Below are 70,970 nucleotides of genomic sequence, written 5' to 3' on the forward strand. Positions count from 1 at the left end.
AAGCAATATTTATATATATAATGCACTGTTAAAGAGATTCCTGGAGGAAAATGCACAATGAGAAAAGTTCAAGTTCAAATGGACCTGTTCTTCGTGATAATTTTCATTTTTTTCATCACTTAACGCATAACCAAAAAAGAGTTAGTAATCAAACTTAATAACGTAGTGGGTCTCTCCTGCATGTTTATCTTTATCACTTTCATTAATCTTATAGCGTGAAAAATCCCATATATATCAGTTTTATATGCATTTTTTCTCTATAGGTTACATACTTACATAATCTTTGGATATGATTCATAATAATGTTCTTATAAAATCCTTATAAAATCGACTCCAACAATATATTATTTTTTCTTACAAATTTATTTCAAATATATAATATAATATTATTTATAAATATTTATGTTTGTATAAAATTCATGTATTACTGAAAAATCTTATAAGATTATAATATATATATATATATATATATATATGTAGTAATTTATTGGTTAATTACTATATCAAAAATTAATAAGTAACAATATTACTAAGGCTATATAAATGTTCAATGCGGGAGATTGCGGGAGTTGATGTGGGACATGATGAAGTCACCATTCACGTGGTGATAAGTTAATAGTTTTTATATATTGACTAAATATAATAAATGTCAAATTCAAAACACATGTGGTTTAAAATGCTAAGAAATTTAGTAAAACACACTTTACAGTAGTTTATAACTTATAAGGTTTGGTTTGAGTGTTATTAATCATTTTTGTTAGTTTAATATTATACACTCATAAATCATATACAAATTTGTCAATTTCAATTTCATAATATCATGTGATTATTTTGAAATATATTTAATTAAAATTTTGTTGGTTCCGATACTTTGAGTCTTTTCGATTTTAAATACTGGAAATGATCAGACCCGAAATGTATCCGAAAATTACAAATATTTAACATTTATTTTAATTATAAATCTGTTACGATCCGAACCCGAAAAATACCAATCTAAGTCTGAACCAAAAATTTCCAAGTACTTATTTAGATCCAAATGTTTAGGATTAGAAGGACCAAGACCAAAAAAAAAAACCAATCCAAACCTAACTTGAATGGCCTGCCTAGTTTAAACCAAAACCACCAAATTGGAACTGTATGTGATTCAGTAATGTTTTGAATTTTATAATAAAGCACAAAACTGATCTGAACAGATTTGAAAAATTATCGGTTACTAGACAGGTTTAAAAACTCAATCAAAATATATATTACCATTCAAACATTTGTCACACATTATTTATTATATATGTTACCATTCACATATTGTTTTAGATAAATCATAACTGTTTTGCACAATGCGTTTTTAATGCACAAACCACAGTTAAACCGTTCTACAATATTTGTGATCGGTATGGCTGGAGGAGTATCATATTTGCTAGATCTCTGGTTAAGAAATGACTAATTAAAAGGATGGAAATTCGTCTATTTCAGTGTGGAATGATCCCTGGATCCCAACCACTCGCCCGAGACCAGTAAACAAAAATCTTCATAACAATTATCTGGATATCACAGTGGATTCTTTCATTAATTCGGAATTCCGAACATGGAATTTGTAGGCAATTCGGACTTTGATTGATTTCCAGGATGTCAAAATTATTGAAAGTATTCCACTGAGTAGAAATCAGCTGGAAGATAGAGATGGATGACATTTCACTAACAATGAGAAATACACGGTAAAATCAGGGTACCAAGTTGAACGGGTCTACCCTGATAATGAAAAACCACCAGAATCTTATGGACCCACTGTGGATATAATGAAAGCATTTTGTTAGAAGGTGCGGTGACCCTCGAAGATAAAGCATTTCTTATGGCAAATTCTCTCAGGGTGTATAGTTAGGGTGTATAGTTGTACTGAAAAATCTAAAAGCAAGAAGAATGCAAGGGGATATATGTTGTGCAAAATGTGGAGCTCCAGAGGAATTAATAAATCATGTGTTCTTTGAATACCCTCCAGCACGTTAGGTGTGGACGCTTTCAAAGATACCATCGAATCCTCATATTTTCTCTCTCAGTTCTCTTTTCGCAAATATGGACCATCTTTTTTCGGAGAGTTACTCCAAAAATAGATGATCACCAATTTGCATGGATATTATGGTATATTTGGAAAGGTCCGAACAACAAAGTCTTTAGTAATTTGGATACTGACCCAAGAAATACGCTTAAATTAGCGGAACTCGAATCAACACTTTGGGCGGACACACATGTAATAAGTAGCCAGAGGGTTACTGTAACACCCGAATTTCTCGAAATAATATAAATGCGAAAAATAACATTATAATATATACTGAAATAATAATAAACTCTATATAATAATATCGGATTAAATACAATACCGTAAGGTCCAAACCGCAAATACCGGTAATAACATAAGTCCGAAATAAACGACAACATAAATCCGAAAGTCTGAAATAGGAAATAACGTAAACTATAAAAGTCCAAAGGCCTAAAGGCCTGATAACGATAAAAGCGGTAGAAGCCCAAAAGCCCAATAGCACCAGTCCGATAATCACTCATGCTCGTCGGTCTCACCTGAAAGGGGCAAGAGTGAGGGGTGAGCGACAGGGGAATCGCCCAATGAGGTATGGGATGTTACCCCAAAGTCCATGGACCCGGACATAACACTCCGAATAAATATAATTTAAGTCTAATACATGTCAAACATGGCACCTAAAGTACCCAAGCAACAAGCAATGATCCTAGCGAGACGCGCACTCGCCGCCCACTAACAGGCCAAAAACATAACACAGCTCGAGATAGTGCTCGGACACCGCCCGTAGACGATTTATCGACACACCCAGGCTACAGCTCAACCGGTCTACTAAAGTTGGCCGTAACCCCCATACAATCCGGCATTCAGAAGTCCGTCTCTGTACCCGGCAAAAAAAGTCTTAGCTAAGAATTTACATTAAGTGAAACAATCAATGTTGAATCCTCTAACACCCTGGTTCCGATTTAAGCAAAAAACCTAATAACTACAAGCAATGACAGACTCGATTTCAAGCAGACGGAACATATTAGAAATAAGTTATACTTATTCGAGGTCCTAAGTCGTGTACGAGAAGTTCGGGAATAGACCCTCACCTTAGCAATAGAGAAAAATGGTATCTATGAACTCCAGTTGCTTAAATAGACTCCAAATCTGAAATCAGGGCGAAATTCTGAGTCAGAACGGCTTTCGGACGGCTTAAAACGGGTTCAGTCAAGGTTTACAGAAAAGTCAACACGCTGGTCAAAGGTCAACCCGGTCAATTTTGACTCAAGCTGGTCAACCCTTGACCAGATTGGAATTGATTTAAACCAACCGATTTATCCTAACCGAAATCTAATTGATTTTAACCGGCGGTTTAACCTAACCAACCCTAAATCAATTTAAACCAGTCAAACCAACCGGTTGACCGAGTCACCGAGTTGACTCACCGGGTCGACTCGGCCGAGTTGGCAAGTCGCCGGCGAGTCACCGGCAATAGTCACCGGTGGCGACGGCGGAGGGTGGCGGCGGCTTACAGGTAAATCACCGGCGGCGGCAGCTTCTCGGCGGCGAACGAAAGGTGACCGGTCACGGCGGCTCCGGGAAACGATGTTCGGCGGCGGCGGCGAGTGGCCGGAATGCACGGCGGCTCCGGCGGACTGCGACGGCGCGTGCGTTTCACGCCCGCGCAGAGGCGAAACTTCGGGAGGCTCTAGCGGCTTCGCCTGGGCTCCGATTGCGGCGTGGTTGGTGTCTACGGCTTTGCCTCGATGAGAGGAACACGATGGTGGTCTTGCATGCACGAAATTCCCAACGGTTAGGAAGTTATGTTTGATTTACTAAAATGGCCAAAATAAAACTTAAGTGCATGCGTTTTCCGGTTACCTTGAGCTGCGGTTCACGGTGGGGACGAGGCTGGCACGGTACGTCAGTGAGGTAGCTCCGGCGAAGATCTCAGGCAGCTCAAATTCTGCAAAAATTCTCCATTCTCTTTATTCTCTCTCTACTCTTTCTTCTTCTTTTATTTTTTTTTATGTTTCTGACAAAACAAGGTGGGGATGATGGGTATTTATAGCAAAATACCTTGGGCCTCTAGAAATAACTTTGGGCCTCGTTGAATGTCAGATGGGCCTGGGTTTGGGTCATGACAACTCTCCTCCACTAATAAGGAATTCGACCCCGAATTCAAGTCACCAAACTCTCCAATGACACCCTAAAACAGCTCTGGATAATCAATCCTCATTTGGGGCTTGGACTCCCAGGTCTCCTCCTGAATCCGGTCTCTCTCCCAACGAACCTTGACCAACATGGTCATCATTCCCTTATCCACATTTACTTGGCGATCCAAAATCTGCACTGACTGGCACGGTGCACACAAATTCTTGCCAAGATCGATTGGCGGCTTTTGCAAGATCAACTCTGGCTCTCTAACGACCTTTCTCAAAACAGAGACATGAAAAACATCATGGAAACCTGCACACTCTCCTGATAAATCCAAGCGATACGCAACTGCTCCAATACGCTCTAAAATAGGATAAGGTCCCATATACCTCGGTTTAAGCTTCTTTAGCTTCCGAGTCTTAGATCCTCCCTGAAACGTTCTCATTTTCACGTATACCAGGTCGCCAATCTCAAACTCCAAATCCTTACGGTGCTTATCTGCATAACTCTTCTGACGGTCATGGGCTTCCTTAAGCCGAACCTTGAGCATCTCAACCTGCTCTACCGTCTCTTGAACCATGGCTGGTTCTATCTCACGTCGCTCCCCCACTTCTGTCCAACAAAGTGGTGTGCGACAAGGCCTACCATAAAGAGCTTCATATGGTGCCATCTTAATGCTCGAGTGATAACTATTATTGTAGGCAAACTCCGCTAGGGGTAGGTACTTTGCCCAACTCCCTTCCCAATCCAAAACACAAGCTCTAAGCATATCCTCCAAAGTCTGAATCGTCCTCTCTGACTGACCGTCTGTCTGCGGGTGATAAGCCGTACTCATATGGACTTTCGTCCCAAGTGCCTTTTGAAAGGCTCTCCAAAACGCAGATGTGAACTTTGTATCTCGGTCCGATACAATGCTCACATGAACCCCATGCAATCTCACAATCTCACTAATATAAGTCTGCGCCAACTGATCAGCTCTGTCTGATGTCTTGATTGCTAAGAAATGAGCTGACTTGGTGAGTCTATCCACGGTCACCCATATGGAATTCTTTCCTCCTGTGGTGGTCGGTAATCCCGACAAAAAATTCATAGTCACCATGTCCCATTTACACTCTGGCAATGGTAGATTTTGCAATAACCCGCTAGGCACTTGATGCTCTGCCTTAACCTTCTGACATGTCTGGCACTGCAACACAAAAGTAGCAACATCTTTCTTCATACCAGGCCAATGATAATAGCGCTTCAGATCTCTGTACATCTTGGTATTTCCTGGATGAATAGAAAAACTCGAGTGGTGTGCTTGCCGTAAGATCTCCTTTCTTAACAACTCATCATTGGGCACACAAATCCGGTTTCGGTACATGAACATCCCGCTCGAAGTTGTGTGATATCCAATACTCTCGATCTCAATCTGCTTACGCAAAGCTTCATCAGCATCCTGAGCCTTACGCACTTTCCATAACAAATCTGCTTGCTCCACAGCCTCGAGGCCAACTGCCTCACCTTCCACGGTAGTGGCACACAATCTGAGACTAGCAAGTGCCCCAGTAAACTCTTGAACCTCCTTGGTTCCTGAAACATCGCTCATGCGCCTGCTCAAGGCATTTGCTACCTGATTAGCTTTTCCCGGATGATAAGCAATATCCAAGTTGTAGTCTGCTAACAACTCAACCCACCTACGCTGCCTCAAATTCAAATCCGCCTGAGTGAAGATATATTTCAAACTCTTATGGTCCGTGAAGATCTTCACCTTCTCCCCATATAAATATGATCTCCAGATCTTCAACGTAAAAACAACCGATGCTAACTCCAAGTCATGTGTAGGATAATTAGCCTCGTGAGGTCTCCATTGGCGTGATGCATACGCAATGACTTGGCCTTCCTGCATCAGTACACATCCTAAACCAGTGCCTGACGCATCAGTACACATCCTAAACCAGTGCCTGACGCATCAGTGTAAACCTCATATGGTATCCCTGGCCTCGAGAGTACCAAAACTGGCGCATGGGTCAGTTGTCGCTTCAACTCAGTGAAACTCATCGAACATTCATCTGTCCAATCAAACTTGGCGTCTTTTCCTGTTAGCCGTGTCATTGGCTTTGCAATGCTAGCAAAACTTTTGACATACTTTCTGTAGTATCCTGCCAAACCGAGAAAACCACGGATCTCCGTCGCACTCTTAGATGTCGGCCACTCTGAAATAGCAATAATATTTTCTTGATCTACAACAACTCCTGCTTCTGAAACCACATGACCCAGAAATCCAATCTTCCTCTGCCAAAAACTGCACTTACTCAACTTAGCAAACAACTGATGCTCTTTCAGCTTTCCCAACACAATCCGTAGGTGCTCGGCATGCTCTTCTTTACTCCGAAAATAAACCAAGATATCATCAATGAAAACGATCACACACTTATCCAAGTGCTCACGGAATACATCATTCATAAGCTTCATGAACGCGGCTGGTGCGTTCGTCAACCCAAACGGCATTACCACAAACTCATAATGTCCTTAGTGGGTTCGGAATGCTGTCTTCGGCACATCCTTATCAGCTATGGAAATCTGGTGATATCATGAAGCCAAGTCAATCTTAGAGAACCATGAAGCTCCCTGCAACTGGTCCAACAGCTCGTCGATACGCGGGAGAGGGTACTTATTCTTGATGGTCACTTTGTTCAAACCCTTGTAGTCGATACAAAGCCTGAAACTCCCATCCTTCTTCTTCACAAACAATACCGGTGCTCCCCATGGTGAAGTACTCGGCCTGATAAAACCCTTATCCAATAACTCCTCCAACTGCTTCTTCAACTCCCCCATCTCAGCTGGTGCGAGGCGGTATGAAGCTCGTGAAACCGGTGTTGCTCCTGGTTCCACCTCGATCGTAAGAACATCAGCTCTAGCTGGTGGTGGCCCTTTTAAAGCCTCAAAAACATCTTCGTACTCTGCAACCACTGGGATGTCATGCAGCTCACGCTGGCCGTCATCCTTAACCATCGAAATGGTTGCCAAAAATCCTTCTGCTCATCTCTCCAACAACTCCTCTGCATGCAACATGGAGACAATGGAAATTCCCTGGTGCGTCTGAATCCCCTGGAATATGATCTTCCCTTCTGCTCTAGGGATATGAACTCTCGCTCTTGGGCAATCCAATACTACTCGATGTCGTGACAACCAATCCATCCCGAGAATAACGTCGTAGTAATTCAGCTCCATCTCCGTCAAATCTCCGAGTAAATCAGTCCCTCCAAGCAAAACTGGTTCGCCGTGATGAACGTCGACGGCTCCCAATCTCTCTGTGCCGGCTGTCTGAATCTGCTTGACCTTCGGTTCGAAGGCACCCCGAAAGGACCAAGACTGGACTAAACGCGGACTCACAAAACTATGAGAAGCTCCCGTGTCGAATAAGGTATGAGCTGACTCACCTCCAACCGAAACCGATCCTACACAAAATTTTGCTAACTACACATGACAACCACGAACCAAAATATTCAAACACAAACAAGTATTGAAAAGTCTCATACCTGCCATCGGCTCAGCTCCCTGAGGATCTCCAACCGCAAACACACGTGGAGCGATGGCTAGACGCTTCGGTGGTGGTGGAAGTGCCGCATTGCCCCTCCTCGGACAATCTCTAACGATGTGACCTGGCTGACCACAACCAAAGCAAACCTGCGCCACTGTTGGTGCTGCTGGTGCTGCAATCTGTCTGACTGGTGGCGTATCCAATGGCTTAACCCAACAATACTTTGCAGTGTGTCCCATCTTACTGCAAGTAAGACACCTCATACACTGTCCACTGTGACTGCGATGGCAAAGAGGACATCTCGGTAATCCCGACTGGTCCCCTGCTCTCCTCTGGGACTCTGGAGCTTTTCCAGACTTAACATGAACTGCTTTAGCAAGTTTCTTCTCCTCTGCCAAACCTGCCTCCTGCTCGGCAGCTTTCTCTACCAAATCTCCAATCTGTGGTAAGTGACTACACGACACCAGTTGCGAATCTCCACTCGCATCCCACTCAAAAACTTCCTGATCAAGTCTTCCTCTGAAATGCCCACTCCAGCAAATCTGCGTAGTTGGTTGAACACAACCTCATACTCTCTGATAGAAATCTCTCCCTGGCTTACATGCTCGAACTCGCATTTCTTCCTATCCATAGCTTCCTTTGGAAAGTATTTCCTATCAAACTCTCGAATGAAGTCAGCGAAGGTGAGCCTCTCTGGCCCAAAATGACTCAATCGTATTCCCTCCCACCATATAAGAGCATCCCCACGAAGGTACTGCATAGTCAGTCTAAGGGACAACTCTGGTGGACTCTCAATAATCTCCAGCTTCCGCTGCAAAGCTAACTTCCAATCATGTGCAGCTACAGCATCCACTTTCCCACTAAAATGCTCCATATCCTTGTTCCTCATCTGACACGTCAGTCTGTAGATACTCTCGTCATAAACCGGGTAAACATGAGGTCGCGGTGGTGGTGGCGGTAGATCCTGAACACCATGAGCAAACTGCTGAGCTGGTCCCTGCCGCAGTGGAACCTGAGGAAGGGGAACCTGCTGAACGGGATCCTGATGATCATGCTGAGCGGGAATCTGCTGATCCTGCTGAACCTGAACCGGTGGAACTTGCTGAACCCGAAGCTGTGGACCCTGCTGCACCTGAACCTGAGGACCCTGCTGAACGGCAGCCATCTGACGAGCAACCTCCTGAGCAGCTACTCGGGCAGCCACCTGAGCGGCCTGCCTGGCTGCCTCCTGGGCAATCTGCTGAACTGCCTCTTGAGCGGCCTGTCTAGCGGCATCCTGAACCATCTGTCTCATGGCCTCCTGATCAATCGGTGGAGCAGCGGGCTGCGGAACCGTGGGCTAATCACGCTCATCTACATCGTCTCTAACAGCTCTGGCGGTCTGGGCACGGGTAGCTCTTCTCTTTGGCGGCATCTGAAAGGAAAGCGAAAAGTTAACTTACGCTGAACTTTTGATACCAGCATTTAAGGAGAAGTGATATCAAACAGAAATGTGCTATTTATTTTCATTTTCAAAGTTCCAAATCCCCGAAAATATTTTGAAATTGTCTAAAAATGTTTAAACCGAATAAAATCGAGTCTCCAAAAATCGCCATCCCGGGTCAGAGCCGGGACAGAACTCCGCTCTGATACCAAAAATGTAACACCCGAATTTCTCGAAATAATATAAATGCAAAAAATAACATTATAATAAATAATGAAATAATAATAAACTCTATATAATAATATCGGATTAAATTCAATACCGTAAGGTCCAAACCGCAAATACTGGTAATAACATAAGTCCGAAATAAACGACAACATAAATTCGAAAGTCTGAAATAGGAAATAACATAAACGATAAAAGTCCAAAGGCCTAAAGGCCCGATAACGATAAAAGCGATAAAAGCGATAGAAGCCCAAAAGCCCAATATCACCAGTCCGATAATCACTACTGCTCGTTGGTCACACCTGAAAGGGGGAAGAGTGATGGGTGAGCGACAGGGGAATCGCCCAATGAGGTATGGGATGCTACCCCGAAGTCCATGGACCCGGACATAACACTCCGAATAAATATAATTTAATTCTAATACATGTCAAACATGGCACCTAAAATACCCAAGCAACAAGCAATGATCCTAGCGAGGTGCGCACTCGCCGCCCACTAACAGGCCAAAAACATAACACAGCTCGAGATAGTGCTCGGACACCGCCCGTAGACGATTTATCGACACACCCAGTCTACAGCTCAACCGGTCGACTAAAGTTGGCCGTAACCCCCATACAATCCGGCATACATAAGTCCGTCTCTGTACCCAGCAAAAAAAGTCTTAGCTAAGAATTTACATTAAGTGAAACAATCAATGTTGAATCCTCTAACACCCAAGTTTCGGTTTAAGCAAAGAACCTAATAACTATACAAGCAATGACAGACTCGATTTCAAGCAGACAGAACATATTAGAAATAAGTTATACTTATTCGAGGTCCTAAGCCGTGTACGAGAAGTTTGGGAATAGACCCTCACCTTAGCAATAGAGAAAAGTGGTATCTATGAACTCCAGCTGCTCAAATAGACTCCAAATCTGAAATCAAGGCAAAATTCTGAGTCAGAACGGTTTTCGGACGGTTTAAAACGGGTTTAGTCAAAGTTTACGAAAAAGTCAACACGCTGGTCAAATGTCAACCCGGTCAACTTTGACCCAAGCCGGTCAACCCTTGGGCAGATTGGAATTGATTTAAACCAACCGGTTTATCCTAACCGAAATCCAATTGAGTTTAACCGGCGGTTTAACCTAACCAGCCCTAAATCAATTTAAACCAGTCAAACCAACCGGTTGACCGAGTTGACTCACCCGGTCGACTCGGCCGAGTTAACGAGTCGCCGGCGAGTCACCGGCAATAGTCACCGGCGGCGACAGCGGAGGGTGGCGGCGGCTTACCGGTAAATCAACGGCGGCGGCGGCAGAAAGGCGGCGACGCGGCGGCAGCTTCTCGGCGGCGAACGGAAGGTGGCCGGTTACGGCGGCTCCGGCGAACGGTGGTCGGCGACGGCGGCGAGTGGCCGAAATGCGCGGCGGCTCCGGCAGACTGCGACGGTTCGGGAGGCTCTAGCGGTTTCGTCCGGGCTCCGATTGCGGCGTGGTTGGTGTCTACGGCTTCGTCTCAACGAGAGGAACACGATGGTGGTCTTGCATGCACGAAATTCCCAACGGTTAGGAAGTTATGATCGATTTACTAAAACGGCCGAAATAAAACTTAAGTGCATGCGTTTTCTGGTTACCTTGAGCTGCGGTTCACGGTGGGGACGAGGCTGGCACGGTCCGTCGGTGAGGTAGCTCCGGCGGCGATCTCGGGCAGCTCAAATTCTTCCAAAATTCTCCATTCCCTTAATTCTCTCTCTACTCTTTCTTCTTCTCTTTTTTTTTTTTGATGTTTCTGACAAAATAAGGTGGGGATGAAGGGTATTTAAAGCAAAATACCTTGGGCCTCTGGAAATGACTTTGGGCCTCGTTGAGTGTCAGATGGGCCTGGGTTTGGGTCATGAAAGTTACATATCAAGTGCATGACAAAATCATACTAACAATCCCATGAAAATGGTATTTCATAGATGACTCCTTGAAAGATAAGGAACAATTTTCAGGACGAGGCTAGTAAAGCACTTTAGCGGGTTTTGATGGATTGTTAAGGGCAAGGAATGTAAGGCCAAGTCTTTCACCTCTCTATTTGGAAGTGGAAGCGCTAATCTGGGCAATGGAATGCATGAGGAATTTAAGGCAATTTCAGGTTACATTTACGATGGATTGTTCTTAATTGCTAAAAATGGTTTCAGAACCAGAAGAATGACCAGTGTTTTACAGTTACCTGAAATACTTTAAGCTTTTGAAAAAAGCTTCCTAAACTCATAGATCGTTCATGTACCTTGGACGGAGAATCTAAAGGCGGACAACTTAGCACGCAGTGTTAGGAAACAACCGTCTTTCGTCGGTCATATGAATGCAGAGTTACCGGTCTGGTTTACAGAGTCAATATGAATCTGTAGATGTTTGATGTCAAAAAAAAAAAATTGTGGTCGGAATGTTTACAATGGCACCACTGCACCATAGTTAATGTCGTTTCCGCCTAATACAAATTACTTTTATTCATGAACAGTGTGCGGTTAAGGGTAAATAAACAATACGTAGTCTGAAGAGAGAATGAATGCGTGAAATCAATTTATTGAATAGGTGCATTTTTGTCATTTTGATCTTCTCTATCTCTCTCACAAGTCACACCCAAGATTGATCCTTGATTTTTTGGGATCTTAACAATTTAATAAAGATTTCAATAATTTAGGGTTCTAAATTTTTTTTTTACAAATTTGGGAGCTTATGTATATATAAATATTTTTTAAAATTTTGGGCGTTTTTCATTCGGGTTGGCCCATGACACCGTCGCACCCTACTTGATAATAACCTCGTAATTATGTTTATTGTTCGCAGGTCAATGAATCGATCCCGTCACCAAGAACTCAAATTGTCTTTCTCTCGACCCTCCTCTGACCCCGCCATCGTCGCGTAACTTCCCAAAAACCTCACCGGCGAGAAATTTTCGTAAGGGAAGAGTTTCCAGTTGACCTAACTCACCGTGGAATGGACTCGATTGTATGCACCGCACTGGAGGAAATCTGTTGTGAGGGAAACACAGGGATCCCTCTAGTTTCCCTCTGGTCACGGCTCTCTCCTCCTCCTCCTCTATCTCCTTCCGTCAAGTCACATGTCTGGAGAAACCTGCTATCAATCCCTCAGCTCCAGTTCAAGGCGAAGAACACTGTCTATGGATCATCAGATCCTTCGATTCAACTGCTGGAAGATGCTCATAGACTCGATTTGAGGATCATCGCGAATGAGAAGCTCCGAGGTAACTTCGTAGGCTTGTACGACGCTCAGTCCAATAACACGACTATCTCAGCCGTTCAACGACGCGTTCTCGAGCGGCTAGCTGTTGCTCGGTAAGCTTTCTCGGTTCTTCAAATTTAGTTTAGTTACTCTATTAAGAGTTGTGAATTGTAATGGCAGATCCAACGGTGTTGCACAAAATCTACTTGCTAAAGAGTTTAACATCCAAGGGAGGAACTTCTTTTATATCGTGAAGCAGCTCGAGTCTCGAGGTTTGATTGTTAGACAACCTGCGATTGTGAGAACAAAGGAAGTTGATGGTGAAGGAGATTCCAAAACCACCTCATGCGTTAGCACCAACATGATATACTTAAGTAGTTACTCCAAGCCTTTGGGTTCTCAGCAGAGGTTTGAAATCTGTAAAGAGGACCCAACTGCTCCCGGAGAAAAAAGTACTCAATCTGAGATTACAAAAGAGGATACGCTCATAAAAGATTTTCTACCAGCGATGCAGGCAATTTGTGATAAGCTTGAAGAAGCTAATGATAAGGTTAAGTGCAAATACTCCTTTTTTTTTTTTTTTTTTTTTTTTAAATCATGCTGGATCTTTCTACCTCCATATAAAAAAATATCTTGTTGTGCAGGTTCTAGTCGTCTCAGACGTTAAGCAAGACCTTGGTTATCTGGGTTCACATTCAAGGCATAGAGCTTGGAGAAGTGTAATATATAACTTTTTCTTCTTGTTTAATTGTATAGACATATCTTTAGAACTTAATTCAAGTTCAGTGATGATATCCTGAATGACACCAGGTTTGTCGCCGATTGTCGGAGTCTCATATAGTAGAGGAGTTTGATGCTGCGGTGAACAATAAGGTGAGCTATATTATCTGTATCTCATTCCGTCATTCTCTGTATATGCTGGCCATTTCCCTTTTATGAAGCATTTCTGTGTTTGAATTCAATACTGTTTTCCGTGTGGGTTGTCCTTTTGTAGGTGGAAAGATGCCTCCGTTTGCTAAAAAGTTTTTCAGAAAAAGATTTTACCTATTGTGGGAAAAAGCAATTCCTGAAATTTGGAAGGAGTACTCAAAAAACAGAACAAACTTTGGAACTTCCAATAGATAATCAAATTTATGATATGGTTGATGCTGAAGGATCTAAAGGCTTAGCTGTGATGGAGGTATTCATTTGATGTCTTACAGTCTTTTGGAGAAATTTGAATACTTGAAGAGTCTTAAATTGTTACTTTTACCAGGTATGCGAAAGACTTGGCATTGATAAGAAGAAGAGCTATTCTCGGCTTCATAGTATCTGTTCACGAGTCGGGATGCATCTACAGGCAGAAAGCCACAAAAAGACTACAGTGTACAGAGTTTGGACTTCTCGTAATGCTGGGACCGATTCTGCTGATTTGTTTCCAGATAGAGCTGAAACTATTAGCAGGGAAAGTAACGTACCGACTAATGATTCCAGCACACCTCATGTTACTGGTGGATTGGCTCAGCCTTTCATCGAACACAGTCTTGCAGTGGCTGATGCTGACTTTGCTACGCCTCCAAGGTTAACTGATTCTGAATGCAACTCAGGCCAAGTTGCTACACCTGGACGGTTTACTGATTCTGAAAGAAGTTCAGGAGTCCTCCATTGTTCCCCATCTAATGCCACAGGAAGAAATGTGCTTGCATGTCGTAACCTGCAAGAATCATTCCATGAGATCGGTGATAAGGTGGTTGACACTGCAATGGGATCCGCTGATTTGGCTTTATCAGAAATGAATCATCTCGTTCTACCGAAGCAGTCTAAACCAAAAGTGCATCAACAACTTCCTATCACTGTTGAAAACGCTCGAAGAGAGCGGAGGATACTTGAGCGCTTGAATGTACTCACTGTTCACTTTATTTTTTCTCCATAATTTTCTTCTGTTCCCTCCCAACTAACTGATTGTTTCTTCTTTCTTCGCTGGTCAAAGGAGGAGAAGTTTGTTTTGAGAGCAGAACTACACAAATGGCTTGTCAGTCTTGAGAAAGACAGGAGCACCAAGGTGGATCGAAAAACCATTGACAGACTTCTTAGAAGGCTTCAACAAGAAGGACTCTGTGAATGCATGGCCGTTAGTGTCCCAAATGTAACTAATTGTGGTCGTAACCGTAGCTCTGTGGTAGTTTTACATCCATCTGTTCAAAGATTGACTCCAGAAGAATTTGGTGTTATTCATGATAAGATTAGGTCTTTTGAACTGGGACTCCGTGGCCAGAGTTTGTCAAAGAGAAAAAACAACGAACCAATTCCGATATTGAATGACATTCAGAGAGGTCAAAGTAATGTGGATTTGGATGCACGAGCTAGCAAATCAGGAGCCATGCGAGCCAACGGGTTCGTGCTTGCAAAGATGGTTCGCGTGAAGCTCCTACATTGTTTCCTTTGGGACTATTTTAGCTCCTTACCTGGCTGGGACAATGCCTTTTCTTCTGCACATGATCATAAATTTGAGAATCTGTTTGCACTTGAAGATGCTTTTAGAGCCATGCCACTCGAACTGTTTTTACAAGTTGTTGGATCTACTCAGAAAGCTGATGATATGATGAAGAAATGCAAACAGGGTATGCGTCTTTCCGAGCTTCCTAGCGAAGAGTATAAGCTTCTAATGGATACTCTTGCGACTGGTAGATTATCAATGCTTATTGATATTTTACGCCGATTAAAGGTAATAATAACCGAATTGCATCTCAAGTACATATTTCATGAAAGTGTGCAGTTTAAAAACCAGGTAATTCTATTGCTTGTGCCTTTTTTGTTTTGTAGTTGATTCAGATGGTAAGTAATAGATTCAGACATGACGAGATTGAAGAGAAGTATGCCAATTTGACACATGCAATGGAGCTTATGCCTTATATAGAGGAACCTGTGTTTGTTGCTGCTACACCTAGTGTCATGTCTCTTGATCTTCGCCCTCGTATTCGGCATGACTTTATTCTATCAAATAGAGATGCTGTAGATGAATATTGGCTAACTTTAGAGTATTGCTATGCCGCTGCTGATCACAGAGCTGCTAAGCAAGCATTTCCGGGATCTGTTGTTCAAGAGGTATAAGCTTGATCTTCTATAGCATGGCTTATTATATAGATACAACAGCTGATTGTATATTTTTTTCATGGACAAAAAAAAAAACTATAACACTCATAATATATATGCATGTTATGCGTATATCTGTCTTCTATATTATCCTGTGATGTTAATTTTCAGCTGCCTGGTATTTAGATAACAGCTTCTAACTGTCAGTTCTTCTAGGTTTTCCGTTTTCGTTCTTGGGCCTCAGATTGCGTCATGACAGCAGAACAGCGTGCTATGCTCTTAAAGCGTATTGCAACTGATGAGAAGGAAAAACTCTCATTCAAAGAGTGTGAGAAGATCGCTAAGGATCTGAACCTGAGTTTAGAGCAGGTAAATATATGTTTGTGCGGTGCTGTATAAATTGTTAAAAATGTCATGGTCACTTAGTTATGTGAGACCAGGTGGTAATTTCGCCACTAGTTTTCTTATGGTCTTTTTAATCTTAGAAATCATGCCGACTGGGAACCTTCATTCTGTAGTTTTTCAGTTTGAATCTAATTAAAGTTCGATTTAAAGCTTTCTCATCTCTGGTTCTGGAATAAAACTGACCTGGATGTTCTCTATTTTTTTTCTTCTTGATTTTTGGGTGAGATATCTTATATTTTTGGTTGCATACTTCAGGTTATGCATGTCTACCATGCGAAGCGTGGAAGACGCCTGAAATCAAAAGATAAAAATCACGCTGTAGAAAATAGCCCTTCTCCATCTTCTGGGAAAAGAAAAAGAGAAACTCCCGTAAAGACTACTGGAAAAGGTGTCAGATCCAAAATAATAGATGAACAGAATGTTCTAAATTCAGATGCTATTGATGCCTCAAATAGTGAGGATATTCGAAATACGATACAAGAAGACCAAACCCACATTCGGATGAATCAACAAGAAAATGAAGAGATAAGGGATCTTACTGAAAATGAGGGGCAGTGTTCTTCTCTAATCAACCAGTATGCAAGTTCAAAGACCGCATCAACTCCTGCACAAAGATTTTCATGGACAGATGCGGCGGACAGGTAAGCTTGACACACCAATGAAACTTCAGTAGTATAGATAGCTATGTGTTTATATGAGTTGTGATAGAAAAAAAAAACGTGTTCTTATTGCAAATGTCCAATGTAATGTTGGTTTTAGGAGTCTCTCTTCAGAGACTTTATGTTTTGGTGCGCTCAATACCTTAAGAGTTCCATATGATTGAGTGTTCATTAATTCATGCTTTAGGCATTTTCCTATCTGAGATAGGGTATTATAGCTGATTGGGTTACACCACTGACAAATATTCCCTTGTCAGGAAATTGTTGAGTCAATATGTTAGACACCGCGCAGCTCTGGGGGCAAAATTTCATGGAGTAAACTGGGCTCAAGTTCGTGAACTGCCCGCACCTCCTTTAGCTTGCAAGCGACGGACTCAAACATTGATGAAGAATGATAAATTTCGGAAGGCGGTCTTGAGGCTTTGCAATATACTCAGTGAGCGCTATGCAAAACATCTAGAGACGAAACAGAAGTGTTTGCCTGAGAGCAGTAGTTCACATGTTCTTGTCAGAACGGATTCTGGTTTTGTTGAGCATGGTAAAGATATTTTTTCTGATGATGAAAAATGGGACGACTTCAGTGAAAATAGTATATGTCAAGCCTTTGATGATATTCTTGAGCTCAAGAAGATGGCTAAACTGGTGGCCCCTAAACGGGCGAAGCCCAGCTCTCGGGAATGGTCAAACAGAGATATAGTTGATGAGGTGCATACTTTTACTTCCTTTTCTTTTCTTTTTCACCATCCTTACAATTGCTTCGCCTCACTTTGATATTTCATGTTACTGCTACATTTACTGGAACATTTTGCCATCTCATTCGTCCTCACCTGGAAGGTCTTAATTTCAATGGTTCGTTCTTTTTTGGCAATTTATGATAAACTATAATTATGAACTTGCAGGGGAGTGAAACTGTTCCACCTGCAATTCGCTCAGACGACATTGAAAATCCTTCTGTGGATCAAGTTAAAGATACATCTCGACGATCTGGACACTATCGTTTTCATCAAACCATTAACCCTTTAGATGGAAACGACAATGGTAATATACAAGTAAGGAAGTCTCTGGCAGTTTCTACTGCTGTAGAGCTGTTAAAGCTTGTCTTTCTGAGCATGCCCACTGCACCTGGTATGCCAAATCTGCTGGAAGATACCTTAAGACGATATTCAGAGAGAGACCTGTTTACAGCCTATAGCTACCTTCGAGACAAGAAGTTCCTGGTAAACTACTTATCAATTTCCTGTTGCAGAACTAAAATTGATGGCTACTTCTAGATTTTATGAAGAGGCATATGAGTGTCCGGGTGAAGCCCCATGTTTGACTTTGATGTATTATCTTTTCTTCCTTTTGTTGGTTCGATTTTGCTGTCAAAACCACATTGCGTGCATACTTGATGTTTAGATGAAATGGTGGATGAGAAACACCTTCCTTAACCTCACTTTGTTGTTTTCATCTTAATATTCTATATCAAAGCAAACTGAAGGTCATTACTTTTATTAATACGTTCCAGGTTGGTGGAAGTGGTGGACAGCCATTTGTGCTTTCGCAGAACTTCTTGCATAGTATTTCAAAGTCTCCATTCCCGGTTAATACTGGGACAAGAGCAGCCAAGTTCTCCCGTTGGCTTCTCGAAAATGAAAGAGACCTGATGGCTGGGGGAGTCGCTCTTACTTCGGATTTGCAATGTGGCGATATTTTAAATTTCTTTTCACTGGTTTCTTCCGGTGAACTCTCTATATCTGTATCCTTGCCCGAAGAAGGTGTTGGAGAGCCCGGAGATCGAAGAGGTTTAAAACGAAGATCTGATGAGATAGAGGAATCTGAAGCGGATAGTGCTAAGAAGCAAAAGCTACTCGGCGAAGGTGAAATCAACTTCCGAAAGGAAAAGGGTTTCCCTGGTATAGCAGTATCTGTTCGCTGTGTAACTCTACCAACAGCTAACGCAATAGAGTTGTTTAAAGACGATGACTCTCGCACTGGTGAACTTCTCTTCAACCGGGTAGTAGCAAATAGTGGCTGTGAATCTGATGATTTGAAGGAACTTTTCGACTCTACAGATGCTACAGTCGTACCAGGCAGTCTAGATGATTCTCCCTGGCAAGCGATGGCCAGTTATGCTAGTGTTGTTATGGCCAAATCTGCAGGCGAGCAAGTGGGTGTATTCACTCCTGGTGTTTTTGAAACCGTTTCCGATGCCCTTCAGAAAGCTGGTGACCATGGTCTGAGCATTGAAGAAGTCCAACGTCTTATTGATATTCCAGGTAAAAGCATCAGGAAAATTGGAGTGTACGCATGTGTTAACTAGTTTCTTCAGTGTTATTTCTAATCTCTGCCGCTTGTTCATCTGCAGGCGAGGAAACTTTTGATTGTGTTGTAAATGTTCTTCAAACATTTCGGATAGCTTTGAAGGTTTCTTCTTTACATCTCTTATTTGTCAATCACTTCCATATGCTGCGGAATATTTTCCTTTTTTAACAAGGAACTTTCTAAACAAGACTCTATTATGTTAACATCCAGGTAAATGGGTATGATAATTCCCGTGTTGTCCATTCCTTCTACCGATCAAAGTACTTCTTGACAATGGAGGAAGGGAAAACCTCAGACAATAATCTTCAACGGCCTTTACCAGTGAATTACCTAGAGAAAGCTGTTGGGGAACATAGGTCAAACGATGTCTCTAGGATCGGCATTGCTTCACAGGACGAGCGTGAGCACGTTGCTGGTTACAGCGTTCACAAGGTTACAATTCTTAACCTTCCTGAAACGGCTCAAACAAGCGGTTTGCACGAAGCATCTATGAAAAGTCCATCTGTTACATTTGGAATGAGTTTCGGAGGTGAAACAAAGGAATCTACTTGTGAGAAATCACCAGTGCCTATATATCCATGGGTAAACGCAGATGGGTCCATAAATAAAGTCGTTTTTGATGGACTTGTTCGCCGTGTTCTAGGTACCGTGATGCAAAATCCCGGTATACCTGAGGTAAAAAAATGCTTCTCCCTTTTCCTCACAACTATATAATCTTTATTAATTATTTATCAAAATCATTCCATTTGTGGCAGGACGAGATCATAAACCTAATGGATGTACTAAATCCTCAGGTAATTTACAACCCATCTATATCCTAAACCTCTTCTCCAACGGTTTCATATGCAGAAACTTATTAATGCTCGTCTTGTGTCTCTCTATATATGATCTGTGGTTGGTCTCTGATAACATTATATATGTATCTCTTTTTGCAATTCTCAGAGCTGTAGGAAGCTTCTGGAGTTGATGAGACTCGATGGGTATGTGAAAGTGAGGGAAATGATGCAAACCAAGTTCACCGGTCCTCCGTCTCTGCTAAACAGTCTCCTCATAACCGGCCCCAAAAAACAGGAGCTTATCAGCCGCAAACACTTGTTTGCCAACTCCAAGGGACTCTTTACCTTATGAATGTAGTAGATATGCAATGATTCACTTTTGTTTTGAAGTATCTTTCAAAACAAAGTTAAATGTAATCTTTCTTGGTCGAACAGCTTCCTTTAACCAAGTGTAATATTAATCATTAACCATAGTGTCTGATACAAATAACTTCAAATAAAAAATAGGTTTGATTTATTTATTTACTGATTTAGTGTTTGTTTTTGGGATTTAGTGTTAAGTATGAATAAAACAATACTGTTTCTCATGAGAAGTGTCACCTTTCCTGCAGATGAAATTATCAAAATCCCTAATCGTTTTGTTATCTTCCGGAGCGGTCTGCGGGGGCCTGAAAATGCAATGGATTTCGTTTCGACGATATTCCGAGGTGTGGATTGGCTATCAACGTCACAATTTAATGTGACTATGTTTCAACTTTTCGGCGGTGCCGTGAAATTTACCTTGACGCATTCGAGTTGTTCTCTGAATTCGCTGTCGATTTATCCTAGAGGTTTCTCTACATCTATCAGTTATGTTGTATTGTCTTACTGTTTTGCTTCTAATGCTAGGATTGTCTCTTCTTCAAAGTGTAATACGGAAGTTTAAGTATTAATGAAAGTTGTGTTTCAAAAAAAAAGGATAGTATAGTAGTCACCATAATCTTTATTAAAAGAGTTTCCTTTTTGTTGCCTTATCTGAGATATTAATTTCCTTTTTCAAGGTTGCGTTATTTCCTTTTTTTTTTCCAACCTCTACTCTTTCTTTATATAAACTAAATAGCGCATACGTTTTCTACCACCAAACACCAGTTAAGGGCTTTGCTTTAGTCTCTCTCAAGAAGTCTCAACTAGTTTTATATCTCGCCAAGTTTCTTCTCTCAGTCATATTTTTTTGGCTCAATAATTCGTTCGAAGCGAAACATGGCGATAGAGAAACAAGAGTGCTCTCGTTCGGACGACGATCTCTATTCTCTCGTTTTCCAGACATCCTTGCGACCACCATCTTCTACAAATAAGAAGAGAAACAACCTCGATTCTAACTCGTCCGTACCTTCTACTTGTGCAGTCATCATCATAGACGACGATGACGAAGAGGAAACCCTAGAGTCGAAGAAGAGAAAAAACCTCGATTCTAACTCGTTGACACCTTCTAGTACTGGTGGAGTCATCATCATAAACGACGATGAGGAAGACGAAACCCTAGAGCCTTCAAAGAAGAAGCCAAGATTGGGGTCTTGGTGGGACGACGTTGATTCCTTCGACGAATTAAGTTCCGTGTTCAAGAGGTTACCAATAATGCATTCAAGCTTTTCTTCAACTAATCTTCCCGAGACGAAGACGAAGGAGGATAAGAGATCGTTATCTTCAAGTGATCATGAGAATTTGCTTGGTTACAGCGATAGTGTTACTAGTAACAACAAGGAAAATCAAGATCGTTTAGGATATGGCCACGTGTCGCTTCCAAGTCTTGGCGGCTACGTCAAAGACATCGTAACTCCTGTGGATTCCTGCTTTCCTTCTTCGCCTACTGGTCTTCTGGAGGCGAAGACAAATACAAACAAGGATTACGAAAGCCAATTATCATCATCAAATCATCACGGTGATAATTTCATTGGTTTTAGAGAGGACGAGATTGTCGGTGAGGGTACTGATAATAGCAGTAATAAGGGTATTCGACACGTGTCACTTGAGGAGTTGGGTGTTTCGGTGGAAGATCTCAAGAGTATGCCATGGGAAGCCTTTGATCCGACATGGGAAATTAGGTCCGAGACCATGGATCCTTGGCTTGGTGGCCACGTCAGTGACATGTTCTCTGCTAATTAATCCCTACGCTTAATTGTTCGTTGTTGTTCTTCTTTTCTTAATTCTCCTATATGTAAAACCAACGTCAATTTGATTGATCATGTTAATCATATATTCATCTTGTTAATCTTTTTTTTTTCTGGCTGCGTTCATCTTGTTAATCATATGAGAGAAATTGATGTTTCTATTTGAGATCAGTTCTAAATTGCCTTTAGCTATTTAAAACATTCGAGTCATGGAAAGTCTATTATATTAAACGTAATTAAATAATATACTAAAAACTTACAAATTCAATCTAAATTTTAACTTTGAACTAGTAAAACTGAAAGAGACACAAAAGAATAATATATGGAACACAGTATGGTCTCGTTTACTACAACTACAACTGCGTGGATATATATAAACTCTTAGATATGATTGTAATGATGGTTAGAGATGGACTTCAAATTTTCATCAGGGCCATCTCATGAGATGATGAACTCGGCTTAATATAAGAACCGGTTCGAGAAAAAAGAAACTTGTCAAAGGAAATATAAAAGAGTTAGCCAATCAAATTAAGGAGATATATGCACAATCAAATAGAAGAAGTAGAGAAATTATGGCTTAGAGGTTATTGCTTCTTATTAGAGTTATTAAACCGGATGTACAAATATGATTAAACGGTATTAGATGTTGTATAAAAGTAGAACTAACACAGTACAGATACGGTTAACATGAGTAAAAACATTTTTACACATTCTGGTACACACACTCTCTCATCACTCGTGTTCCTCATCTTCATTGAGCTGATCATCTAATACTTCTAACTAGGTGTTATGTCCGCATATGCAGGCATAATCATTTTATAGTTTCTTATTAATACATGTATTACTAACTAAAATACTATAATGATAACTTATTGTTTATATTTTCATTTCAAAAATTTTATGTATTCTTATAAATATTTTGAGAGTTTCTTTGTACACTATGTTTATTATTAATAAATAAATCTTAAAATCACATAATATTCTCTTTTCATATATATAAAATTAATATTTTTACATGATTAATATTTAGTTATATTTTTTAATTTGTTTTAGTTTTTATCAAAAGATAATTTTCAAATAACAACACAATATATATAGTAATTATCTTTTTTAAGTTAAAATATATTTTTAAGTTTTGGATAATTTTTATTATTACTTTAATCATTTATCTAATCATATAAATTTTATCTTTTTTAACTTAAAATATATTTTTAGGTTTTGGATAATTTTATTTATTAACTTTAATCATTTATCTAAAAAATAAAAATTTAGATTAATTTTTAATTTTTAGGTTTGCGGAATAATCATCTCACAATCAATTATTGACAAAAGAAAATAAATCAATCAAAAATATTTAATATAAATAATTGTTCATGTATTCTAAAAATTTAGAATGAATTAAAATTTAAACATTTTATACATGAAAAAAGTTTTCACAAAATACAAAAAAAAATATTTTTATTATGAAAATTCAGAATCTATTTTCCTTCTTTTAACCCTATAAAAATATATAGATATTTAAAAATGTAATAAGACTATCTTATATATGAATAAGGAAATGGTCAATTAAATTTTAACTAATACCGATTTATATTTTTGTTTAATATTTTTTTCTATATATAAGCATTCTGCTTTTCATTATTTAGTTTTATACGATAGTTACAACTTTATAAAAATAAATTAGAAATAAGGGAAATCTAATATGATGATGTTTATAATAGCAAATCCATGTCTTCATGGACTCAATTTTTCTAAAATGCATAGTAAGATAGAAGAACATCTTTTTCGAAAAAATATAGTAAGAATATCTTTGATAAAAGAGGTGTTCCAGACTGGCATATCATAAAAAATATATTTGATGAGAGACATATCTTTTAGAATGTTAGTTTGAGAATTAAAACTTGTATAAAAATTATTTTAACTTTTTGCTCATCACATCTTCCACAATTTGGTTACACAAATCTTTAATTTTTTATATATACGCTGTTTCCTTGTTTATTATCATTAATAAAGCTCTTATTGAATACCAAAGTAACTAACTTACAATTAAAAATTAATACATTTGTAGAGTTATTGATATAAAATTTTATTAATTTGTAGAGTCGTTAATTTACAAAAAGTTTCTATTTTAGATTTTTCTATTTTTAGAATATTGTTTTTTGAAAAATTAAGAAGCATTTTTGATTATGTATTACATATATTAATTAAATTTTAGAAATTTGACTTTTATATTGTTTTTGTTATACTATTTGGTGTATGAGAAATATATATGTTTCATAGAAGTTAAATGCAGTTTTAGATATAATTTTACTAAATTATATCAAAATATATTAAAGGTTAAGCGATGAGCTTCACTGTGAATATAAAATAAATAATACAATGTTTAGTTCTATTTACATAAACCTTATATATAAATTATTAATTTATGATTTAATAGGACTATATATTTACATATGATTTTTCAAAAAAAAATTATCTTACTATTTTATTTATTTGTATTATATTTTGAACCGGCTCAATTCGAAACCAAAAAAAGTATTAATTTAACGATTTATTAATTTATAGAGTTTTTACCATAGTTAAAAGGATATTTACATACTATATGATACATAGGATAATTACATAATATATGATAATACATAGTATATGTAACTTAATATATACTTTTATATTATTGAGTAATAAAATATATATAATAGTATACCATATAAGTTCCAAAGACGAGAATATATATAATTAATTAGGTGTTTTTCCTGCGGTTGTAGACTTAACTTTTTCTACGAAATATTAGATATATGTTATAAGTTTAAAGACCACAATCATAAATTGTTTTTGTTAATCACTTAATTTTGTTCAACTCTTTTTATCAGATTTTGTTTCATCTTCCTCTTTTTAAAATATGAGAGCATAACCATATACACACATTACACGCAAATAAATAAACTATAGAGGTAAACCTTTTTTAAAATTTCAAAAAACACAAAATCAAAATAAAATTAAAACAGAAATAAAAATATATAATAAAAAGCTAAAACATTAATTGGAATAATGATATTTTGTGGCATACTTATTTTACTATTTCATATACTTTAAAATTTTGTAAAAGAAAATAGGTACTAAGATATAATTATTTTTAAAAAAAATTAGTGATACATGCATACATGATCGTTATAATGGTTTTTGTTTACTAAAAAATTGTGAAAAACATGAAATCTCTTTCTATTATATTTCAGTACGTGAAAAGATCATTAATTTATTATAATATATGAATGTATTGCATCCAACCAAATTAAACTAAGGTATAATAATACAATATTTTATCATTGGTTTAATTTCTTCTTTTTGAGTAACCATTAAGGATAAACATGAATATATTATTTTAAACACGTTTTTGTGGTTAACTGATTGATTATTATAGTTATATATAATTATATATTAATAAATTTAATTATTCATTAAGGGTAGTATCGATATTAACTGTTACAACTTTTAACGTGAAAGCGCTGTTGCGAATAGTATAAATCTTGTATTCTCTCCATTCATTTTAAACGTCATTGATTGAAAGAAAGAGATAGAGTTTTTAGTTTATTAGGCCAAAACATTATTCAGATATTTATTTATCTATTAGTAACGGAATATCACTTAGCAATAAATAGTACGTCAAGGTATATAAATTGTCAATTTATGCGAAGCAAGATATTCATATAGCGAAGATTTTCTACTGCCTCTTTTTCTATCAGATTATGGCACCATCCTGAATAGTGAAGACTGTGAAGTTATAAACTTTCCCACCAACCAACGCGAACAAATAAAGTTGTTGCATTGTGATATTTTTGGTTGAAGACAAGATGTAAAGCACGCCCTCCATATCATCAAGAATATACAAGAATCAGCTCGAAGTTATTCTTTGATTAACCATTCACATCCATTGTAAACTATTTTAACGTCCAGTATCATCGGAAGCAGCCAACGATGATGATTAATGCTTATTAAACTGCCAAATTCCACAATGAAAGCAACTGAGCGTGCCGTGAGGTGACGTACCGTATCACCACGCGCAATACTAAGCTTCAGTCGCTGACATTTGTTATTCTTCAATGGTCACAGCAATTGAAATAGGACGGTTTGAACAAAAGCGCTTCATCACATAAATTATCTTTGGTTTGACCTCAGTAGTAAGAACACGTTGAAGAGTTACGGGAAAAGGAGCCTGAAATATTTTGCAAGAAAAGTTGCAATTCTGCAAAACAAAAATACCACTAAAACTATTTAACTAGAAAGATTCTTAGTCCATCCAAGACTCATCTTTTTGCCTGATGAATTTAATCACGCAAGTACAGGCAAAATATCTTGAGAACAACAACACTTCGAGAAGTCTATCTAAAACCCAAGTTAAAAATCGAAATTAAGAAAGATAAAAACATCTAAAGTAGACCATTCTTCTCCCGCCATGATGCTATCACTCCTGCATATTCCCACCCCAAAAAGAAGATTTGGTTATCCATTATAACTGCATAAAATCAACGAACATGTTTCACCTAAAACTAGAGATACTTACATTTAGCTTCGCAAACATGTTCCCGTAAAAACTTGGCCTCCTTTTTGTTGAACTCCTTCATTTTCTCCTTCAACCGTCTCTGCTCCACCTTCACTTCCCTATCATTTTGATACAAAAAATATCTAAAATGCCAATTAATTTAACTTCCCTTTATCTTCTAGCATAATGTTCACTTAGTAGTATATGAAAAAACACAAACCTGTTGTTGGGATCAATTTCAAGGGCCTTCTTGACATCAAACTCAGCCAAGTCAAAATCAGCTAACTCCATGTAAGCTTGCGCTCTCCTGTATAGGGCTTTCACATTGGCGCTTTCCAGTTCTAACACCTATCATATATCCAAACAACTATTTACCCATTACTACCCCTTTGTTTCAACTCGGCTTTGAATTGTAAAAGAAAGCATATGTAGTCTTAACAGCCAAATAGTTTACCTTTGTGCATAGCTGCTTGTAGTCTTGCAACTTCAGTTTGCAGGCTGCATCATTCAGATTGCAAGCCACTTTCAATGCTTTTGCTTGCTTCTTCATCTTCATCACAGCTCTATCAAGTCCATCGATCACTTTCTCTGTTTAAGCATCTAGGAAATGAGTTACATCGATAAAGTCCGGAGCATCCCACAGAAAGTTTTGAAGATACTTTTAGAACCGTAGTTTACCTTCATCTGTTTTGAACTCAAAGGGTTCCTCGCCTTCACCACGACCTTTCTTCAGGAATACAGTGTTGGAACTCGTTTTTGACAAAGTGGTGTGAACCAATTTTCCGATGGGTTTTTCGACGGAGACATATGTCGGAAGAACCGGAACTTGGGCACGATACAATCGTCACCGTGAACATTATGAGTTAGTGTATTTGGTTGTCAAAATCAGAGTTATATTGAATGAGAAATGAAAGTTCAAAATGAGTGACATGCAAAACTTATAAAGTTTTAAATTTGGCTAAATATAAAATATTTAGCAAATTCGATCACTTTGGATATATGAGTTGGAATTTGAACTTAAATTTGTTAATTGGACATTACGTCAATTAACTTATTTAGTTATTCTTATTCATGATAATTTGTATATTTATATATCTATCTATATCTATAATAATAAAGTATACACGTGTCGGCTCTGGACTTATGTTTCGATAATGAATCTATATGGGCCGTCATTTGGTTGTGAAAGTTCCGTTTGTTTTTATTGGCTGGGCCTATCATTATATCTCGGCCTGGGATTCCGCTAGGGTTTCTTAATCGCTTTCTCTTTGTTACTCGGAGCCGTAGACATTCAGATTCAGATGGCTATGGTTTCTGATTAAAAAAAAAAAAAAATGAAATGTTTGCCATTCTCCTTAACTCCACCATTAATCCAATCTTTAAGCTACGCCCACCTTCCATCTCATTTACTGGGTATCATTATCGGCGGATGTAACGGCTTGGAGCTCGACCTATAAATGGCTCTTTTGGGATCGATCAAGACCTACATCGGTTAACGCATAACCATCAAATATGTCTAATTCAAACGTTCTTCTCGCCAATTTAAAAGCCGGCTGTCTGGTAAGGTTCTGGGAGCTAGAAAGGTGGAGAGTTAATGATTGGGACATGGTCTTGAGGAGGCTTTATCTGTGTCTTGTGACTGTTATATACGTATTTTACGACTCCTGATTGGAATAATTTTTGGTATATTCTTCTCTTTCAGTCAACTCTTATCCAAGAGATCATCCTCATCTCGGTGAAGGTTCTGTGTAATTCGCTCAGTGGATTTGATGTCACACGGAGCCAAATTTGAAAGGCACGGCTCAAAGCCAAATTTGAAACTGATAATGTACGCCCTGAAGTGTTAACGTAAGTTGCAAAGAGGATCCTCATCATTCACTTGCGCAGCAGGTAATACATTTTTAATACACTATCAACCATTATTCGCAGTTCATCTGTTACCAATCTCATTTTTTTTCTCTCTCTACCGAGTCCATCTGGCTGTTTATGATGCATCTGATACGGCTGTCTTTGTGTCATTCGACACTGCAATGGCTCAACTTACGAATGTTCGAGCTGCAGAAGTATCCCAACTCACTTGATTGCTGACTCATCTAATATCACCGCCTAAGCTGTTAAAAGTAAATTCCTCTCATGGTCTAAACAAGGGTGCCTTGCCTTCGCTACTTCTGGAATGATAAGAGGGAGCTACAGCCTCAATAGACGTGGTGCATAATGAACTTTTACACGGTGTTATAAAACTACAGATGGTCACCCACTTCGAGGATGGGCGCGGCAGAAAAATGCATGTAATGCTTAACTTCCCACCTGGTAGTTGTATGTTCGTTTAATAACTTCGAAAGCTTTTGCCTTGACAGTTTTAATAATATTTACCTTTCATTATCTGTTATTGTTGTAATTAAAGTAACCTTGGTATCCCATCGTTTAAATGGTTCCCCCCAAGATCACTGTAACATCATAATTAGAACCTAAAAACTTTTATCTTAATCAGTTTCCAAGTTTGGTGCTTCATAAATAAATGTGAACAAAAATCAGAAGTCACAGTATCTTAAGGTTTGAAATCTGTGTTAAGCTTGCTGGTGGCTGTGAGCTGATTGTTCTTTTAAGTTCATAATGTTTCCACAAGTTGGAAGGTCCAGATAAAATATACGAGAAGACTAAACTGGAACGTGAAATAAATAAACACACAACTTTATGAGTCACAAATACAAAGTGTCCAGCTGCTTGAGTTTACAGACTGAGAGGGTAGGTCACCATATAACAGATTATCAGAGGAATCCTCAACAATAGAGCATATTAATCTCATATGTAAAAACATTAAAGATGTGTTTATAAGTAAGACTTGCAGATAAACAACATAACCACAGTTTCCAATCTCATCTGAAATTTGACTTTTAAAATCATAATATATTATCAACAACACACATATGATCTAACACTACACAACCATTTCATGTACGAAATATCAGTCTATATATCAACGGAAAGGTTGATGACTTTAAGAAAATAATAAAAAATGTCACAACTAAAACTAAGACTTAAGTAAAACATATGTTGCAAACATGCTAACCTTGATTTATAGCTTCACTGGAGATGAGACACTGCAACCAGACCAGACTCCCAAAAGAGATGTAGGATAAAGTGTGGTGATAGAGGATGATTCCTTCTGCCACTGAAGAAGCTAAAGTGTTCTAGGAAACTGTGACATAATCAATAGACCAAGAATCCAACAAATAGTTTTGTTATAAAAAAAGTTCAAAAAATGCTAAAATAATTTACAAAACATAATAACAAAACACTAAAAAAAAGAAAAAAATCATTATATATTGAAAATCTAATATAAACTTAAACAAAAATGTATTATAAAACATCATTTATTGTTAAATAGTATATATTAATTATTATTTGTGACATTACTGAAACTATTTATATATTACTTTTTAATTTTATCACATTACATTATTTTCAATTGATTAATTTTGGATGTGGCCTAATTTATTATTGTGAAAAAATCAATTATTCTAATAGTATTAAAGTTATACTCTTAATTGTTTTTTAAAAATGAGTTTTTCTTACTTTTGATTTTCTTTAACTATTTCAAAGTGAAATAGAAATGAAAAAGAAGAAATATAATTCACTACATTTTTCTTAATTTTTCAATTTCATGGTTTTGTGTTTTCTAACAAAAAAAAATGTGAGTGATTTTTTGAACTCAAACCAACAAAATTTAATAAAAGTTTCAATTTAATTTAAGAATAAAATCATATTATAGTTAAAATTTCATTTGAAGTAAATTTCTAAATGTTTAATTAATTAAAATATGTTTTAACATAATATAGTTTTAGTGTAAACTCTCTCGCCCATAGCAAAATTACTAGGGCGGGATAACCACTAGTAAAATTATAAACCCAAGCAAAATATAATAAAAGTTGTTGAACTGGTCAAAACCAAGACATTACTTTACAAAAGCTAACTTACGAGAATCTTGGAAATCAATGCCATTATTACAATTGATTCGTACCTTGGCTGACTCCTTAGATTGCATAACGTGCACTTTCTTTTGATTATAAAAGGAGAGCACTTGTGTAGAAAGCAACATACCCGAGACAAAACAATTCCTCATATTATTATTTTTCTTCTTTCTCTTTGATATTTCACAGTATACACAAAACTAGTTTCGCCGTTTCTGATAGAGTGACGTAAATCAGAAGATTTTTTGCAGTTGTATCTTGGGACTCATTACGTTATCGAATCGTCGCACTACGGGACATATTTTGAGTTAAGGAAAGAGATAATATCTCGTTTCTGCAGTTGTATCATCATTCTCTTAATCTTTGGTATAATTTTATCAAATTTATTCTTTATAATATTCGGTTCTCCTCTAGTTTATATAATACGGTCCTATCATACAGTGCCATCTTGAAGTTTCCCTATCAATTTCACTGCCAGAAAGGAACAGATAAAAGACATAAGAAACTGATTTTGGATGAATGCACCGAAATTTGTCTTACATTGTTTTACATTGTGGTTGAACCATCAGAAGAACCTTTTCAGCCTTCTTCATGGTCTTCACAGCCTTAGCAAGTGCAGGACAGAAATAACCTATCAATGAGAAAGAACGTCAGAGAAGGAATATACACTATCTGACATGCCCATCCATCATTGCTCAGAAGAAATCAAAGCTCTAAACCATCTTTAACAGTGAACTCCACACCATCAGATTTCCCAACCACCGTACCGTCCTCAAGCTTAGACTCATACTTCACTGAATAAACAGAAACGCAGGAACATACGGCTAAAGAAACGGAAGTGCACGCCAATCTCTAACGTAAGCCAGAAAGAAAGTGGATACTCACCAAGAACTTCATCGAGATCCTTTGGGGTTTCCCACTTCTCTCGAATCTTGTTAAAGACACCGCCATCTTTGCAAATGTCCTTCACACTAGACCACGAGAGCAGCTCCACATCAAACTGAAGCGTGGCATTTGCAGGGAGCCAGATTCCCCATACGCCAGCTCCGAAGGCATAGTAAAGACAGAGCGTTTTCTCCTTTATTCATTGTCTTCATACCAATATCCCATCCTTTAATAACCTGGCCTCCAACACACAATGCCAGGAAGAGAAAAAGAAGAATAAGCCAACAATGACACATATGAACAATAGCATTCAGAGAACTCGAGCTTAACAACAATTACTACATCTTAACTCAATAATTCAGAGAACTCGTTTTCGAGTTGAAATCTTCCAAACTAGTCTCCATGTTACAGTAAGCTAAACAATGGCCTCAAAGATAAGAGATTCAATGCACTAGTCACCTTGTCCTAGCTAGAGTGAATTTGAAAGGCGTGCCTCCTCTGTCTGTCGCGGCTGGAATCGTCCATCAAGCATAGACAAAATCTGGAGCAGCTTTTAAATGGAATCAAATGTTTACCTTCAACTTCATCGCCTTAAATTTATCAGGAGTCTCGAATCCTTCACCTTCCTTAATAAGCTTCTTCTTCAAGCCTTGTTGGATCTCCTTCTCCTCACCGACTTTCAGAAACGATGCATCGTCACCCAAGTCCATGTCGTCGTCGTCGTTCATTCCACCGACCGGAGGCATCTCCTTGGCAACTTGGTTAGAGCCTTGGTGCACTACATACATACTCATCATATGATCATTGTATCTCTACACCATGTCCCCATCATTAGAGAAAATCAAACACATAGAATATAGTCAAAAAAGCGTTTTAAAACCAATGCAATAACAATAGAGAACGATGTTGTTACCAAATTGTAGAAGCTTTGATAATAACATTTACTATTTGATAGTGGACCTTGATCATATCTTATCCCATTCGTGAGCTTGGACTGTAAAATGGAACAAAATGAATTACAAATCTAATCCCAATGAAGAGACGCAAAAGAGCGTTTCGCATACCTTGACTGACACCAGTTTGCTGCTCTGTCACATCAGCTGTCTTCTTCTTCGCATATGCTGAAGAATATCATCAGAAACAACGAAACGATCAACTAAGATGGGATTGATAGCAACCTTATCTATTCAACCTCAATTTTTTTAAAAAGGTTGATGGAAACAAATATACAGAAAAACAGATTTATACTTTATGCAAGAACGATTAGCAGAACCAAAACTCGAGCAGCTTTCATGGAAGATGCATGGCTCATTGTCGTCTTCTTACGGAAGATCTTTTTCAGGATAGTCACGTTTATAAAATGAAGTGAATATAATGGGTATACATCACATTAAAATATACTCCCTCTCTTCCTTAATAATAGACTTTTAAAAAAAAAGTATGTTTCAGAAAAATGTATTTTTTGGATTTTCTGCGAAAAAATTATAAACTTCAAAAAAATTAATTGACTTTATTGAATTAATATTGGTTAAAAGTTATTGAAAACTGAAAATTACAGAAAACAATACATTTGTTATGACAGTTTAATGTGTTTTTTTAATATATATGAAAATACTAAAAAATCTATCTCCGTGGAACAAATGAGTATAGCACATGAAATTCGTAATTAATCACATCCAGGGTTTTTATGTCACACTCTTGATTAACGTGTTTGAAGTGGCGGGACATATAACGTATGAGCAGAGCAGAGACACAGAGCAAAGCACAGACGTTAACATTGTGCACAGAAATCCAACTGATTAAAGCTTCATTGTGCAAACAAATGGGATATAAAAAGTGGTTTATATATACATAACTACACAAATATATAGGATCAAGTTCACAAAGAATTTTGTGAATTGCCTGAAAGATGCATGTCTTCTCTTGGTGAATATGAGAAATCACAGCTTTGTGACGGCCGAAATCACAATAGTAAGGGCGTCCATAAATAACGGTACTATTTTATATAAAGATGAGCGAATGTTGGTATTCTTGAAGAGAAAAAGTCGTACATATATTTTATGGTCATAAGACCTCAGACATCATCATTCTTAGGACATGATCTTGAATCCTTGGCTTCCTAGAAACAACAGAATATATGCCTACCCTATGGCCGAGTCTTCAGTCTTTCAATCACTATACTTCAACCTGAATGTATCTAATCATGAAGATCAAAACTTGATCATAACCCGCATAGTTTGGATAATTTGTAAGCCATCTTTAAATTTCGCCCTTTTAGCAGATCTGATCGTCTTCCAGATGAACATAACCCGATCATCCCTTGTTCAAAAAATACACCTCATCCATCAACGTTCTATAGTTCCTTTCGCCCATCACCGGATCTCTTTTCTTCCAATCCTCGAGCAGCTCAAGAGCTTCATTCCCTCTGCCTTCTCTGCACAACTCCGCCAAGACCGTATTATAAGTCAACATATCCGGAGAGAGAGAATTCGTCAACATGTCAAACACAACCTCGACCGCTTCGTCCAATCTCCTTTCCATTGCAAGGCTACAAATCAGAACCATGTAACAACTCCCACTAGGAACCATTCCCTTGCTTCTCATCTCCTTGTAAAACCCTAAACCCTGTTCCACCCTTCCTTTCTCACAAAGCCCTTTCGTCAAGTAACCATACGTATAAGCATTAGGCTCGGACCCGTACAGAGGCATCTCACGGAACACCCTTAAAGCCTCATCAACCTCAAGACACTTTGCATACGCTTTAATAATCATGTTCAACACATACGTATCAGGAATCACTCCGCTCGACTTCATCTGCTTAGTGAGCGATCTAACGGCGTGGAGATACACATAGCAGACATTCAACTTGTTGAATCTCTTGAGCAATGAGCTTAGAAGCAAAGTATAGGTCTCAAGGTCAGGTCTCGAGTCGTTATCTGATCGAAGCATCTTGTTGTAAACATCGAAAGCTCGATTGAAAAGGAACTTACGGCCGCAGCAGAATCGGATGATGGTGTTGTAGAGAGGAACGCTCATCTCGCAAGCGCCGGCGACGACTTCGTCGATTAGGGTTTCGGCGAACTTGTTACGTTTTCCGGCGATTGCTTGTTTGATCATAGAGTGGTAAGCCTCGTGGTTGTGCTTGTAGCCTCGCTGCTGAGCTGTCCAGCGGAATATGTCGTACGCCATATCCGGATCGGACTGGGCACGCAACGCCGCCACCACGTCGGGGTGTGTGAAGCCTGGTTTCAGATTCTGGATCCACGTCTCGAATTGGGTTTCGAGGGGAGTCCGGGTTCGGATCCGGGAAGGGGACGGGTTTGATTGAGGCGGAGATGAGGCGGAGGAGAAAGATATGGGTAGGCGACTCACGGCGGAGGAAAGGCAAGGCGGAGGTAAATTCCAGGCGCGCTTTACGGAGGAGAGGAGTATGATGCGACGGAGGGCTGCTGACATCGTACCAGCGGCGGTGGAGCAAGACTTGATCGACGTCTGCGTTTGTGTTCTAGTGAGGAGGAAGCTATGATCCAGTGTGGCCGTTCGTATTACAGATTGGATAAAGCCCACAGAGACGGGTTCTGGAGTAGGGTTATCGCATTTTAAATTTTACCATAATTATTTATTTGTCCTTTTTTTTTTTTAAAAGCTAATTTATTATGATCTATATGAGAAATATTACTAGCCCTGGGACGGATCCGGATATCCGGAAAATTTAGGGTATCCGGATTCGGATCCGGATCCGTCGAATCCGTGGATTTAATATCCGGATCCGGATTCGTGGTTTCCGGATATCCGGGTTTCGGATATCCGTCTCGATATTCTATTATCCGCGGATATCCGGATCCGGATCCGGATCCGTCAAAATAATTAAAAATAATTTTTTAACAAAAAATATTAATTTTTTAACAAAAAATATTATTTTTTTAACAAAAAATATTAATTTTTTTAACAAAAAATACTAATTTTTTTTAATATAATACATAAATTAAATATTTATAAATATATTTATATATGTTTATAATATTGTAAAACTAAAATATAAGATTATAAGATTAATTCATGTATAAATATTAATATATCAAATATAAATATTAATAAAATTTAAAAATTTAATGTATTTTAAAAATACGGATCCGGATCCGGATATCCGGACCTAAAAATTACGATATCCGGATCCGGATTCGGTTTGCACGGATCCAAGATTTTACCATCCGGATTCGGATCCGGGCACCCCGGATATCCTATTTTCGGAGCGGATCCGGAGCGGATCTCAGATCGAATCTGGATCTCGGATAATAAGTCTCAGGCCTAAATATTACATTTATTTGTCTATTAAAATTGTAACTTTTATTTAATGTTTCCCTAAATAACCGTAAGTACACTGTACACATGCTACTTTAATGAAAAACTTATGATACATAAACTTACTGAAATAAGAGAAGGAATGAACAAATCGCTAGGGAATTGGATGGTATGCACGGTTTCCACCACCTCGTTTATCTTTTCCTTGTATCATGGTCTAGTCCATATCTTTGAAGGGGTTTTATTGGCCTTTTGAAACCATGGCCAAAATGCCCAAAATTGTCGTATAAGAATTAGAGCATGATTAACCTCAATTCTTAATTTGAGATTTTTAATTCATGATTTGACTTTTTTTTTTTTTCTTTTTACATTTTTCGGCTAAAGAGACGGTTCTTATATCTCTTATTTAAGAGACGGTTCTTAGCTTTTCCTAGTTAAAAGCTAAGAACCTCATCCTAAAAGCCCGAATTAATCAGGGTCTTAGGAACTCTTGCGTATTGCGTATAGTCAGGTCAATCAAAACCTATGTATTTTGAAACCACACCAAAATTGTCGCAAACAAAAACACCAACACCGGAAACTTCCAATCATGTGAAATATTTCCAAATACACACCAAAATGATAAGAACAAAGCAACAATTTATCGACAATGATGATTATAATCAAGATCCAAACATATGTATTTCGAAGCGTTATCTCTCTGGGGGCCTGACATCAACCCTTCTTGGTCGATCCTTCGCGATGCTCTCTCTGTAGCATCACGCTGTTGAGTCTCTGTAGACTCCAACTGAACATCTTCTACACGCTCCTCTTGATTTTCTGTGAGTTCCTGCATATCGATCACTTCATGGTCATCTTGCAGCTCCACCTGTGATGTGCCCTTGAGTGGCGCACCGGGCAAAACAGACATGCATGGTTTGATCATGGAAAACAATAATGATATATGTTCATTGTTTGACTCATATCTTCCAAACCACATGGCTTCTACGCATGAAATCACTTTGGGAATATGCTCAACTCAATTATGGAGCATTTCGAAGAAGAATCAGATCAAATGAAGTTCAGATGTGGGAGTTACGCAATTTGCAAATCAGGTGATCTTCAGTTCTCGCGAATTTGGGCCATACGGATCGTCCAGCCCACGTCTTGATCCTTACCACCATGGACCAGAACGACCAGAATGAACCTGGACAATAGTCGAAGGGTCTTCAGTCCACCTCAAACTCAGAAACTTTGACTCATTTATTATTTTCTAGTCAAATTTCTCATTTCCTAGATGTGTGATTCTCAAAAACAATTATGTCTTTCTTTGACCACATCTAGTATAAATATGTAAACTCTTCTATGAATAAAATCACTCTATGTTTTTTAGTTTATTTCGTTTTTTCTCTGAGTGAGAGAGAGAGTTTTTTAGCTAGTTCATTGGTGTGAACCGGCTTGTTGATTTGGTGGTCAGCCAATTCATCTTTTGTGTTATTTGGTGGTTAGTTAACACATTCATTCTTTCTTGGGTGGTTAGCCTTAGATCGTGGGTATATCAAGAGCCTTTTCACATTTGTTGATGATCCTTTCAATCTATCTCAGCTCCAGAAGTGTCGTTTGCCTTCTCGGATCATATCCAACACCCAGCTAAAGTGATCCTTCCTGATTCAGGACGTATCAACCTGTTTATCAGTGCTACCATTTTCTGCTTCTGAACTGGACCCTGAGCTTCTAACCATAGATGTTTCATCGAAGACAACATTCCTGCTTAGAACCACTCGGTTTTCTGATGGAGACCAGACCATGTGGGGGGAGTGAGATTTATCAAGTAGCAAGCCGTGTTAACTACTTTAGCCCAAAACCGCTTCTCCAAACCATCACTCGAGATCATGCACATCGCTCTCTCTAGCACTATCTGGTTTATCCATTTTGCAACACCATCCCACTGTGGTGTTCCCATGTCTGTAAGATGCTTGGCAGATGTTGCATCCTTACAAAACTGTTTGAACTCTTCCGAGCAGAGTTCCAAACCAATATCAGAATGAAACAGATCTTGCTTCGACAGATGTTGCATCCCACACTCACCCATATGTCCAAGCCTAATATGCCATTGCTTAGTCATATCTTCCTCTGGGCTCTCTGGCGATGCAACATTTGCTGAACCAGTAACCGTTGTACCCTTCAGAAAATAAATAGTACCGTTCATGAAACCCTTTAGAATCACATCAGAACCTCTGTAGACATTCAAAAATCAATCGCCACCCGAAGATTTGAACCCTATGCTGTCCAGAAGACTCACAGATATCAAATTCTTCGTCATTGATGAACATGCATAACCTTGTTCAATGTGCAGAATCTACCATCATGTGTCATGAGCTTGATTGAGACGATCACATCAATCTTGCAGACAAAGTCGTTTGCCATCTTAATCTTGCTGTCAAGTATCTCTATGTACTCCGAAATCCACTCTCTCCTCGTTGTCATATGGTAGGATGCTCCCATATCAAGAACCCACACATTAGAAGAGTGTGTGTGTGTCCGTGCACAACAAGAGCGATGTCGTCGTCAGACTTGTTTTTATCCTCAGCTACTGCAGCAGACCCAAACTGCTGCTCCTTCATCTTGGGACAGTCTGACTTCCAATGTCCCTTCTCTTTGCAGTAGTTGCAAATATCAAATGCTTTAAGACCTCTTGGAAACGACTTCCTATCTTTTGAAGTCCTTATGTTCCCATGTCCCTTCACACCACTGACAAACAACCCCAATGCTTGATTGTATGTTTCTGAGCTAGATGCCTTATGGTGCAATTCCCGACTATGAAGCGCCGACCTAACTTCTTCGAGTTTCACTGTATCTTTGCCAACAATGAACGATTGCAAGAAGTTCTCCAAGGAGTTTGGCAGAGATACCAACAGGATTATTGCCGCGTCTTCATCCTCCACCTTAACATCGATGCTACGCAGCTCCCATAATATCGAATTTAGCTTGTCAAGATAGTCGCGAAGCTTAATACCTTCTTGCATACGCAAGGTGAAGAGGCGTTGCTTCAGAAGTAGCTTGTTCGTCAGAGATTTTGTCATGTACAAACTCTCCAACTTCTGTTACAAACTAGCTGTCGTTTTCTCATCCGACACTTCGATGATAATCTCGTCTGTTAGACACCACAAAATTGTTGAAAACGCCTTCTCTTCCAGAGCCTCCAAATCGGCTGTTTCAGATTTCTTCTCTGACAATGGTCCCCAGATGCATTGTTGCTTCAACAACGCCTGCATCTTGATCTGCCAAAGACTGAAGCTATTTCTCCCATCAAATTTGTCGATCTTTGCGATTATTCCAGACATCTTCTCACCAGATCACCAGCCCCAAACCTGGCTCTGATACCAGTTTGTTGTAATGGACGTGAGAAGGAACATATGAGGAAACAGATGAATAAAAAAGATGTAACTACGATACAAATATTTAACGTGGTTCACCCCTAGGGTTACGCCCACGGGCAAAGAGAGATCTTATTATTGGAGGCGATATTGAGCTTACAAAGTGCAAGTTTAGGATTACTTCAAATACAAGATATATATAGTAGCATCTCGCATCTAAAACCCTAGACTATACAGACTCGTGGGCATAAGCCCACGATCAGATGTAACATACATAATAACTTGATGCAACGCTATTGATGCAACCGAATCGGGATGGTGTATGTGATATAACATCTATCGCCTAGATGTAACATCCAAATTTAAGGCATATCAATGTCAGGTTTAATTTTTGTTAGCTTTTATATTGAAGTCAAGATATATACCATACATTATAATATAATAAACAATATTTTAATGAAAAATTGCTAAAACGGAATAGAAAAATAAGTACATTGTCCCTTTGCCATAAATCTCTTTTTGGTCAGATTTGGACTTAGATACCCCTGATCAACTTTTAAAAATCATATCAATTATTTTAAGAATCAGAAAAATATTGAAAAATATACAAAATGTATATAAACAAGAGAGAAACATATGAAAAATACTTTGGTTGAATAAATATTTGTGGATCACAATTTCATATTTTGGTCTACCGATGGCAGAAAACATAATCTAGTGTCTACGAAGATGTAGACTGCATATTCGGCTAAGTACATGAATATTTGCAACCAACAGAACGTTAAATCGAGCATTTGTTTTAACTCTAGCATGGTAGAATTAAACGACTACCATTTCTTTTATTTCTGAACTACAGTAGACAAAGTAGAATTAATAGACTACCATTTCTTTTATTTCTGAACTACAGTTGATTTGATTAACTAATTATTTCCAATATATCTACAAAGGCGAAATGACAAAATCTGCCATGTCTCATGACTCTGCGATAATATGATTCCATAATCTACCAAATTCCTTTATTCTATGGACAACGTAATATATGTTCTATGAATTTCGAATTGTATATTTTCCTTAAATATCTCCAAAACCTGTTAAGAAAATATATTCTAAATCTATTTTCCTAAAATTTTTTTGTTTTCCAAGTTAAATTTTTTTAAAAATATCGTGGTCTTCTTCTTGGTGAGACGATTTTTTTTTGTTCATCCAAAAATTTTGAATTGCTTGTTAAAGAAGATGCATATCTATTCTTCTTGTGGGTTGTGGAAGTTTGATCCCCTTAAAGGATGGGGATTTGCGGTTGATAAGAACAAACGAGGTAGAGCACTGTACATGAAATTGACAAGTTCCTTTGAAGACCTAAGGCATATGGCTTTTGAAAATTTTGGAATTGACCAAAACCTTTTCGAGCTTGAGTTAAGCTACTTACCTATGGTGTTAATCAGTTCAATAGACTGTCCCCCAGTTATCATTTAGAGTGATCGGCAAGTCAAAAATTTTCTTACATATGTATGTGGAAATACTTCTACAAGGTTGTGTGTGTCTACTTCACCTATCAGTTGAAACAACGGTAACATTGGGGATGATAATGAGAAATCTAACTCGCCTTTCAGAGAGCAAGGTGAACATACCTCGTTTCCACCTCGAGATGACACTGTTAGTTCATTGAATCAAGCAAGGATGTTGAAGATAATTGTAACTCAAACTGCTATGAAGAATATGATGTTCTCGCCATAAGTGCAAAAGAAGATGATAGTGGAAAAAGTGTTCGGTTTTCTTTGATGGATGTTGTGAAGAGGGGTGAAACATTTCAAAACAAAACCATGTTGAAAGCAGCTTTGGAAATGTCAGCAATGAAGCATGACTTCGATTACAAAGTTGTGAAATCTGACAGAAAACTTTGGTACATCTGATGCATTGACAACCATTGCAAATGGAGTGTTCGGGCTGAGGGGTTATCAGGTTCCCCATATTTCATCATCAAAAAATATGTGGCGGATCATACATGCGCTGCGTCGAGTATGAATAATGGTGGTCGGACAACTTCTGCAATAACAATTGGCGGTCTAATAATGCATAGGTATGATGGTGTGAAAGAATGTCCCAAAACTAATGATGTCATACAAATTATGAGGATGGAACATGGATGCGAGATATTTAAGTCCTTAGCATGGGATGCTCGGGAGTTTGCAATTGGCATGGTTAGAGGTATTCCGGAGAAGAGTTTTAGAAAAAATCAAAAAGTACTTGGACATGCTGAGAGAAGCTAATCCAAGAACGCATATATTTTATGAAACCGATATTGATGGTAGATTCAGATTTCTCTTCGTTTCGTTTGGCCAATCAGTACGATGTTTTCAGACAGCCATGCAACAAGTTATTGTTGTTGATGGAACATTTTTGAAGAGCAAATACAAAGGGATATTACTTGCTACGACAGCTTTAGATGGAAACTCTAACTTGTATCTTGTTGCATTTGCGATTGTGGACTCAGAAAATGATCGTTCATGGGATTGGTTTATGAGACAGCTAAAGGTTGTTGTTGCGGACGAGCATTCTCTAGCTTTTATGTCAGACAGAAATGCCTCACTTTGTAAGGCAATAGAGAATGTGTATCCTCTTTCTCAACCTGGAATTTGCATCCACCATTTGTTGAATAATGTGGTCACACATTACAAAGGAAATGGACTGGCTGGTTGATTGCAAAAGCTTCTAAAGCTTATAGAGTCATTGATTTTCAGAAGCGATACCAAGCTGTGTGCTATATTAGTCCAGCTATTAGAAAATATTTAACAGATGCAGATGTTACAAAGTGAGCTCGCTGTCAGTTTCCAGGATTCAGGTATGACATCAGGACGATAAACCCAGCTGAATCAATAAACTCTGCTTTGCGCACACCAAGATAGTATCCAGTCATTCCTTTGTTGGATAGCATCAGAGAAATGCTGACCCTTTGGTTCTTCGAACGCCGCACACGAAGCAGGAAGCACACAAAACCATTCACTATTGCCATCGAGAAAAAGATAGACAAGCGGATTAATAAGGGTAAACGTTTCTGGTGCAGCCAGTTGACGAGTACCCTTTTTTGGTTCGCGGAGATACAATCGACTGCCTGGTTAATTTGGACAGAAGAACCTGCTCAAGTGGGAAATATGACCTACTGAAAATCCCATGTAGACACGCAATCAAGGCTGGTTTAACAGTTGGTTGAGCCCCATCCTCACTAACGAATGACATGTACACGACTTCCACATGAAGAACAGCTTATCAAGAAACTATCAATCCAATAGGTGTTCCTGAGGATAGTTGGGTTGTTCCAGATGATGTTCGGAATGCTAATGTGGTTCCTCCTGAATCAAGAAGAGGAGCAGGAAGGAGAAGAAAGCGCAGATACAAGACAGTTGAAGACAAACTCCCTTCATCGCAAGGAGATCAAGAAAAAAAGAGGCGAAGATGCAGTAGATGTGGCGAAGAGAATCATAACAGAGCTACATGTGACAGAGCTATTTAGCCAGTTTGTTGTTTTGGATTTTCTTGGTTTTTATTAGCTTGTTATTCATTATGGTGTTGGTTACTTGATTTACTTGTTTTGCTTGGTTTTGGATTTTATTTTTCTTCGTTATGGATATTAGACATCTTGTTATCTCTCTTGTATTTTTACTGCAATTTACTGCAACATTAATCTCTTTCCTACCCAATAAACTCAGACAAGAAGATTGTGAACTGAAGCAATTAACTGAAGCTACTAGCTTTGAAATAACATAAAACAAATGATAAGTATTAGATTGTGAAATGAAGCTGATAATAGTCAGCAACCGAAAGTAAACAAGAAGCCATCAGGTGTATTATAGGCGATCATAATGAAAACAACAATGCAAACTTAAGCTATTTTGAACCCATCAAACTCAGACAACAAGCAACCAATCACTGGAACTTGCTCAGACAGTATGAGAAGTCCATATTCCTACGATTTCTCCCACAACAACCAAAGCCACCGTCGCAATCTTTAGCTTATGTTTCATCTCCTGTGAAACTCTAGCAATCTCCAAGTTCACCTTCTCTTTGAGCTTTTCCGACATCTCAGCTTCAACTCTAACAATCTCAGACTTCACTTTTTCCATAACCCTTTCTTCAAACTTCGTAATCTCTTGAGCAAGTCTCTCATGTTTCGCATCTACTATCCGTATCTCGTCAATCAAAGCTTCATCAATCCATTTAAATAGATGATTCTTAGTTTTTCTCTATCGCAAAAGAAACCAAAAATCAGTCAGTATCGTTTTTACTGCAACACAAAATCGAAACATAGACTTACATCTCTTGCGATTTGGCATTTGTAGAATCGTCGATATCTATTCTCCGCCGTCGATGAACCAAAAGTTGTTATACCCTCGCAAGACCAACATCTTGTAGGCACACCATGATTTGAGATTCGAGGAAAACGAGCAGAAGAAGTCGACGAACTGGTCATTGTGATTTCGTTTCGAGATTCACAGGATTCGCAGACAAAGAAACCTAATCCCCTTTTCTCTCAACTTTATTTTCTTAAGTTTTGACAAATGAAAAGAAAATCACGTGTTTAGGGGTATGTGGATCCGGGTTTAGGGTCAGGTTTTAAGAACTTTCGGGTGGGCCTAGTGTGTATAAACCATAAACGGTTATACTCTATAACCCTTATATTGGCTGCTAAAATACTACACACTAATACACTAAAATCGACATCTGAGAACTATATGAAGACAAAATTTGAAAATACTAATTTCTATAACTATAACTTAATAATCTATAAAATCATCATGTTACTATACTTAATTCTTAATTTTTAAACAAAAAATTCTTATTCATTCTTTATATGATTTAGGGAATTGTATTTGAACCCTATCTATTTTAAAGTTTATGATATGAATCCAAGCTAATTTAGGGTTTAGGGTATGAATCATAGTTAATTTAGGTTTTAGGGTATGAATCATAGCTAATTTAGGGTTTAGGGTATGAATTATAGTTAATTTAGGTTTTAGGGTATGAATCATAGTTAATTTAGGGTTTAGGGTATTTTAGAGTTTAGGGTATACACCCTATGTGATTTATTTCCTAAGAGTAAATCATAAAACAATAAAATAGTAGCAAAGCAATAATTCCATAACAATAAGAGTAATGTAGAATCAAATAACCATGTCTTAAACCCAAAGATGAAACAAACTAGAAATCTAAGAGCATCAAGCAAGAACATCAAAAACTCAACCGAGTTGAACAGGTTTCACCGGAGCACGCTTTGGAGGCTTAAATGTGGACATCCGAGACTGCAAGACCGCATCATTTGCTGCTTCCCAAAGATCATACGCTATCTTGTGTCGGGCTTCTTTGATGTTCTCGTCATTCACCAAAGAGAAATCTAAGCCAAGTAGATGACACTCTATGAACTTCAACAAATAAGCACCACAATCATTACCACTCATGTTTAGGCCGTGCATGGGGACATATGAAACAATATACTGTTTCATATTGAAATCTTTCTTCCTCTCTGGCGACTGGACAGCCTTGAGGATTCGTGGAATGAGGACGGCAAAAGCTTCCACGACCCTGTTGTTCTTCTTACCCCCACAATCGAAGACATCAACTGTCCGGTTCACAAGATTGACGCAAACAGAGATCCAGTGGATTTGGTTAACACAGATAGGGATGTAGAGACGATCGACATCAACGCTCCATACTGAACATGTGCTTCCATGATATGGAAGCTCACCTCTTCCATACTCGAGAAAATTGTCGTCGATTTTGTACCCTCTCTTGTTTCCATCAAACTTGCCATATGATATGGAAGCTCACCTCTTCCATACTCGAGAAAATTGTCGTCGATTTTGTACCCTCTCTTGTTTCCATCAAACTTGCCATAGGCCGTGATGATCTGATTACTGAACATACAGTTCATAAATGTGACTCGGTCTGGCCTCCACCGAGGCAATGCGGTTCTTTCTCGAAACAAATACATCATGGCGTCCATGTCCTGAAAAAGAAAATATAATTTTTTTTAGGAATGAGAACCAACAACAAAATTCAATCTGCAAAATAATCCTGAGCTAAACTCACAAAGTTCTTCAACCAAATATTAGGCCCAATTATCCGCGAAGCTAACTCTGCATCAAAGATTTGTAAAGGAATGGTGTGATGATGTTTATGAGGTAGATTTGAGAAAAATAAGTAAAACAATTCAAATACAACTTACGTGGGATTGAGGTCCATTCAATTAGTTTGGCCCATTTGTCTTCTGGAAGGAAAACCAATTCGTAGTCTTTCGCTTTGCAACGGACTTCTAGATCATAACTATCAGTCAAGAATGGTGTTTTGAAGATCTATGGCCGAAAAGAAGTCGTTGGCGTATTGAAAGGAGAAGGTTCTTCGGACTGCTTGTCTTGAGTTGGATCAAAACCGTCAACTTTTGACTCTTGTGTAAGGTTGCCCATTGTCTTCTGTAAATGCTCTTGGGTCCCTACATTGACATCTAAGGTACTAAATAAGCTGCCAAACACATCAGACAAGTCTGCATCCTGGTTATAAAACACAAAATATGACATTAATAATTTTTAAAGAAATATTTTACAAAGCAAGACATCCATCCATACAATAATATTACACACATGATCCAAAACATCATCCTTACATAAATATTACACACAGCAAAGACAACATCATCCTTACAATAATATTACAAACCGTAAGAACATCAACCACAAACAGGAAAAAGAATAGCAACCGAAGACATGAAAATAGAACAGCAACTGAAGACATGAAAAAGGATCTACTTCTTGTTTACCTTTGTCTGAGACTTGTCTTCGCAGCATTCGCAGGACCACCAGTGTGAGCAGTCGCAGAAGCTCAACTGCGAGAAGGAGCAGAAGCTGCACTGTGAGAAGGAGCAAGACCACAAGTAGAAACTGAAGCAGGAGCTTTGGTAGATGCCGGAGTAGGAGCAGGAGAACGAGCAGAAACCGAAGGAGGTGCTTCAGTAGGAACCGAAGCAGTAGCAGCAGCAGCAGCAGCAGAAGGAGTCCAAAACGGATCATCACCACGAGTCTGAGTATTAGCAGGCGCACCACCCTGAGTCTGAGATGAAAGGATCTTCTCCTCTAATTTGATAAAGCGGTCTTTAATAAACTCGCATACCTCGAGCCCTAAGGCAGTAAAAGAAGAGTTAAACATACTCTGGATATAACACTTCATTTCCTCTTCAAGATCTCTATATTTCTCGGTTGATCTTTGGCAAAGTAACCTCTTCTTCCTTGACTCGGCACCAGTATCCTGAAACATGTTCTTCCTCTTCTTAGCAGGAGACACACGGGTGCTTTCTATTTCATCTTCAATTTCAATATCACTTGTCTCTACAGCCGCTTCTTCATATGAACCATCTTCCTCAGAACTGTACTGAAATGGTTTTACTGTTTCCTTATAAGCCCAAACATGCTTACTCCAATCATACTTATTTCGCTGCATGTCAATGATTAGATCGACTCTTTCATCCTTCATCTCAGAGGGTCGAGCAAACTCAACATGCGTAATCACGTCTTTGAAATTTCCAGATGTAGAAATGCATGGAAACACATCTCCCTACAAAAAATATACAATTAAAAAAAAAGATTAAAGACACAATAATTTAAGAACTATGGACATCAATAACATCAATTAAAAGAAACACAACTTACGGTGGATGCAAAATTAGACTCTATGCTAATAATATCCCCTCATAGGAAATTTTAGCAGATCATTTTCAATTCCTGCACCTCATGGTAGTTACGCCTTCTCTCAGTTTCTGACCCAAAAGAGACCCAATGTCTGGAACAGCCTCCATCAACCAAATCTGAAGTACATACGAGAATCCATTTACGACATAACTGTTTTGCGTCTTCACTTTATCCCTACCTTTGATAATGGAACTCACCAGCATATCAAAAGAGTGAAGACCCAACAGATATTTCCTCATCTTCTCGAAATCCATCACCAGCTTGATGTACTTGTGTGGGATCCACACCTTCTCATCCTTCGCCATAAGAATACCGGCAATCACACACAAATACACCAACCTCAGCCTATCAACACGAGACCAGGTATTACACAACTTCAGATGCACCTTCCTGATTTACTGAACCGAAATATTTTTTGTCTCCTTAGCAACTTACTCCAAAACCCTCCATCTTATTCCCAGTCATCAATCTCCAAGTCAGGCTCGTCTTTGTATTTCAGACCTGTGATCGCATAGAATTCTTGCATTGAAAATCTGAGAGGCCTCCTAGCATAATGGAACCACAACTCATAACGCTTTGCGGTCAGATGCTGCTTACAAACGAAGGTGTGGATCGCTCTTGCCGAAAGCTGAAGCTTGTGTACATAAATGGCCACAACCTGAGCAAATAGCGGATCCTCCAACACTTCTTTGTACTTGTATGGACAGTACTTCTCCACCTTCTGAAGTATGGAAGTTCGACAACTGTTGTTGACCTTCTCAACTTGTGTTTCAGTTCCCTCTTTGAATCAGCATTTAGGCAACTGATCAATCGTCATACCTATGGACAAGGAAAGAAACACAATCACTACAGTAAATATTCATAAAACAAATGCATCATAATACAACTCACAAGATAAAACAACAGTTACAAGAGATTAGTTGCCACAAAAACAATTTAACCAAAACTAAAAAAGTAGGAAACTTTGATAAGATTGAAGCCTAAATTCACAGAAACAAAAATCGCAACCTATGACAGTCAAAATCACTCTTAAAAAGACTCAAGTAAAAGATACAAAGACATGCAAAAATTCATAAACAAACCTGAGGAGAATCGATTGGTTTGCTTGAAACTATGGCTGAGAGAGTAAGAGCGGAGCGATAAGGCACGAGTTCAGTTATCAGTGAGGTACGAGCTTCAGTGGTCTTCGGCGACTTACTTGAGACCGAGTCTCGAAGTGAGACGAGGTCTCTGAGACTTCGATTGAGAAGAAGAAGAACACCGGCGGAGTATTACCGGCCAGAAGGACACCGGCGATGGCGAGATCCCCTTTTGGAGCATTTCAAATCATCTTTTCTCTCTATCGCCAAAGGAGGAGGCAACAATTAGGGTTCGTCGGGCTTTGTCAATTTTCCCTTTTGTATTTCTTTTTTTTAATATTTTTTTTAATAATTAAATTAACAAAAAACCGTTTTTTTCTTTTTTTTTAAATAATTAAATTAACAAAAACGTTTAAAAGATTAGATTAGGAGTTTAATTGGGTTTACAGAAAAAAAAAAAATATGGCATTGGGACAACTTATAATTCATATTATGGCAAAGGGACAATCTATTTTAATATATATATTTGTTGTATATTTTTGGTTTTATTAAAGTGATATTAGTCTATCTTTGAAAGCCTCAAAGTCAATTAACTAATTATGTTTTACTGATCAAAACAAATAAACTAACCCCTTAATAAAATTGTTAATGTCACCATTTACATAGTCTTAAGGATCGTAGCATTGACATATACATAGTCATAAGCGGTGCACGTTGTTTTTTTACTTGTTTCCCCTTTTCTCAAAATAAACAAAGAGTACAAAAATCAAAGAAGATGATAGCTGCTTTAGCAAATTTGATCTTTTCAACTGTAACTTTCTTGTCCAATTCGATTTCTTATGTGATCTTCCACGTCGCAGCATGTTCCTTCTGTCTATTTGTTCAGACCTTCAAGATTCCAGGGGAAGCCATTTATGCCTTGATCAAGCTGGTAAGAGATACATCCGAGTCTTGTTTTCTCAAATTATGCAAACTAGGTGTTAATGTAATCAGTGAAATGTTTACTACATTGTTTGACCTGGCGAAAGGACGAGCCATGAAAATATCAGATTTGATTTTATTGACGATCGGTAATGTGAGTGAGAAAGGAATGCCATGGCTTAATCAATTTCTTGAGGAATGGCCGAAAGTTTTCGACGGATTTGTTGAAATGGTATTAACCGTGGTTAGTGGTTTGTGGAATAATTACAAAGATTCTTTGTATTATGTTTACCGAAAGTTACTTGAGTAGACTATATCTGATGTAAATCTATGCATTCCAACATTTTCTTCAAACTTTCAACCTTCAAGTCATAGTTTCTTTATTTCTATATTTCAGATTGTAAATAAAGGATATGGTTTCTTAGGTCCGTAACAAATTATGATAATAGTTACGGCGGGTTACTAACAGTAAACCATTCTCCTGTAAATCAAAAACTAGTCTAATTTTTTTTTTAAACTAGTCTAAATTTAAGATATGGAGTACTAAAACAATAGGCTTATAGTTTCTGAACAGTCGTGCACTCACGTTTTGGGTAAATTTTCTAGAGTTAGTTTGCTTGCATGAGTAGCCAATTATAAGAGAGACTTTAAGCAGATGTCTGGCTATTTTCACTTAATTTTCGTAGGTCCGTGGCCACTATAATACATACTACATGTGGCGATGCATAAATATTTTCTTGAAGACTCCCAATAGAAAAGGTGTGGAGCGGATTGGAGAACAATATAAAAAATCATACAAAATTGTTACTATTATCCGCGCCACACCCATTACTAATATCGAGTTTAGATATACTGTACTTGAACAACACTCTTTTCTAACCAGTTGTAAAGAGACTTTCCTCGGATGTCTAGTCTTTTCACTTATACAATAAGTACCGGAACAGTGAAATGAAAGAGCGATCAACAAACACTGCTAGAAAATTTCGATATAGCCACGAAGCTGGCAAGGAAAATCGTGGCTAAATCAAAGAAATCACGGTTTAGCTACGGTTTAGACATGATTTAGAAATAGCTACGACAAGAAGAAAATCGACATGGCTAAAATAGCTACGATCTAGCCACATAATAAATGTGGCTAAAATAGGGACAGTTTAGCCACAGAATAATAGTAGCTATACATCTAGCCACGATTTTACCATGTTCATTTATGTGGCTATAGTTTTAGCCATTACGTCGCCACGTCATTTCGGTGACTGTTTTTATAGCCACGATTTGCCACGTTATTTCTGTGGCTATATATTGTTTATATAGCTTGTTCGTAGTAGTTAGAAATTAATATGTGCAGATCTCTCTTTGGAAGTTTTCCATTTTATCCGGAGGTAGAAACTAGGTACTGAGCCGAGATTTCTCCAGGCAAAGATCGAATGTCAGCGTCCTGCTCGGAATCAGAAGTAATGATTTTTTGGATTGTTTATCCCCAACGTCCGGTCTTCCTCTTTTATAGCCTATTACTTTATTTTTGCCTCTAAGTCGGCACAATCTTTGACCGTCCTTTGACTAAGTGGCAGAGTTCAGTTTAATTGACGGGTTTTGTCTGAGTAACCCACCTCCAACAACTCTTGAATTTATGTTTTATAGTAGTTTTTGAGGCATAAAAAGGTTTTGTATTTCACCTATCTCATCTTTTTGTAGTCTTCGATATTGCAAATGTTTTTGTATCTAAGAAAATGTATAATCTGTTTATCGAACAAAAACAAAAAATGTATATTATTACCATATTACTAAAAATAGGAACCAAAACCAAACACAACCTTGGATTTTCAGTTTTAGCATCTTTAATTTAGATTGTTGATTTTTCAAACATGGGTTGGCTAAATTTAGTGTACACCCTAATTCTTTGTGTATATAAACCCCCTTTCAGCTAATTCCCACAAAAAGCAGAAAGAAGAAAGATCAATAAGAGAAATTAGATCAATAGGGGAAAATATCACTTTCTCCGAAGAGAAAATGAAGGCATGTGTGATATTAATGTTGGTGATTTGTGCCGCTGTGATTGTGGAGCAATCAGAGGCTAAAAAAGACAAGATATATTTAAGTCCACACATCTTTGACCCATGCCATGGTCCTAACCCTCCAGCGGGATGTCATCCTCCTCATGATGGACCTCCTGTCCCTGCCAACAAATACACGCGTGGTTGCTTAAAAATTCACCGATGCCGAGGTGGAGGGTAAATTTAACATGATATTCCTTTGCATTGATCCATTTTTCTCTTCTATGATATATACCAAGTATAACTGATATACATATTTGCATAAGTACATGTATATGAGAACTTATATATGTTTATTTATAAATTTATTCTTTTAAATTCAGTTCACAAGTTCATATTTTTTTAATAATAATTTCATTTGTTGCGTTAAAACTGATATGAGTGTGTTATTATTGTTGAGATTTTTTATGAGCATTCGTCCTAACAACCTATCACACACACGAGCTCTCTCTCTCTCTCTCTATCTCACACACACACACACACATATAATATCTGATTCTAGTGAACTGTAATCTTCTTAACAACAAAAAGGTTTAATCAAAACACGTTTTTCTAAATACTGAAATGTGTTATGCCTACAAAAACTAACAAAATACAAATATCCCTAGAGTAAACTGCACTGTAACAAACTTATCCAGGAAAACTAGGTTGTAATTGTAAGCAGATACGATAAGATCCTACATTTACTCTATGCAATATACTCTCCCCTGTTTTAGAAAGTAGTTGTTAATATATGTAACTTAATCTCCAAGTCTCGAGTCTGTATATAAGCGTATGTCTATTCACGTTAATAAGATATGTGAAATATATTCCTAACATGGTATCAAGAGCAAACTGACAACCCTAATTTTTTTTCCTCTACGCCGTCAACCCTTTTTCTTCTCTCTTATTCTTTCTTTTCTCTCCATTCTCTATCAACTCTCACCATGATGGCTCATCACAATGAAATCGTTGATGATACCCAACACTTGTTGAATGTTAACATGATCAACATCACAAAATTCACATCCACAAACTTCATGACATGGAATCTGCAGGTCCATGCTCTCCTTGATGGCTACAACTTGGCAGGATACGTTGACGGCTCCACATAGGCACCTGAAGAAACAATAACCGTCGACAATGTTGTCTCTGCCAATCCAGCCAACACAAAATGGCGCCGTCAGGATCGTCTGATCTACATGGGTCTCATCGGATCTCTGTCTCCATCTATTCAGGCGCTCGTCACCAATACCAAAAGCTCTCATGACGTCTGGAAAGCCCTCAGTGCAACTTACGCAACTCCTTCTCGTGGTCATATTCAACAACTTCGACTACAATTGAAACACTTCACCAAGGGCGACAAAAGCATTGATGAATACATGAGAGGGCTCACAACTCGCTTTGACCAACTAGGTCTCCTTGGTAAACCGCTTGATCACGAAGACAAGATCGAGTACATCGTTGATGGTCTTCCCGAGGAATACAAATCCGTGGCAGAGCAAGTCGAGGGCCGTGACACAACCCCCTCCATCATCGAAATCCATGAAAAACTGATCAACAAAGAGGCCAAACTTCTTGCGATGACTACTCCTGTATCAACCACAATTCCAATGACTGCTAACGTAGCCTCCTCACGACCGAAGCAATATCATCAACAGCAAAACAGAGGAAGCAATTCCAACTGGAACAACAACTACAAGACAAATTCCACGAAAGGCTACCAGGGCAAGTGTCAAATCTGCTCGGTGTTCGGTCATAGCGCACGTCGATGCCCTCAGATGCAACAACAATACACAAACATTGGAGCTTCCCCCTTTCGTCCATGGCAACCACGAGCTAACATGGCCCTAGCTGCTCAGAACCCGTCTGCTGCATGGCTTCTCGACTCTGGTGTGACACACCATCTCACAAGCGAACTGAATCAGATGTCTCTTCTCCAACCCTATGGTGGTGATGACTCTGTTATGATAGGAGACGACTCTGGTCTCTCCATTACGCATACTGGTTCCATCTCTCTACCTTCCTCTACACGCAAGTTACACTTGAATGATGTTCTCTGTGTACCAAACATCAAAAAGAACTTAGTCTCAGTTTACCGCCTATGTAATGCTAATAAGGTCTCGGTTGAATTTTTTCCTGCTTCCTTTCAGGTGAAGGATCTCAGCTCGGGGGTCCCGTTAATCCAAGGAAAGACCAAGGATGAGTTGTACGAGTGGCCAGCCAATCCTTCCACCCTCAAATCCTTCTTCGCCTCCTCACCACCACAAATCACTCTACCCATTTGGCATTACCGGCTAGGCCACCCATCAGCTTCTATTCTTAAAAATGTTGTTTCAAATTTCTCTTTACCTTATCACAAATCTGTATCTTCAAGTAATTTGTGCTCAGATTATGCTATCAATAAAACACACAAGCTTCCCTTTCACCAAACCTCTATCTCTTCATCTCACCCTTTACAAATCATCTTTGTAGATCTCTGGTCTTCACCTATTGTCTCAGTAGATCAATACAAGTATTATCTAGTTCTTGTGGATCACTACAGCCGTTATACATGGATTTATCCACTTAAGCTAAAGTCACAAGTCCGAGACACATTCAAGCTATTTAAAGCCCTTGTCGAAAACCATTTCTTTACCAAGATAGGGACTCTCTACTCAGATAATGGAGGTGAATTTATAGCGCTTCGTCAACTCATAGCTGAAGCTGGTATTTCACATCTAACCTCTCCACCTCACACACCGGAGCATAATGGCATTTCCGAACGGAAGCATATACACATTGTTGAGACGGGCTTTTCCGTGCTCACTCACGCATCAATGCCAAAATCATACTGGTCATATGCCTTCTCCACCGCCACTTACCTTATCAACTGCATGCCCACTCCAGTTCTACATATGGACTCTCCATTTCACAAACTCTTTGGAACACAACCAAACTACATGAAGCTGCGAGTCCATGGAAGTCTCTGCTTTCCGTGGCTCAGACCTTACACTTCACATAAACTTGAAGATAAGTCAATGCCATGCGTCTTCATAGGATACTCTCCTACACAAAGCGGCTATCTTTTCCTTCAACCTACACAAAGCATCTGCATTTCACGCCATGTAAGGTTCGATGAGTCTGTTTTTCCATTCCAAACACCACAATGATCAACCACACCCGCGACTCCTTCCCCACCTACAGCCGCATCAAACCTCTCACCACCAGTCACCATCATACCAACAACAACCTACCCACAACCACCTCCCAATATCAACCCAATGCCACCACTCGTGCAACAAACGGGGACTCCGAGCTCAGGTCCTCATCAGTCTGGTCAGTAAATTCACCAACTCCTCCCCTTAGTAATACTAACGGTTGTAACTTGAGTGCAGAGTTCTCCGCTGAGTCATCTAACTCCCTTCACTCTTCACCGACGGCCTCTAGCTCCTCTCCATCGGTTCCTGATCAGCAACACACACCAACACCTTCTACAACATCCATTGATCCAGCAAGCCCTTCTCCACCGATTCCTCCTGCTCAAAACAATAACCATCCCATGGTCACACGCACGAAGAACAATATCTCAAATCCAAACTCTAAATACAACTATGCTGCGGCTCTCACCAGTCACTTCCCAGCAGAACCAAACACCTTGACTCAAGCTCTCAAGGACAAACAGTGGCGCGGTTCAATGTCCACAGAAATTGATGCCTTTGCTCGAAATGGAACCTATCAACTGGTTCCTCGACAACCTCACTACAACGTCATCGGATGCCGCTGGCTCTACAAGAACAAATTCAACTCCAATGGCACGCACCGCTGCTGTAAGTCTCACTTAGTCGCAAAAGGATACAATCAAGAGTATGGTCAAGACTACACAGAGACGTTTAGTCCAGTCATAAAGTCGACCACGCTCAGACTCATTCTTGACATAGCCGCCAGCAACTCTTGACCAATACAACAACTAGATGTCAACAATGCTTTCTTGCAAGGGACACTAACGGAAGAGGTTTATATGGATCAACCACCAGGCTTTGTCGACTCTGACAAACCTAACTATGTGTGCAGACTTCACAAAGCCATTTACGGGCTCAAACAGGCCCCTAGGGCCTGGTACACAGAGCTCCGCACGTTTTTTCTTGGACTCAGCTTCGTCAATTCGCTCGCAGACACATCACTGTTCGTACGGCGCCATGAGAATCAGTTCATCTACCTCCTCATTTACGTCGATGACATACTGATCACAGGCAACACAACCGCATGCATTGCTCGTGTTCTCAGAATGCTCGCCATTAGGTTCTCTGTAAAAGATGCAGAACAATTAAACTATTTCCTTGGGATCAAAGCTCATCGCACGTCTCAAGGTCTGCATCTCTCTCAGCGGAAATACATCATGGATGTTCTTCACAGGTATGACATGAAAAACACTAAACCGGTAACAACTCCCATGGCGTCCTCCCCAAAACTCCATCTCCACTCAGGCACTCCTCTTGTTGATGCCACCAAATATCGCCGCCTTATTGGGAGTCTACCATACCTTCAGTTTACTCGGCTAGACATTGCCTATGCTGTTAATAAGCTCTCCCAGTTCATGCACATGCCTACTGAAGACCATTGGAAAGTGGCCAAGAGAATCCTAAGGTATCTAGCCGGCACACCAACGCATGGAGTTTTCTTCTCCGCATCAAACAAGCTGGTGCTTCACGCCTACTCAGATACGGACTGGGGCGGTGACAGTGATGACTACATATCTACAAACGCCTATGTCATTTACCTCGGCCAACATCCTATCTCCTGGACATCCAAGAAACAGAATGGCGTTGCGAGGTCCTCAACTGAAGCTGAGTACAGAGCGGTTGCCAACAAAGCCTCTGAACTTGACTGGATCTGCAATGTACTCTCAGAACTTGGCATCACCTTATCTTCACCACCACTGGTCTTCTGTGATAATGTTGGTGCCACATTTCTATGTGCAAACTCAGTATTCCACTCTCGCATGAAGCATATCACCATAGACTATCACTTCGTTCGCAATCAAGTTCAGCTGAGGGGCTCTCAAAGTCGCACACGTCAACACTCGAGATCAACTTGCAGACGCCCTTACCAAACCGTTAACTCGAGCCAAATTCATAGATCTGCGCAACAAGATTGGAGTGAGACCTCCCTCTCCATCTTGAGGGGGCGTGTAAGAAGATACGATAGAGATCCTACATTTACTCTATGCAATATACTCTCCCCTGTTTTAGAAAGTAGTTGTTAATATGTAACTTAGTCTCCAAGTCTCGAGTCTGTATATAAGCGTATGTCTATTCACGTTAATAAGATATGTGAAATATATTCCTAACAGTAAATGGTGACATCAAAGAACCTTTGTCTTATGGATCATACTCGATTGGTCTTGTCCATCTCAAGTTTCTCAAGGATCGCTGGTTTTCCAGTATCTGACTACTTATGAAGAGATGACCTAGCTCTTCGTTTTACATTTTATTCATGATTGTAAACCTATATTTCAAATTTAGTCTGGATTAGTCTATCTTAGCTCTAAATGTTTTTTTAACCTTTAATCTATCAAGCCCTATACCGAATAGAAAATTTCTACCAATCTAAATGATCATGCAAAAACAACCTGACAGATCACAACAATCATGTGAAAAAGGGGTCATAACATTCTTACCCATCCACAGGTTTATATGTTCACTAGTTATAATTAGGGGTCATAACATCATTCTTGAATATATATTTCCATGGAAGATTGTGCTTTACGGAATTTTAGACAATTCTTGCATTCTTCTTGGTTTTCTTTTGGACTTGGAGTTGTACTAATGCTTCATTGACCTCATGTAACTTGTTGTCGGTTAGGATCGACCTGACCTTGCTTGGTCGAATAGTCTGATCGGTAGAACTGGTCGAGAACTCTTCTTATACTTTGATTATGCTTATGTTAATGAATCTTTGCTTTTTATTGCGCCATAGCTCTTTAAAATATGTTTAGTACTCCATCATTTAGATCTTTGTTTTATTGTTAACTAGAGTTTCATCCGCGTTGTGTACAGAATATTTAAAAAGTGTATCTGAAAAATATCAAAGGGTTTTAGAAACTTATTAAATTTTATATCATTTATTATGTTATTTGGCAATTCTCGTAAATAGACAATTTTCAAGTTTTGGTCAGAACAATAGACCACAAGGAGGAAAATAACCAAAATATTTCATTTAATAGATAAAATGACACTAATACCTTAGATATATATAAAAAAAATAATAAATAAATAAAATAAATAAAAAAATAAATATTTTTTATAGTTTTAGATTATATGTTTTCAAATTCAAACTTATTTATAATTTTTTTTTTGAATTTTTATTTTCTAATTTTCTTTTTGTAATTCGAATATACTTTTTGAAACTACTTTTAAAATTTTTTATTTTCAAAATTTTAATATTTACTTTCTATTTTATAAAATTTTAAAACTCAAATCTAAATCTCTACCGCTTAACTCTAAATCCTAAGAACAACACTATCGCAGTCCAAGTACCGCGTCCTTAACATTATTGGGCCCAAAAAAAATCAAAAAGACCGAATTATATTTGGGACGTCCCTTAGTTAAGATGTGTTGGTGGTCGTCCTTAGGAGGCACGTGTCAGGTTGGGAATGGCCGATGATTTTTAGGGAAAATCGAATTGAGTCCGTCTTTCAGTTTGTATGTGTCGGTTATCTCGCGAGGGCGATTGAGAAGGCGATTGACAGTTATTAACGGGATAGCTCCGCAAGTAAACTTTTGTGTCAACGGAAGGGAGTACAATTTGGCTTACTATCTGACGGATGATATTTATCCAAAATAGGTGACTTTTATTCAATCTATCCGACTACCACAAGGTCCAAAAAATTCTTTATTTGCTAAAACCCAAGAATCCGTTCGAAAAGATGTTGAGCGCGCCTTTGGGGTCCTGCAAGCTAGGTTCGTCGTTGTTATAAATTCTTCTAATTTATGGGATAAAAACAAAATATCAAATACTATGAGAGTATGTCTCATACTCCATAATATGATTGTCCAAGATGAACGAGATCCACACACTCTTGAGGAATTTCAAGATGAGGATCTTACATTTGCTGTTAAAAAGTCTAACACGGCAATACAATTGGTCGTCGCAAAGAAGTTCGGGATACACAAATCCATCAACAATTTAAAGAAGATTTGATTAAAAATATATGGGGAAAATTTGGACATCTTCCAAATTATATATAATGTTTAAGTTTCTATGAATTCAATAAAATGTTTGTTTGCTTTTATTTATAATGTTTGTAATTTTTTTTTGGCACCTTTGTAATTTTCTTGTGTTTGTGTTTTCTATTTAAATGTTAAATTTTTTATTTAAAACTTATCCTTTATATGTCATTACTTATAAAAATAAATAATTAATTTACTAAGAGACCACTAAAAGTCCTAGCAATAATCTACACTTTTGAGATTGTCTTTAGACTTTGTCTCTTAACGTCACAATAACATTAAAATAAGCTAAGGACACACAATTTGGTCCTAGCAATAATGATGCTCTAAAGTTTATATTAGTTAATCCTAAAGGTATAAATGTATATTTACCTATTTAATGAAACATTTTGGTCATTTTGATTCTTAGAATCTATATTTGTGATATAAACTTTTTTAGTGCTATCCTAGGGTATTTTCCTATGTTATTTATGTACTTAATTTTTGTTTCAATTATTTTAATAAATTTTTATATAATAAATTTGATTATCCTCTAGACTATATTTGCGAAGTGATTTTGCAACATGTCCCCTGTACAATCATTTTTACAAAAACAATGATGAGATTGGCTAACAAAATTGATGACATGGCTTATAGTTAATATGACATGAACAATCACATTTATTACTGACTTATATTTTTGATAAACTTTATAGAATATGACAATAACTAATACATTACATTTAATGTTGATTTATATTTTTGGTAAACTTCTTAAAATATGGTAATAATTCATAAATCGTCACTAAAATAAATATTTTGAAATATGCATTATAAATTTCGAAATACATTATTTAATTGTATTTTTATAATTATACAATTTTTATTACTAATATTTTCAAAATTTTCTACATCTTTTTTAAAATATTAATAAATTGTTAATCGTAATTTCATTAGTTTCTTTTAGATATCTACAAATTTTATAAATATTATTTAGTTATAATTTTTAATAACTATACAATATTTATATGATTTTTTAGTAATTTTATACAAGTTGATTTAATACATTTAACCAAAATAAATAGATAAAATTTTATCTAAGATTTGAATTTTAAATATATTATATATATTAGTAAATGTAATTAAAATAAACAAAATTATTTTTTTGCTTATTTTATGCTTAAATAATCAACTTTATATTAAATATTAGTCAAAAATAATAAAATATATAATATTAATAAATTTCATTTTAAATATAATTTAACTTTTAAAAAATTTATTACTGCACATGGTGGAGGAAAACACCTAGTTTAATAATACATAAATGTGTTTACAATCCATATTTTTGTGTATTTATTTAAAATATAACCTAAAGCTCATGTCCCACTTGCTCTTTGTCTTCTGCACTTCAGCATGATTGGCATCCATACTGTCATAACATGTCATCAACAAAATATTAAAAACTGTCTCCCAATCTTGGAGTTTTAAGGATGATCATTCTAATTGTCTCTCAGTTGTTTGTACTAACTGTATACGCGAACCGCAACCCACTCGTTCACAATCCTCACCCAAGTACTCGTCCATCCCACGTCAGTCATCCACCTGAACCAAAAGAAAGTTAGTATACGTAGAAGTCTCAAGCCTGTACTGACGCTAGTATGAATAAGAATGTTGAAAAAAATCTGCTTTGTCATGGGGTGATGAGTGTTCCAACCGATGAGTTGCATAGCGAAGTACATTGCTCCTGTCGCAAACACAAAATGGAATAATCCATATCCATATGGAACACCATCTTCCTCCTCTCCTTCACTACACACATCTTTCTTGAATCGGAAACATTGCGAGTCTATTCCTGTCGAAAATGTGGCAATCGCCATTGCCAATAACGCAACCACAAAGCTCTGCACAACTCAAAAAAATCAGCTTATTACTAATTTGGATGAAACAAAAGAAACAAAGTGTTGGGAGGTTGAAAGAAGTTACAATGATTGTGATAAGACTCTAAGATGGAAAAGAGGATCTTATTTCTTATCGTACGAACCGTAACAATACCAAGACGAGAAGTCTATGAACCCTAACGCCAACCAAGGTCCTTCAAATCCAGAGAGAAACCTCTCTGAACTTGCCTCAAGTGCAGAGACACTCCTCTGATTTGCATAAAGATCCCAATTACAAGATGATCTAGCCGTAAAGGTCAAGAGGTCTATTTATAATATCTCTTAACAGTCTCTTCTTTCTTCAGTTGCCAGCTCAGCTTCATTCAAAGAGTCTTCTTGTGCCAGCTCAGCTTCTGTACTCGTCAGATTGTAAGCCAGTCCGTTCTGTTTGAAGCTGCTGCTTTTCTGTTGCAGTTTTCTCCCACTGGTTCACTGCACAACATTAGGTAGGGGCAAACCAAATTACTACTAAAGTTCTTTGCAATAAAGAATGACTATATAGTATAGCTTTACTAGTTGAAGTGTCTTATAAACTTGTATGCCTTTTAGGGTGTTAGATGCAGATTTCGAATTAGAAGTGGACAGGACCATGTAATTTACAGTGTTCACAAGTTCTATTTAATCTGGTTAATTAACACTGGAAAATAAATTTTAAACCATAACATACCTTTGAATGGCGCACCAGCAGATAAACACAACATAGAGTCCCATAAGAGCCGGAGTCAAGTATCCAGCATTGACCTGTTTGTGTTGGCAACAACGACAACCAATTATTTATAACTTCAAACATCCAAAATCACACACACACACACACACACATGACACAACTATCAAGACTTACTTTAGGATGGAGAGCGATGCATGTCATGAGCTGGATGAGGAACAATGTCCAAGTTATGAAGAATATATTGGGAAGACAGGAAGAATCCGGTGCGTACCATATGTACATAAAAATCACCCCAACTATACACACTGTGTATGAAGTTGTTGCTAGTAGCATCACACGGACATGGCTACAAACATAATATAAAGAGTGTGCTTGATTAGTAATAAACTGAAGAAGAAGAAGAAAAAACTAAATACTTTGTGTAAATCAAAACTAACCATCTTTCTGCATCTTTTTGGGACTGATAGTACTCGTTGAGCCATGAAATCAAACTAATGACACTAATTAGCTGTATGAGTAGAAATACCCTATAGAGAAACAACGTACAATAAGATTGTAGACTTTCACATCATTATGAAAATTGTGAAAATTAGACAAATCAGTCTCTTACCCTGCCCCAAAATGGGCAAGCTCTCCTGAAAATCAAACCAAAGAAAACAAACATGTTTTTAATTACTCGTAAATCAAATCAGAGAGAGAACTAGAAGAGGAATCTTGCTCCTCAAGCCTTACCGTAAAGGAGAATAATGGTAGAAGGAAGCAAGAAAGGAATGACGGTTAAAGCAGGCCACATGATAAGCTTAGACACTACAAGAAAACATGGGGATTCTGATGGCCGAAATCGTCGGAAATTCGTCGGAATCGGTCTATTCCGACGAATTTCCGACGAACCCGTCCGTCGGTATCGTTTCGTCGGAAAAAAAAAATTCGTCGGAATTTCGTCAGAAATTCCGACGACTTTCTGACGAATACCGAGAAACATCATTCTGACGAACTTCCGACGATATTACGATGCGGCTACACGAGACCAGAGTTCATCGGAAAACTACAATTCCGACGAACGTGGTTCCTCGGTTTATTCCGACGAACTTTGGGCGTCGGAATTTACCGACGGACATCGGTCGTCGGAATATACCGACGAACCACGTTCGTCGGTATATTCCGACGGAAATGAGTTTGTCGGTAAATTCCGACGGATATATGTCCGTCGGTATATTCCGACGACCGTTGTCCGTCGGTATATACCCTTTTTTTTTTACAAATTAATTTTGCATTTTTATATATTTTTTGATATTAATAAATTTAAAAAATTGGAAATTTAAAACTAATAATATTATAAAATTTAAATTCATAAAAACCGAAATAGGAAAAAAACATTCATAAAGTTTAAAATTCATACAAACCGAAATAGAAAAAAAAAACATTCCGAAAGTTTTATAAAGCCGAAATAAACTAAGATGAACTCGAAGACATCAAACGATCTAGCTTCTGCATAATCTCGGTGTTGAACTTCTTCTGGGATGCCAACTCAGCAAGGATAGTGGCATTCTCCGAACGGATAGTGGCATTCTCCGAAAGGATAGTGGTGTTCTGCTCCTCCAATGCCCCAATCCGTTCATCTTTGTCATGTAGCTCCTCGAGAATCATGGGATCGGCATACGGAGCTTGCGAAGAAGATGCCGGATACGAAGAAGCACGACGGGCCAACCCAACTAAACGGCCTCCTTTCCTTTTAGGAACCGCCTACAAAAATATTTAAAGTAAGTAAATATGGACAAGTAAGTAATCGACATTATAAAAAAAATATATTAATAAAAAAAATTACCTTTTCAACCATCTCATTTATTTGCAATAGAGACAGGTTGGTTGAAGCTCCCGTGGAGTCGCCGTCATCAGAGAGAGGCTGAGATTGAGAAACTATCTCAGCTTCCACCAAATCAACTACACCTCTGATCACGGGGTCCTGAATTTGACCCGTCGTCTTGTTAGTGTGAGCCACCTTAATGAGTTGGAGACGATCAACGGGATTACCGTCATTTGCTTCGATCTAAAAAAACCGCCATTATTAGCCAAAAAATATATAAAATATTTATTTAAAAAATATAAAGATAAATAATAATAAAAAACTTACAAGTTCATCCTCCTTAGTAGACATGGAGCAAGCGCCGAGGTTGTGCACATACATACCTTTCCCGCCACGATCGCTCTTCCGGTTCCTGGAGTTCCTAGAAGACGTCTCTGCAGTGTCTTCCCTCTCCCAATGAGCTATCAACTGCTCCCACACCCCCCCGTTGATGAACCGTGGCTTCTTGTTCTTCTGCCAAACTGTCTTCCACGCGTTTATCTGCTTTGTGTAAGAGTCCATGGCCTTTTCGTTGAATTTCTTACGGACTGTTTCCGTAAGATCGGAGTGCCAGTTGAACTCTTGCTACAAAACAAACACAATTTAATAAGTAAATATATGTAAAAAAATGTAAAAACTTAAAAAAAATGAAGGGTTACTATACCGCAAACTGACGAAACCACAACTCTCGTTCGTCGGAAGGGATCACACTCCACTTTGGATATCCAAAACGGAGCATGGAGTACATCATCTGGTTGATGCTCCGGCTAATGCCATTTTTCGACTTGGTGAACCTTTAAAAAAAAATACAAGTTAGCAAGTTAATTAAAGCAAAAAATATAACGGTACAAATAAAAAAAAATACTAACCAAGTGCTATGGCCTCGTCGTGGGTTGAGTTGGAGAAACGGGAGATGCTCTCGACCTGGTTGTTGAACCAATAGATGAACCGGCATGACCCCCGGATCCTGTTGAGCAGCAGCGTGAGGGGCAGCGTGAGGGGCAGAGGGAGCTGGAGCGGGAATATATGCGGGAACCGAGTCATGAGACGATACCGATGCACGGGAACCGCTCACCGAACTACGTCGAAGACGGGCTGCGGGGCGGGCTTCATCCTCGGCCCTAAAAAAAAAAATTAACCCATCAAACATATTTTCATTTATATATTTACAAAAGGTTTTATAAACGTTTTAAAAAAAACTATTAAACCTTTTATATATATATATATATATATGTATACAAAATTATAAAAAATTTATAAATATAGAAAAATGTTGTTAAAAATTTATAAATGAAGAAAAATGTTGTTAAATATTTATATTTTTTAAAAAAAAATGTTGTTAAATATTTATTAGTGGAAACTTAAAAAAAAATATAAAAAATTTTAAAATTTTAAAATTTTTACTATACATGATTTACATATATATATATATGTATACAAAATTATAAAAAATTTATAAATACAGAAAAATGTTGTTAAAATTTATAATGAAGAAAAATGGTGTTAAATATTTATATTTTTTTCAAAAAAACGTTTTTAAAAATCAAAAAACGTTTTTAAAAATCAAAAAACGTTTTTAAAAATCAAAAAACGTTTTTAAAAATCAAAAAACGTTTTTAAAAAAAAAAAAAACGTTTTAAAAAATCAAAAAACGTTTTTAAAAATCAAAAAATGTTCCAAAAAAAACTAAAACAACAATCCTAACTTATATATCCTAAACTATCCATTCAATCCTAAAATGTTCAATCAAACAACCTAAAATCCGAGATCAACTTCCAAAACCCTAAACAATTGAAAAAAAAAAGGTTTGGGATGATTCTTACATGATTTGGGGTTTGGGGAAGAGATAGGAGGGTGAGGAGAGGATTCGCCGGTGAAGAGAGGCCGGAATCGCCGGAGAGTCGCCGAAATCGCCGAAATCGCCGGAGAGTTTTGAGAGAGAGAGAGGCCGCGGAGATAACGAAGAAGAAAGGAGAAGGGTTTTTATTTCCGTGGATTCCGACGGACACGGGTTCGTCGGTATTCCGTCGGTATATTTAAAATATACCAAATGCCGATTCGCGAAAATTTTCAAGCGGTTTGGTTCTCCCGGGCTAATTGAAATTCCGACGGAACGTGTCCGTCAGTATTTTCCGACGGACACATTCCGTCGGTATATTCCGACGGAATTCCGACGACTTAGTGTTTAGGGTGTTCTTTTCAAGTTTCTAAATGCAAAATCCAAACCTTTGATAATATATATAGTATTTGCATAAAGATTTAACAATAAAAATGTTTTATAACACGATTTTACACAACAATATTTTTTGTAGTGTAAGCTTATATAAATATGATTGTATAAGTACATAATGTTAAGATGAGATGTTATGAAAACAATGATATGCATACATAAATATTTTAATGAGTTGTTATATTTGAACGGTTGCGATCTAATACTATACTAAACACTTATTATGTGTTATTTTCATAGTTTTGGCATCTAAATTTATAGATTTTTATGATTGAAACTTTATAGAAAAACATGTCGTCGGTATTTCGTCGGAAAATACCGACGACATTCCGACGAACTCGACAAGTTCGTCGGAATGTCGTCGGTATTTTCCGACGAAATACCGACGACCTTTCCAATTTTCAATGAAACCCGTTGTCGTCGCTATGTCGTCGGTATATTGCGAGGGATTTCCGACGGACCATTAAAAAAAAAAAAAAAAAAAAAAACTAATCAGAATCTTCTGAATCTTCATCAAACTCCCCAACCTCGGCTTCCGGCTCTGAATGTACGACAGCATCATGTCCAAACACAGTCAAATTCTCAACGAGTTGAAGATTTGGAGGCGTTGCTGGTAGACTCTGGTTGCAATGGTTCATCATCATCAGAAGTTCCATCCACTCGTCCTCTTGGGTTGATTTGCGTTACAGTAACCCATGGATCGTCTCTGTACGTCACCCGAGGGTAACTGATGTAGCACACCTATACATATCAATTATACAAAGTATTAGTTCAATATATAACATTAATTAATTATATTGGTAAAAAATTATGAATATATTGACATACCTGATCAGCTTGCGAACCAAGAATGAAGGGATCATAATATTGAAGTTTCCGCCGCGAATGAACTGATGTAACACCAAACGCATCAATCTTCACTCCTCTATCTGGGGTGGTGTCATACCAATCACAATAGAATACTACACAACGCAATCCAACCATTCCAGGAAATTGGATTTCCAATATTTCTTTTATGTTGCCGTAGTAGACATCGTCACCAGAAGAAGATGAAACACCAGCATCATATGTTGTCTTAGAATGACCTTTCCTTGTGAATGCATATCCTCGCGTACAAAATTTAGGATATGATTTGACCACATAGTTTGGTCCCTGCACAAATTCGCGTATCCAATCATCGAACACAAGACCTCTGGCCAAACCATCATTCACCTATAAAAAAAAACATATATGATTGCAAAATTAATTAGTTTATATATATTAAATTTAAACTAATCATTTGCATAGGGTAATAGGATATATGACTCACATAACTACGAAGCCACGCAGCAAATCCGTTATCTCTAAGTTGTCGAAGCTCATCTTCTGTTGCATGCCTGTGAGTCATACGCAACTCCGCCATATATACACTATATACAAAAATATTATCAATATGAAATAAATTTATTGAATATTAATCTAACAATAAATGAATAAATATTTTTACCTCTCATATTGTAGAACATCTTCACAGTTGGTGAGCAAATATGTTTGCAAATGAGCGTTCTCAGTGTCCGTAAGTCTCCGCTTCGTGAATTTTCCACTAAGTCGTCCTATTTCCTTGAACATGCTTGGGACAGTAACATGATATGTTGCTCTCTCCCCTCTATCATCATGCCGAGCAGGTCTTCGGTGTTTTGTTTGCACTTCTGGTGGAAAATAATTTTCAGCAAAGATTGCAGTTTCTTCATTGATCACCTGTGCCACTATAGATCCTTCCACCCTGCTTTGATTTTTGACCATCTTCTTCAGATGATGCATATAACGCTCAAAAATATACATCCATCTGTACTGCACAGGACCACCAAGTTCCAATTCTCTTGCGAGATGAATAGCAAGATGTTCCATTACATCAAAGAATGATGGAGGAAATATCTTCTCAAGGTTGCACATGCTGACTGGTGCGTTTGTCTTCAAATTATTAATACCCTCTTCAGTCAATACTCTGCTGCATAAGTCACGGAAAAAAACACTAATCCCTGCAATTGCTTCATGAACATTACGTGGCAATAATGCTGAAAAGGCAAACGGAAGGAGGCGCTGCATAATTACATGACAATCATGACTCTTCAAGCCAGTAAACTTTCCTTCGCTTCTATCAACGCAGTTCCCCAAATTTGATGCATATCCGTCAGGAAATTTCACTTTCTCTGTAATCCAATCAAAGAACTCTTCTTTTCTAGCACCATCTAGCCGATAAATGGGAAAAGGGGCCGTACCGTTCTCATCAACGTGAAGTTCAGAACGATCACAAATATCGACTAAATCCAACCTTGACTTCAAATTATCCTTCGTTTTACCTTGGATGTTAAGGACTGTGTTCATCAGATTATCGAAGAAGTTCTTCTCAATATGCATGACATCTAAATTATGCCGCAATAGATGACTCTCCCAATATGGTAGATCCCAGAAAATACTCTTTTTGTGCCAGTTATGTAGCTCTCCAACCGCATTGACTCGAATGTTTTCATGTCCACCTACATCTGGCGTCCTTTCTGCATCAAAATACCTAAACTGCTTCAACAAATCTTTCCCACTAACTTCCTCAGGTGGACCATCAAACACCTGCTTGTTCTTCGTAAACGAAGTCTTACTCCTGCGGTATGGATGATCAGGTGGTAGAAATCGTCTGTGACAGTCAAACCAACACGTTTTCCTTCCGTTCTTTAGTTGGAAAGCATCTGTGTCATCTTGACAATATGGACATGATAGCTTCCCATGTGTTGTCCATCCAGATAACATACCATATGCTGGAAAGTCACTTATTGTCCACATAAGTACTGCCCGCATCTGAAAGTTTTCTTTGCGCGAAACATCGTATGTCTCAAAACCATGCGCCCATAGTTGTTGCAACTCATATATTAGTGGTTGAAGAAACACATCTAGTGATCTTTTAGGATGATCTGGCCCGGGGACTAGAATTGAGAGAAACAAAAACTCTCGTCGCATGCACAAGCTCGGCCGTAAGTTGTACGGTGTCACAATAACTGGCCATAGAGAATACTGCCTTCCATGCTTTCCAAATGGGCTGAAACCATCAGTAGATAATCCAAGATAAACATTTCTTCTCTCTTCCGCAAATTCTGGATATGTTGACTGGAAATGTTTCCAAGCCTTTGCATCTGAAGGATGTCTAATCTCACCATTTGTGGAATGCTCTGCATGCCATCTCATTGCTTTTGCTGTGCGCTCACACTGATACAACCTCTTCAATCTTTCCGTCAAAGGCAAATACCACATTCTTTTGAATGGGATCGGAACTCTTCCCCTCGTCTCCTGATAACGAGGTTTCCCACAAAATTTGCATACATTCCGTGTCTCATCCGCTCTCCAGTAGATCATGCAGTTGTCAATACATACATCTATCACTTCATACGGTAGTTGAAGACCTGCAACAAGTTTCTGAACCTCGTAGTATGAACCCGGTGCAAGGTTATCCTCAGGTAGAATACCTTTGACAAAATCAGTAATCGCATCCATACATTCTTCAGCCAAATTATAGTCTGTCTTAATACCCATTAATCTAGTTGCAGATGATAAGACTGAATGACCATCTCTACAATTTTGATACAAAGGTTGTTTTCCTGCATCCAACATGTCAAAAAATCTCCTAGACTCGGGGTTTGGTTCTTCCCCTCTATAATGATCATGTACCATCTGCTCAGTACCTACACCATAATCTATATCCGTTCTAGATTCTTCTAACCTAATATCAGGCTGAGGTTCACTAACAGGCTGAGGTTCGCTAGTACTACCATATTCATAACCAGTTTCCCCATGAAGGTACCAAACTTTATAATTACGTGAAAACCCTTTCATATACAAATGAGTCCAAACATCAAATTCTTTTATAACCTTATTATTATTGCAAGAAGAGCAGGGACATCTTAACATACCACTTTTTGCATCCGGTTGCTGTTGAACAAGCCTCATGAATTCTCCAATCCCTTGAACGTATTCTTCCGTAAGCAAATTGGTGTTCGGATCCAAATGAGGTTTATCCATCCACGAACGATAATAAACTTCTGAAGACATGATTTTCACGGAATTGTTATGACTAAAGAGAATGAAGAGAGAATGAAGTGTGAATGAGTTGAATGAGGAGGGGTTGTATTTATAGGAAATTGCTTACGGACCTCCGACGACTTTCCGACGAAATTCCGACGGATATAAAGAAGTCCGTCGGAATTCCGTCGGAATTGTCCAATCCCAAACGGCTATACAACGGTCATATGTATTTGTCGGCAACGGTCACATGGTTCGTCGGAATTCCGTCGGAAAATACCGATGGAATTCCGACGACTTTGCTGTTAATCGGAATGTCGTCGGAATTCCGTCGGAATATACCGACGAACTTCCGACGACTACAACGGTTACATTTTTTATCGGAATGTCGTCGAAAAGTCGTCGGAAAATTCCGACGAACCGTATGTCGTCGGAATTCCGTCGGAAATGGCCGACGGAATTCCGACGACTTCATTTTTTTGGATTTGGTCGGAAATTTGTCAGTATTCCGTCGCAAATGTCCGACGACCTTGGTGTCCGTCGACCTTGGTGTCCGTCGGAACCTCCGTCGGAATTCGGTGTGTTTTCTTGTAGTGAGAAGACCACCATCCAGAATGCCATTTATCTCTTGATGAATGCGTTTTTAACGTGCCAAGTGTTGATAGAAACATTACGTGTTGAGGATTCATCCTGTAATCTTGTCTTAACTCAATAATTATCTCAAGCCTAAACGAATCTAATCAATCACAAAATCAAGCAAGAAATAAATAAAGAACACACGAGAGTTTGTTCTGTTCACCGCACTTCTCTAAAGTGGAGAAGCCGCTATACATCACCGAGGAGAGAATCATCTCTCAACCATCCACTATAATCAATGTGATTACATAGTACATCACCTCACCGGAGGCTCACTCATCTTCTTTCTCTCTCGATTACACCTAATCCGAGTTACAAGATTGAGGAAGAAGATTAAGCTTTGAGCTTAGATAAACCGAAAATCACATCTCTCTCTAGCTCACTCCCACCAAGCCAAGCGCTCTCACTCTTTCATCTCATTTCGAGCTCTCTAGCTCTCTTCTGATTCTGTTTCTGTAACGGACTCTTCGTCGAGGAAGAAGATGACGATGAGATTTATAGAAGATAATGATTCATTTTTGCCCCAACTTACGTGCTCGTCACGTTATTAGCTTTGGCAAAACCTCTCTTAGACTTAGAGACTTAGAAGATTGATGGCACTATTCTACATTACGAAATAGAACAGCTGACGATTCATAAAACATTTTCCGAAATGTGTTGTAAGATGATCATACATATAGTATTTCAAGACTGATCAAGAAAGGATACAAAACATCCCAAGCTAACCCTCAAGACTCCTTCTGTCCTAAACAATTTTCTCCTTCTTTACAATTCTTGAATTCTGCAATTTAGAAAAATATAGGAGTTGTATCAGCATCGGATAACTTGTAAGACAAGGAACGAGATTTAAACCTGATATCTTGGTACGTACTTATTACTTTATTTAAGGCACCACGACCATAATCACGAGCAGCCCAAGCAAGTAGATTGGCGATGAGGAATATAAGACCGTATACATATCTAGCCATCCAGGGATTACAGCCATTGCGGAACTGATTAAACCATCATCCGTTCTTGATGGTTTCATAATTCATAGCTATCACGACTTCGAGCCCCGGCCACCGCGGATTTAACATCCCTTCCGTTGGGGCGCTTGACCCCCTACGGGAGATAGTTGGGAATGTGGCTGCCCAGATACCAGAGTTATCAAAAAAAAATAAAAAATAATAATTCATAGCTATTGTTTCTGCTGTTTCCGCTGTTGCTAGTGCTTGTACTGGTCTTTTCACACAGAAGTCGTTTCTCAGAAAGCATCTCATGTCTGTTTTTTGTTCTGCCGACCTTGACAGAGAATACGCGTAGTGCAAGTAACTTTTTCCTTATTAACCTAAACTGGAAAAAGCTACTTTTATAGGCGTCAACGACAAACCACATTAGATGGCTCATGTTAGCCCAAGATTGGAACTTTAAATTTTAACCATGTGAGTTATCAAGGTCAAACCAACAAAAAAATAAATGAGAAAAAGACAAAAATAGCACTAAATCAAGTTTTTGTTCCCAAACTAGCACTCAAAGTCAAAAATCACAAAAATATCATTTAATGTTTTATCAAAAGAAATAAATAAATGTTTATACCATTATAGTAAATTAGTGTAGACATTAGGGTTTAGAGTTAAAGGGTGGGGTTTAGGATTTAGGGTTTAGGGTTTAGGGTTTAGGGTTTAGGGTTTAGGGTTTAGAGTTAAAGGGTGGGGTTTAGGTTTT

The 70,970-nt window shown here is 38.2% G+C and overlaps 8 protein-coding genes and 1 long non-coding RNA gene across 12 annotated transcripts; 4 read left to right on the plus strand and 5 right to left on the minus strand.

Annotated features, from left to right (window-relative positions):
* Positions 1-12,079: 12,079 nt before the first annotated feature.
* On the plus strand, positions 12,080-20,282 carry LOC106373017. Its single transcript, XM_022705767.2, has 17 exons — positions 12,080-12,658; positions 12,726-13,095; positions 13,190-13,264; positions 13,356-13,418; positions 13,540-13,725; positions 13,801-14,424; positions 14,515-15,249; positions 15,348-15,629; positions 15,834-15,986; positions 16,278-16,663; positions 16,939-17,386; positions 17,581-17,898; positions 18,189-18,939; positions 19,029-19,087; positions 19,196-19,660; positions 19,741-19,779; positions 19,928-20,282. The coding sequence occupies exons 1-17, from the start codon at positions 12,300-12,302 to the stop codon at positions 20,111-20,113; spliced, it is 5,499 nt and encodes a 1,832-aa protein (XP_022561488.1). The 5' UTR covers positions 12,080-12,299; the 3' UTR covers positions 20,114-20,282.
* A 237-nt stretch (positions 20,283-20,519) lies between these two features.
* Positions 20,520-22,742, plus strand: LOC125589797. Its single transcript, XM_048762240.1, has one exon. It carries the CDS (start codon positions 21,001-21,003, stop codon positions 21,901-21,903), a length of 903 nt encoding a protein of 300 aa, XP_048618197.1. The 5' UTR covers positions 20,520-21,000; the 3' UTR covers positions 21,904-22,742.
* Positions 22,743-23,043: 301 nt separating this feature from the next.
* Positions 23,044-27,236, minus strand: LOC125589806 (peptidyl-prolyl cis-trans isomerase FKBP62). Its single transcript, XM_048762288.1, has 3 exons — positions 26,900-27,236; positions 26,666-26,793; positions 23,044-26,564 (listed from the first exon to the last, which is right to left on the minus strand). The coding sequence occupies exons 1-3, from the start codon at positions 26,999-27,001 to the stop codon at positions 26,453-26,455; spliced, it is 342 nt and encodes a 113-aa protein (XP_048618245.1). The 5' UTR covers positions 27,002-27,236; the 3' UTR covers positions 23,044-26,452.
* Positions 27,236-28,932, plus strand: LOC106375702. Its single transcript, XR_001275330.3, has 2 exons — positions 27,236-28,005; positions 28,148-28,932. It is a non-coding gene; the product is annotated as an uncharacterized LOC106375702 (long non-coding RNA).
* Positions 28,933-33,313: 4,381 nt separating this feature from the next.
* Positions 33,314-34,898, minus strand: LOC106375701 (pentatricopeptide repeat-containing protein At3g25210, mitochondrial). The gene has a single exon (XM_013815683.3). It carries the CDS (start codon positions 34,755-34,757, stop codon positions 33,615-33,617), a length of 1,143 nt encoding a protein of 380 aa, XP_013671137.1. The 5' UTR covers positions 34,758-34,898; the 3' UTR covers positions 33,314-33,614.
* A 7,996-nt stretch (positions 34,899-42,894) lies between these two features.
* Positions 42,895-43,424, minus strand: LOC106373015 (uncharacterized protein At4g04775-like). Its single transcript, XM_013813254.1, has 2 exons — positions 43,269-43,424; positions 42,895-43,197 (listed from the first exon to the last, which is right to left on the minus strand). The coding sequence occupies exons 1-2, from the start codon at positions 43,422-43,424 to the stop codon at positions 42,895-42,897; spliced, it is 459 nt and encodes a 152-aa protein (XP_013668708.1).
* Positions 43,425-45,826: 2,402 nt separating this feature from the next.
* LOC106373014 lies at positions 45,827-46,994 on the minus strand. Its single transcript, XM_013813253.1, has 3 exons — positions 46,887-46,994; positions 46,743-46,805; positions 45,827-46,555 (listed from the first exon to the last, which is right to left on the minus strand). Exons 1-3 carry the CDS (start codon positions 46,992-46,994, stop codon positions 45,827-45,829), a joined length of 900 nt encoding a protein of 299 aa, XP_013668707.1.
* Positions 46,995-50,608: 3,614 nt separating this feature from the next.
* Positions 50,609-51,171, plus strand: LOC106374354 (protein RALF-like 26). The gene has a single exon (XM_022705462.2). The coding sequence runs from the start codon at positions 50,697-50,699 to the stop codon at positions 50,919-50,921; it is 225 nt and encodes a 74-aa protein (XP_022561183.1). The 5' UTR covers positions 50,609-50,696; the 3' UTR covers positions 50,922-51,171.
* An 8,006-nt stretch (positions 51,172-59,177) lies between these two features.
* On the minus strand, positions 59,178-61,428 carry LOC106373013 (probable serine incorporator). 4 transcript variants are annotated; one of them, XR_007326233.1, is made up of 8 exons: positions 61,246-61,428; positions 61,124-61,148; positions 60,951-61,040; positions 60,688-60,859; positions 60,514-60,587; positions 59,951-60,278; positions 59,624-59,810; positions 59,178-59,511 (listed from the first exon to the last, which is right to left on the minus strand). XR_007326233.1 is itself a non-coding variant. In XM_048762843.1 (6 exons), exons 1-6 carry the CDS (start codon positions 61,304-61,306, stop codon positions 60,209-60,211), a joined length of 492 nt encoding a protein of 163 aa, XP_048618800.1. In that variant the 5' UTR covers positions 61,307-61,428; the 3' UTR covers positions 59,178-60,208. The 4 variants fall into 4 exon arrangements, 1 of the variants encoding a protein (XP_048618800.1); XR_007326232.1 differs by having other exon boundaries at positions 59,893-60,278; XR_007326231.1 differs by having other exon boundaries at positions 59,624-60,278.
* Between the last annotated feature and the right edge of the window lie 9,542 nt (positions 61,429-70,970).

This window comes from Brassica napus, chromosome C7 (genome assembly GCF_020379485.1).
Source record: "Brassica napus cultivar Da-Ae chromosome C7, Da-Ae, whole genome shotgun sequence".
Taxonomy (NCBI): domain Eukaryota; kingdom Viridiplantae; phylum Streptophyta; class Magnoliopsida; order Brassicales; family Brassicaceae; genus Brassica; species Brassica napus.

Excerpts from the sequence above, each read along its gene's own strand:
- LOC106373013 (XM_048762843.1), bottom strand. The coding sequence starts at position 61,306 with ATGTGGCCTGCTTTAACCGTCATTCCTTTCTTGCTTCCTTCTACCATT. Across the intron at positions 61,149-61,245 it reads TACCATTATTCTCCTTTACG|GAGAGCTTGCCCATTTTGGG; the intron begins GTAAGGCTTGAG and ends TTTGATTTTCAG. Across the intron at positions 60,588-60,687 it reads GCATCGCTCTCCATCCTAAA|GTCAATGCTGGATACTTGAC; the intron begins GTAAGTCTTGAT and ends CAACACAAACAG.
- LOC106375701 (XM_013815683.3), bottom strand. The coding sequence starts at position 34,757 with ATGTCAGCAGCCCTCCGTCGCATCATACTCCTCTCCTCCGTAAAGCGC.
- LOC106373014 (XM_013813253.1), bottom strand. The coding sequence starts at position 46,994 with ATGGCGAAGGATGAGAAGGTGTGGATCCCACACAAGTACATCAAGCTG. Across the intron at positions 46,806-46,886 it reads TTCACTCTTTTGATATGCTG|ATTTGGTTGATGGAGGCTGT; the intron begins GTGAGTTCCATT and ends TATGTACTTCAG. Across the intron at positions 46,556-46,742 it reads GTCAGAAACTGAGAGAAGGC|GGAGATGTGTTTCCATGCAT; the intron begins GTAACTACCATG and ends TATTTTTTGTAG.
- LOC106373015 (XM_013813254.1), bottom strand. The coding sequence starts at position 43,424 with ATGACCAGTTCGTCGACTTCTTCTGCTCGTTTTCCTCGAATCTCAAAT. Across the intron at positions 43,198-43,268 it reads AATGCCAAATCGCAAGAGAT|AGAAAAACTAAGAATCATCT; the intron begins GTAAGTCTATGT and ends CTTTTGCGATAG.
- LOC106374354 (XM_022705462.2), top strand. The coding sequence starts at position 50,697 with ATGAAGGCATGTGTGATATTAATGTTGGTGATTTGTGCCGCTGTGATT.
- LOC106373017 (XM_022705767.2), top strand. The coding sequence starts at position 12,300 with ATGGACTCGATTGTATGCACCGCACTGGAGGAAATCTGTTGTGAGGGA. Across the intron at positions 13,726-13,800 it reads AAGGCTTAGCTGTGATGGAG|GTATGCGAAAGACTTGGCAT; the intron begins GTATTCATTTGA and ends TACTTTTACCAG. Across the intron at positions 15,630-15,833 it reads CGGGATCTGTTGTTCAAGAG|GTTTTCCGTTTTCGTTCTTG; the intron begins GTATAAGCTTGA and ends CAGTTCTTCTAG.
- LOC125589797 (XM_048762240.1), top strand. The coding sequence starts at position 21,001 with ATGGCGATAGAGAAACAAGAGTGCTCTCGTTCGGACGACGATCTCTAT.
- LOC125589806 (XM_048762288.1), bottom strand. The coding sequence starts at position 27,001 with ATGAAGATGAAGAAGCAAGCAAAAGCATTGAAAGTGGCTTGCAATCTG. Across the intron at positions 26,794-26,899 it reads ACAAGCAGCTATGCACAAAG|GTGTTAGAACTGGAAAGCGC; the intron begins GTAAACTATTTG and ends GATATATGATAG. Across the intron at positions 26,565-26,665 it reads GAAATTGATCCCAACAACAG|GGAAGTGAAGGTGGAGCAGA; the intron begins GTTTGTGTTTTT and ends TCAAAATGATAG.